General features: G+C 34.8%; 6 protein-coding genes, 2 long non-coding RNA genes and 1 pseudogene across 12 annotated transcripts; 4 read left to right on the plus strand and 5 right to left on the minus strand.

The window, feature by feature from the left end:
* Positions 1 to 5377: 5377 nt before the first annotated feature.
* Positions 5378 to 6103, plus strand: LOC141721257 (uncharacterized). Its single transcript, XR_012574680.1, has 3 exons — positions 5378 to 5519; positions 5801 to 5903; positions 6044 to 6103. It is a non-coding gene; the product is annotated as an uncharacterized LOC141721257 (long non-coding RNA).
* A 3565-nt stretch (positions 6104 to 9668) lies between these two features.
* LOC141716612 (uncharacterized) lies at positions 9669 to 11644 on the plus strand. Of its 2 annotated transcripts, XR_012573276.1 has the most exons (4): positions 9669 to 9945; positions 10324 to 10382; positions 10747 to 11063; positions 11428 to 11644. It is a non-coding gene; the product is annotated as an uncharacterized LOC141716612 (long non-coding RNA). The 2 variants fall into 2 exon arrangements; XR_012573275.1 differs by lacking the exon at positions 11428 to 11644 and having other exon boundaries at positions 10747 to 11212.
* A 3237-nt stretch (positions 11645 to 14881) lies between these two features.
* On the minus strand, positions 14882 to 16180 carry LOC141718218 (uncharacterized). Its single transcript, XM_074520599.1, has one exon. The coding sequence runs from the start codon at positions 16178 to 16180 to the stop codon at positions 14882 to 14884; it is 1299 nt and encodes a 432-aa protein (XP_074376700.1).
* A 235-nt stretch (positions 16181 to 16415) lies between these two features.
* Positions 16416 to 22013, minus strand: LOC141717558 (uncharacterized). Its single transcript, XM_074519684.1, has 7 exons — positions 21760 to 22013; positions 21543 to 21667; positions 20818 to 20907; positions 19308 to 19360; positions 18195 to 18300; positions 17606 to 17729; positions 16416 to 16750 (listed from the first exon to the last, which is right to left on the minus strand). The coding sequence occupies exons 1-6, from the start codon at positions 21971 to 21973 to the stop codon at positions 17616 to 17618; spliced, it is 702 nt and encodes a 233-aa protein (XP_074375785.1). The 5' UTR covers positions 21974 to 22013; the 3' UTR covers positions 16416 to 16750; positions 17606 to 17615.
* Positions 22014 to 22852: 839 nt separating this feature from the next.
* On the minus strand, positions 22853 to 28328 carry LOC141717559 (inactive protein kinase SELMODRAFT_444075-like; annotated as a pseudogene).
* Positions 28329 to 37245: 8917 nt separating this feature from the next.
* LOC141717560 (ABC transporter C family member 8-like) lies at positions 37246 to 45053 on the plus strand. Its single transcript, XM_074519685.1, is given in 14 exon segments — positions 37246 to 37357; positions 38115 to 38734; positions 38843 to 39804; positions 39806 to 40052; positions 40124 to 40444; positions 40543 to 40629; positions 40748 to 41353; positions 41485 to 41646; positions 41735 to 42029; positions 42110 to 42324; positions 42430 to 42735; positions 42910 to 42973; positions 43070 to 43309; positions 43404 to 45053. Coding segments are annotated over 14 exon segments (4260 nt in total). The 5' UTR covers positions 37246 to 37338; the 3' UTR covers positions 43520 to 45053.
* Positions 44710 to 45284, minus strand: LOC141718219 (agamous-like MADS-box protein AGL80). Its single transcript, XM_074520600.1, has 2 exons — positions 44819 to 45284; positions 44710 to 44735 (listed from the first exon to the last, which is right to left on the minus strand). The coding sequence occupies exons 1-2, from the start codon at positions 45282 to 45284 to the stop codon at positions 44710 to 44712; spliced, it is 492 nt and encodes a 163-aa protein (XP_074376701.1).
* Positions 45285 to 50257: 4973 nt separating this feature from the next.
* Positions 50258 to 56679, plus strand: LOC141717561 (ABC transporter C family member 8-like). 2 transcript variants are annotated; one of them, XM_074519686.1, is made up of 12 exons: positions 50259 to 50498; positions 50877 to 52807; positions 53068 to 53388; positions 53555 to 53641; positions 53743 to 54366; positions 54449 to 54613; positions 54699 to 54993; positions 55081 to 55295; positions 55374 to 55679; positions 55891 to 55954; positions 56043 to 56282; positions 56377 to 56679. In XM_074519686.1, exons 1-12 carry the CDS (start codon positions 50468 to 50470, stop codon positions 56490 to 56492), a joined length of 4395 nt encoding a protein of 1464 aa, XP_074375787.1. In that variant the 5' UTR covers positions 50259 to 50467; the 3' UTR covers positions 56493 to 56679. The 2 variants fall into 2 exon arrangements, with proteins under 2 accessions (XP_074375788.1, XP_074375787.1); XM_074519687.1 differs by lacking the exon at positions 56377 to 56679 and having other exon boundaries at positions 50258 to 50498; positions 55374 to 55620; positions 56043 to 56180.
* Positions 56680 to 56738: 59 nt separating this feature from the next.
* On the minus strand, positions 56739 to 60524 carry LOC141717562 (putative nucleoredoxin 1). Of its 3 annotated transcripts, XR_012573692.1 has the most exons (6): positions 60387 to 60524; positions 59783 to 59925; positions 58973 to 59533; positions 57916 to 58431; positions 57000 to 57719; positions 56739 to 56871 (listed from the first exon to the last, which is right to left on the minus strand). XR_012573692.1 is itself a non-coding variant. In XM_074519688.1 (5 exons), exons 1-5 carry the CDS (start codon positions 60493 to 60495, stop codon positions 57210 to 57212), a joined length of 1839 nt encoding a protein of 612 aa, XP_074375789.1. In that variant the 5' UTR covers positions 60496 to 60524; the 3' UTR covers positions 56819 to 57209. The 3 variants fall into 3 exon arrangements, 2 of the variants coding, with proteins under 2 accessions (XP_074375789.1, XP_074375790.1); XM_074519688.1 differs by having other exon boundaries at positions 56819 to 57719; XM_074519689.1 differs by lacking the exon at positions 60387 to 60524 and adding an exon at positions 60161 to 60296 and having other exon boundaries at positions 56819 to 57719.
* Positions 60525 to 71873: the final 11349 nt, after the last annotated feature.

The raw sequence follows: 71873 nt of genomic DNA on the forward strand, positions 1-71873 counted from the left end.
AATATAAAACAGTTAACTATTCTGAACTTAGAATAGGAGCGAATAAATATTTGCAGTATTTAAGGAGAAAGGTTAGGAATACTTGCAGTATTTAAAAGAAACTCACGAATACTTGCATAAACAGAATTATTTAATTCAGCGATATGTTTATCAATTCTAAACTGAGAATAGGGAAAGCAATACTTGCATGATAAAATTTAAAATAAATATGACTTGAACAATAAGTGATGATAGAGATACTTGCCTCAATAAGCTTTAACCGTTATTACTGGTTGACTTTGGTTCGACTTAGATCGTTCGGCTTTATCATCCACCTACTATCCTATTCTCGATACGGTCCCAACATTCAGACCCTTTGGTTGGAACTTCGTTGATCTCGACGTCTAATCACTAGATCGTTCCTAGTCCGATGTCACGTCTCGGGTCTTCCGTCTAAACCTACAGGGTTGAAATACCCTAATTCAGATAATCGCTTATGCTTACATCAAATCACTATTCTATTCTACCCATACCATTTCATAACCGAATTCATATTTATATATATTATCGAAATACACATAGCAATTATGGTTCACATCTTTGAAAATCGGTTCGGTATTTATTTTTTTAGAAAATACGTATACTCGTCGTTTTGAAAAACAGGGTAATCGATTATTTATAAATTATCTTGTCTCAATCGCAGTCCAGTTCATATAATATAATTGTATATGATTATTCGACGTCTCCGATAATTATAGGTTACGTTCCCGAAATTTCGGAATTAATTTCCCGAAAATCGGGCAGCGTCTCCTTTGTTTATCGGCCTACCCGTCGAAATCAAATCGACGTCAATCACAATCAACAATCACACCACAATCCAATAAACAATCCCAACCACCGATATGAATTCAATCATTATGTACTGTTATTTGTATTTTATTTTTTTCATTTCGTTTCGAATTTATTTCACAAACAAATTTTAACTTTTATTTATTTATAATTTAGGACTCAGAATTAATTCATCACAGTCCACTGTTGACTCGTTAAAAGTCATCGTCAACAGCGACAAAATTTATTGGTACCCGATGAAATTCGGGTTTCCAAATAAATTCTACCGATTAATTTAATTTATTTCGCACGAAATCTTTTATTTCACGTATATTATTCAATTGCTTTCCTGCAGAAAATAAATTTAAAATATTAAAATTTCCAAAATACTCAGGCCACAAGCGTGTCACACGCACGCGCGCTATATATCACAATCAGGAACCACAGAGCACCGGCGAAACAGGCCGGAAAAGAAACACAGACGGCAAACAAAACGGAACAGGGGAACCAGCAACACCCACCTGAATCCACCATCACGCACACACGCACACAGTTCACACGCGCACACACACACACAAAATACGAATCACACACACAGGCACGATTACACACACAGAGCACGTATATATACATACACGCAAAACACAATCGAAGGCAGCCCCGCACGCGCCACCACCTCGCCGGAGAAGCGAAGGGCGGCGGCCGAAATTAATGAAATCAAGAAAGGACAGTAGTTTACCGGGGAGAGAACAGAGAGATAAAGATGGGAAGGAGAGAAATCGAGAGAGTAGAGGGCGAGAGAGAGAAAAGAGGCTTGAGGAGATTAATCGAAGGAGGAGGAGAGGCGGTGCTATGAAATAACCGGAGAGAAATTAATTGATAAGAATAAAACCCTAGCCCCATTACTAACCCGAAAAACTGAATTTTATATCGTAATTTATCGATTCAACGAGTATTAAACGGGTAAAATAACCCGAGAATCTATCTGAACATATTTTCAAAATTCTTGAAATAATTAAAAGTTAATAGAATCGAAATTTCCATAATTTTTGAAGAATTTCCGGATTAATTGCTGATTTTACAATTTAATGAAATCAGGAAATTATTTAAAATTAAATAATCAATAAAATATTGATTTCTAAATTTTATAAATTCCTAAAAATAATAAATAAAATTATAGAGCAACAAAATAATTTTGTGAGCAATTTTAGCATTTATGAGAATAAACATTCAATAAAATCATTTTAAGGCGAATTAAATTCATACAGCTCGATAATTAATTATAAAATTAATCTTCACGTCCAATAAAGCACAAACAATTAATAATACAGCAACACATAGCCGTCAGACCCATCACATATTTTATTTAGTTAATAATTTGATAATTACATTTACAGATATGATCCGAAAATAGGTTACTTAGCCGTTAAGTAACTAAAAAGACGATACGATTTTAATACCAGAATTGGACAATTATCAAACAGAGCTTCCTATAAAATACCTTATACGAAATTAAGGTGATAATGTCTCGCCTTTTGAGATTATGAATTCTTATCGATATATGAAATGATTTGCGTATCGAAAATTTCATACCGGTACTCCTACAGGTCAAATCGTAACCCGGATCAAAAAAGTCAAAACACGGAAAATGTCCGGAATTACCAGATTAGGTTAGAAAGGAGTTTCCGGAAGAGTTTCGGGTTATAAAAACGTAAAAACGGTTGAAGTCGGCTGATTCCCGGCTTTATAAAATAATTTTGTAATTATTCAAAAAATAATTAATAATTTCATAAATTATTATAAAATCATCTAACATTCCAAAAATTACCAGAAAAATACCTTAATTATCTATATTTTATTCTGGACATATTAAAATTAACATACCCACATTTTATTACATACAAACATCCAAATATTATTATCAAACACCAGATAATTCACCAAAAATTCATATAATATTCACATAATAATCATATATTGATATAAATAATTATACGATATTTCCCAGATGTTACATTACCCATTTCAAAATGGATTTTCAAACTTATTACCCGATTGTAGGGATGTAATTCGAACCGAGCTAGCTCGAACTCGACTCCATAAGTGGAGCTCGACTCGACTCGAACTCGTTATCGAGCTCGAACACATTTTCTGACTCGATAAAAAACTCAAGCCGAGTCGAGTTTTTTTGAGCTCGACTCGATAAACTCGAACTCGAGCTCGATTACCTTTTTTATAAATATTTACGTGTTTGCTAATACATGTGTCATTCAATTGTCTAATAAAATTAGTTTTACAGACTAAATTACTAGTTTTTCATAATATATCGACATTATTACGTTTTATTATATTTGGTAAAAATTTGAATTGAATTATTTTGTTAAAATATATTTAAGTATTTTTTTATAGTTAAATGTTAAAAAATATGAGCTTAATTTATTTATTTTTGAAAAATTTAACTCTAATTAGTTTAAATATACGATAAGTGTTATCTAAATTTTAAAATGAAAAAATAACTTAATAACTTCATTTTCATTAACAAAATTAATTTTTCGAAAATACCTAAGTTATAATTTTTTTTTGCAAAAATACGGTGCAAATTGAATAAGCTCGAAAACTCGTTTAAAACTCGATTAAAAAACTCGAAAATCTCGAAAACCTCGAAAACTCGCGAGTAGCTCGAACTCGACTCGTTTATTATTCGAGTTGAGCTCAGACATAATTTTCAGACTCGTGTTTTTTTTTGGCTCGACTCGACTCGATTAAAAAAAACTCGAACTCGAATTTAATAAGCACAAACTCGACTCGAATTACATCCCTACCCGATTGATTGCAACTTGCGGGCGACCAAACAACAAACAACAAATAATTAGGTAAGTCCCGTGTGAATTATACCATGGGCTAAGTTTTGTTTCGACTCTTTTCAATTTAAGTGATCAATTTTTTTGTTTGTTTGAAGTGAGTATTGATTCGTGCGTATATATATTATTTTTTTCACTTTTTACGTATTTTTGACACGCATATACAAGTCGGGTTTTTTTTGGAAAACAGACTCTTCATTCTTCGGAATGAGAGGAAGACTGCGTACATCTTACCCTCTTCATTAAGCGGGATACAGGGTGTATGTTTAGTTTGATTTCCTTTTTTCTGTCGTTAAGGTGGAGAACTGAACCAAGAATTCTCTTTCTTCATCATCAATCGAATCACTAGTTAGCCTGCGTAATTACATTCAACTTCGTTTTCAAACATATACATTCATAATTCTAATAGCATACTTGCTGAAAATATAAATGAACAATAAATCGTGTATTTTAGTACGATATAATGATACATACATCAATGAAATTGAAAAAGAAGAAGATAAAAGAGAAAAAAATAAAGAAAATTAATCAACTCACCGATTAATATTCAGAAAATCATCTTTATTGAATCCTATTGTTCGATTTCAGATATGAAAATTGGAGATATATGATTTCATAATTTTTGTCAATCACCTTGACGGATAAAAGATATTATGGAAAGATCGTATTGTTGAAAGATAGAAATATGTAGGTATAAATAATGAGAGAGTTAAAATCATTGTACGGTTTTTTTTTTTGAAAAAAAAACAAAAATAACGTATATAGGGAAATTTTCCTAAAAAAATGCCTTCATAAAAATTACGATAAATATTTATTTAGATAGATAAAAGAATAAATATATATTAACCGTCGTAAATAGCCAAATTTGCTGTAGTGTATAAAGCCCCGGGCGCAGGCAAGTGTGGAAGCTTGAACCCTAAAAAAGACAGAACAGATCATTGTTCACGGTGGCTCTTTAAAAAAACGGTGGCCATGACAATTACAACAATACTCTCAGACCTCAACTTAGTCGCACCAGGATTAACTGGCCTGTCATCTTGTTCTGATTCTCCGATCGGAAAAAGCCGTGTTTCTTGTAGTGCGAGACGAGTAATATCTCTTGTTAATATTCGTTCCTCTTGTTCTAAGCAGTTTCACAATAATAATAAAAAACTTATTCAATTTTCTTCGAGACTAAACACTGTCGTTCGATCTGGTCGAATTACCATTTTGTGCAGAAGTAAGCAGTTTTCTTGTTGTTCACGTAATTACAATAATAATGCTACTAGTTTAGAAGAAGGTGCTGTTAGTACTTGTACTAGTTCTACTAGTTTAGATGTAGGCGATGACAATAATAACAACGACAATGCTAATACTAGGACATCATACGATACGATGGGCGTATCATCATCGTATGATACGATAGGCTTATCATCATCTAGCTGTAGATCATGTTCTTGCAATTATGATAATACTAATTCTACTAGTTTAGATGTAGGCAATGAGAATAATAACAACGACAACGCTAATACTAGGACATCATACGATACGATGGGCATATGCTCTAGATCATGTTCTTGCAATTATGATAATAATAACGACAAAAACAACTACGTTGCTGATACTAGTCCATCATCATATGATAGAATGGGCGGATCATCATCCTCATTATATATATCATCGAGCTCTACATCATGTTCTTGCAATTGCCAGAATAATAGCCCATTCATTCAGATAAATTTTGTCTTTCCACATTGGTTTCCATTATCTGCTTCTCCTATTGCGATTCTAGCTCATGTTTATAGCAACCTACACCCGCTTATGGACCAACTAATGATGTCTGTACGAGGTGGAAGTCTGATCCTCTTTCAGGTTTGATTCGAATTAATTTACTTGTCTGCAACTTAACTTTTTTATACTAGAATGTATAATGGGATTGCTGGCCCTGAGGATGACCTCAGGAGACATCCCGAGGACAACCTCAAGCCCAGTTTTCTCGCGAATAATATGCCTAGAGTTATATTACTAGGCTATAAGTTAGAGCCTAGTGATACCCCTCACCCTTTGGTTTACATATATAAAGTCTGCAGATTTCAGAAATATATGTATTGTTCATTGTTTCTTGTCTATTTATTTCTTCCAACTTCATCAAGATTGCAGTTTTAGACAAGAAACAAGTATTACGAAGGAAGCTTAACAGAATAGCTGAAAAAGCAGATACATCCACCTTAAATGGTCTAAACTACACATTGAAAGGTGCACACATTGAATATCCTTAACGATTGTTATGAAATCATGAATGTTTACTTCTCATGTTATCCTTTATGTTCCGATCCTTCTCATACACACAGCTAGTTTATCATATTTAAATTTGCAACCCTTTTATTATTTTGCAGGAGCGGTAAAAGCTATTCTTCAATGCAACAATTCCTATTTCCATTTTACCAAGATATATGTAAGTTAATTGTGTGCACGTGTATGAGAATTATGCTTCAGCTGTGCTTAAGTAGTCAAGTTGAGTATATGCTTGATCATCCGCAAGAATTATGTTATCATCTGAAATACGGGATAACCTTGTTCTATCTGTAAATCCCCACTCTGAAGCTTTACTTGAAACATTAATACTACTTATTCTGAAAAGTAGAATTGAAATTCCTTATGTCTTTAAAATATATTTCTTAAACTTAAATGGATTAGGCCTTAACTTGGGATGGTTGCAAATGAACCATGAATTTTGCTTTATAGTCAATAATACATGTTTCTGAAGTTGCAAGTTGTTGCAGGAAAGGTACGACTCCATGAAGAGCTTAAGCAAGAGGTTCGAAGAATGTTCAAGTCAAGAGCTTGAGAGACATGGAGAAGACGAAGATACATTGGTAAATGCAGACAATAATGTTAAATATGCAAAGAAATCTAGAAGGATTCAAAATGAGTATACTGTGGTTACCTTGTTGGTGCTTGCTACTGGTAAACACTCGATTCCATATATTACGGAAAAGGGAAGAAGGTATTATGTTTCCTCTGAAGTGTTGCAGACACTTCAATGTATCCCAAAGAAAGAAATACAGGTAACTGCCTAAACAGTTGACAGTTCCATAAATATTTCATTCTCAATTTCGTAATCATTGTCTTATTACTGAAAGTTTTCGTGTTCTTATGTACGTATTACAGTCTGTCAAAGTATTATGGTCGCCAAGAAAAGAAGGCGAGGTTCTGTTAGAAGATGAGTTGCTCATAGATTTTCCCAAGCTGATACCAACAGTGCTGAAATACAAATAGTAATGCTGATAGCATAATGCTAATACTGTCATTTGTTACTCTTTGTTAGATTTCTTTTCATACTATTCTTCGAATGTTGATAAAGCCAATTGTAATTAGAAACTGCAACTAGTTATTTATTGATATTTTTTATACTATGTAATCAATGGCTATACTGGTTTACAAGAACTGCAATTTAGTTGCATGATAAACAAAAAAGACCTTTACTTTCATATATAAGTTTTTGATCAAATTCTTATAAATTCAAATTAGTGGAATATAACATGTGCTCCATGGCTAAATTCTAATATAGAACTATTTAGAATGAAGTAAAAAGTTACTCCAAATGAACTAAGAGATTATCATAATAATATATCTCAAAGTTTTTCTATGTTCAAATTACACCAATCAATGAGTGTTTTCTACACCCCAAATTTTTTCCCCAAACGCTGATGTGTCACGTTATAGATAGCAACTTTCCTAATAACAATATGGAACCTCGCGTGCATAAATATGCGTCCACAAATCAAAACCCGCGTGTTCGCCACATAATTTGGTAAAATTTTTGGGGAACCTAGTACTACTCTATAAGGAATCCTCCTTTGGTGACCAACACACAGTCAATAGGTGTCTTCTTTTTTTAAAGAATCAACAGCTACTTGTATACCCCATCTGTTGCTATTTCTGAGGATGCCAGCAGGCCAGTAGGGGAGAAGCAGGAAAATAGAAGAAATTGATATTTTAACCTATAAAGCAGAAACAATGAGAAGACGAGTGAGTTTATATAGAATGCAACATCTAACATGGAAACAGTTGAATCGAAATTAACAATCTCTGTTCACAAAGTGAAGTTGCTATCTTGGAAACAACACTTGCATTTGGCTACATTATTTTACAGGCTATTGCAACCTCTAAATTTTTCAATAAAAACATAAAGGGTGTGAAAAGAAGTACAGGTGAGGTGACCAACCTGCAAAAAAAATAAGTTGATAGTGAGTATTTAGTCCCAAGGAACATACAAAAAGCGGTACTTAATAATACTAGATGATTAAAGAAACTATGTTTAGATTTGTATCAAGAAAATTTCTAAAACAACATATTAACCTAAATTTTAGGCCCGTATAATTGAATCATCGAAAAAATTCTTTATACACAATAATAAATCACACTAATAAAAAAAGAGAATTTACAAAAAATACTAACATTTATAAGTTTTTTTGCGATTTTACCATCTTCTGATTTTTTTGCAAAAATACAAAATAAACCAAAATCAACCAAATATGCAACTAGTTAAATAAATTTTTCTTGATTTATTTGAGTTATTGCAGAAACTCGTCAAAGTTTGTATTCAGTTGATTCCAATAGCCAAAAAACCGTATTTTTGTAAAAAAAATATTGAAAAATAGTATCTTTGCAAATTAAAAGATATTTTTTAATCTTGAGTATTTTTCGAAAAAACCCTAAAAAATTATAGTGTTCTTTAGAAACTCCAAACCTTATTAATAAAGGTTATTAAACCTCGCCAAACGGCCCCATTAAAAGTGTCGATCAAACCATATGGTAGAAAACCCTAAAAAGATTAAAAAGAAGAAAAGGCAGACATAAATCACTGATCATCCGGCCATGACAATTGTAATCAACTCCGCCGCAAGGGGAGGGTGATGTTTAAAAATACCCATTTTTTAGGTGCAATTGTTGAAAATACCAATTTTTAAAACACATGGTTGAAAATACCGTTTTGGTTATGCATTTTGTAATTGGGTAAGTATAATACGCATTTGAGAATTAAGTATCCAGGAAAATTACTAAAGATACGCATTTGTAGTTTGGGTATTACCAGTGAGATACGTATTTGCCAAATGCGTATATTAAAAAAAAATTGGATACCCATTTGACAAATGCGTATCTAGTACAAAACAGAATACCCAAATGGCAAATGCGTATCCAAAATGGTATTTTCAGCCATCCACTTCCACAATGGGTATTTTCGATCATTTGCACCAAAAAATTGTTATTTTTAACATTTTTTCCAACGAGGATGATTGGCGGTCCCAAGGTTTTAGCATTGCCCAGACAAGCAGTATCTATTCCCAATCAGTTTCAGTATCATAATCATCACAATAATTATAATATTAGGTTTGATTCAAACTACTTGTCTACAACCTCCTTTTACTGGTGTAGAACAAGAATCGGAAACAATGTGAATGTGAATGTTAGTGCAAGTATCTACCGTGTAGCTAATTATTTTTGGAGTTCTTGTTCGTTACTCCCTCCGTCTCATATTATGCATCTTGTTTTGACTATTATGTAGTCAAACTGAGTATACTTTGAACGACAGTTAAGACAAATTTATTTGTTATCTTAAAATATTTAAAAATACATTTTGAAGAGGATTAGATATATTTTCTAATTATATAAGTTTTGAATCATATTTAATCATAAATAAAGTGTAATTTACGGTCAAAATATAAAAAAAAGTTGATCATGGACTAGTCAAAACAAGACATATAATATAGAGAAAACTGGATCTGACCTCAGGTATCCCGAGATTATAACACTTTTCTATACAAATGTTGGATGACATTTTTGTAATAATTGAATTTCCCTCCATGTATTTACAAAAATAACCCCCACTTATATTGTATTTGTTTTAACCTCAGGATTGTTACCTGAGGGTGACTTCAGGGTCAGCAATCACCGTAATATATATGAGATGGGAGGGAGTACCATTATCTATAATTACCTTAGTTTCTAGAGTAGAACAATGGCTAGCTAGGTGGTGATTAACGGAAATCAGAATGCTTTTAAATACATTTGATTAACATATACAGAAATCAGACTACTTGATTTTTCTTTAGATATGTTATTTATCTAAATAGTCTGACTGTAAATAACTTCTTTTATGTTTGTTTCCTACCTTGCTTCATCAAGGTTGCAGTTTCAGTTTCAGACAAGGAACGAGCATTACGAAGGAAGCTTAACAAAATATCTGAAAATGCAAATACATCCACTTCAGATGGTCGTCACTACTTATTCAAAGGTGAAGAATAATTTAACATATATATTGACTGAAACTTGAAACTTGGATATAATGTATTGAAGAATATATGTTCATATCTAACCCGTCTTTGGTTGCTGCAACTTTGTGGAGTATATGCTTATCATGCACGAAGCTTGTGACTGTTCTGCTTGTTTAGCGATTCTTATGACTTATGAAATCCATGTTTAAATACTTTACATATTGCCATATAGTTCTGGTTATTCTCTTACACATATCTTGTTATCATTCTTATTGTTATAGATTGATATATGATACCTATGTCCAATCACTTCTCGTGTTCTTCTCTAAGTTTCGACAAATCTTGTACACAGCTTTTTTCTTATATTTAAATTTTCAACCATTTTTATTATTTTGCAGAGGTGATAAAAGCTCTTCTACAGTGTAACCAGTCCTCTATCCATTTTACCAAGCTAAGTGTAAGTTTATTGTGTGTGTGCTTCACTATTATTCCATTTAAATAGCCTATCCTGTAGAAATTCGAGAATCCCTGATTAATTCAGAGAGACATTAGAGAGCGTTTGGAAACTTGCATTTCATTTCAAATGAGGGATTTCAAATGACAGGATTTGAGTTGTCATTTCAAATTCTCGTGTTTATACTAATATTTGAATGTCCTGGATTTCAAATGAAATCCAAATCCAAATTCTCAAACAGCTTATTTGATAAAATCCAGAATTTCAAATGAAATCCAGTTTCCCAAACGAGCCATTATATAATTTGCACAGTATTTGATTAGTGATAGACAATAAGACATGTTTCTGAAGTCGCAAGTTGTTGCAGACAAATTATGGCTCCTGGAAGAGCTTAAGCAAGGAATACGAAGAGTTTCTAAATGGAGAGCTCGAGAGCCATGGTAAAGACGAGAATGTATTTGTTAATATAGACAACAATGTCGAATATAAAAACGAGGGCAGCAATGAAAGTGAGTATACTGTAGTTACATTGTTGGTTCTTGCTACCGGTAAATACTCGATTCCGAATTTCAAGGGAACGGGAGCAAGGTACGATGAAGCCTTAAAACAGTTGCAAGAAAGGGGAGATCAAGGAAGATGTTATAATTCCTTTGAAGTGTTGCCAACACTTGAACGTATCCCCAAGTATGAACTACAAGTGACTCCCTCCGTCGTCCAATATTACGTTTCCTATATTGATTTTTTATACTATTCATGCTAAGCGATTGATTACTAATTTACGTCTAATTTATAATATCAAACATAATCATGAGCGATTTTGATGAATTCGTATTTATGAGTACTTTAATACAATAAAGTTTTTATATTTAGTACTAATACGAATTTAAAGATATGAACAATCAAAAGTGTGCATCGACAAACATGGTTAATATAAATAGAAAACGTTTTTAGGGACGAAGAGAGTACTAAATTGAAGTACATTCCAGTACTAAATTTCTTTCTATTGCTGTCTTATTTTGATTAAGAGTTAATGTTTACATCTAAACAGTATGTCGGAGTTTTGTGGTCACCTCGAAAAGAAGATAAGGTTTTGTTAGAGGATGAGCTACTGAGAGATTTTCCGAGGCTGATACAAATTAAAGATGGCCTTATCTTTGGTAATGGGAAGGCATAACCTTGCTTTGACAAACTTACAAGTACAATTCTTCTGTTGTAAATAAGCAGGTTTCTTCTGTTTATAAGTACAATTCTTGTGTTGTACTCCCTCAGTCTCTTCCAATTATTTACATTTCTAAGCAAGTATCCGGCACATATTTTAAGGTGCATAAAAAATATAGTTATGTAACTTATTTTTACAATTTTATTTTCCTGAATAAAAATTGAATGTTTTAGTTTTTATTCAGAAAAAGAAAATTGTAAAAAAAAAATACAGAACTATATTTTATATGCACCTTAAAATGGGTGTCAGAAACTCTCTAAAAAATGTAAACAATTAAAAGGGACGGAGGGAGTATGATTTTTTTTAAAAATCTACCGGCTTCTAGTCCATGCAATTATATACTCCCTCTTGCAATTGTTTACATTTCAAAACTTTCCAAAAATAGTAAGGTTTTTATAATTTTTAAAATAACTACATCCACTACTTCTCTCCACTATACCCACTTTGTACATATAATATTAATCGGTCTCACTACTTTACTCACTTTTTTAACTTTCCTCCACTATTTTATCATTTTTCTTAAATTTCGCGCCCCACGCAAATGTAAACATTTGGGAGGGACGGAGGGAGTACTGTTTGACAACATCTCCGATGCAGGTGACTTGTTAGCTGTATTTTATATTAACTCCGCCTCTCTCATTTCTTTACAATTTTTTTCACATGCTTGACACGCATTTTAATGTAACTATAAAGTATATGTCCGTAATATATTTTTTAAATTTTTTTTTATAAAAATTTGAACATTATTTTTTTATTTAAAAGAAAAAATATTTTTAAAAAAATTATACAACTATATTTAATAAGAGCATTAAAGTGCGTGTCGAGCCCCCATTTCTCAATGTAAAGAATTGAGGGGTACATGCCAGGAACATACAACTATTCACTAAAAAATTATCACTCCAATCATTTAGCTATAATTATAACTATTATCACTCCAATGAAAATATTCTCTCTCTTCCTCTTTTCTTCTCTCTCCAAGAACAAATATATGCTTTCATCTCCCATTTTATTTTCATAAAAATAATAAAATATTGTTTTTAAGTATAACTAACTATTATAACTAACACGGTTGAAGTACAACACCTTATAGATTCGACAAATTTTAGCTAACCATTAATTAATATTATTTTAGCTAACCATTCTCATGCTTAATTTTTAGTACATTGCAGACTTATTGAACTATAATTATAAGTTCGAGTGTTGAGTGTACAGCCATTCGAGTGTTGAGTGTACTGCCGTGTACCAAATGAAGAGTTCGGGTAACATACCTCAAGAATAGTTTGAAGATGTGTACCCCATTGGATTCTACTGGTTTTCCCATATTATGTAAAATAGGTTGCAGATGTAAATTCCTGATGCAGGTAAATCCTTTATCAGTTGTCATTAAAGTACAGTCCTTTGAAGTGTTGCGAACAATTGAAGAACTACATGTAAAAATTACTAAATTAAAGTACAGTCCACTAAATTTCTTTCCATTGCTGTCTTATTATTATTAAGAGTTCTTTTTTACATCCAAACAGTGTGTCGGAGTTTTGTGGTCACCTCGAAAAAAAGATAGGGTTTTGTTAAACTCGATAAACTCGATAAAAGAAGATAAGTTTTTCTATATACAAATTATTACCAATAAATCAGTGTTTTCTACATTTTCCTCCTATTTAGAGCATATGCACCGTATGACTAAAATAGTTAATTCAGTGGCTGAATTGAAGGACCGAGGCCAAATGTCTTTGCAGCGCTTAAAGATTGAGGCCATCAATTATTGATACTCCATCACTTCAGTAATAGGTCCATTGATATTTAATGGACTTGGCAACCGACAGCAATCTGATGGGCCCCATCTTTTTTCTTCTTTACTACATTACAACGGCAGTATTTAGATAATGTACATGTAAGTAACGGAAATAATTATCAACGGTCATATTTTTCTTTATAAATATGGAGTGTTTTGTATTCATTTTTCACAAAAAAAAATTATAACATCCGTTTCTTAACATCTCAAACTCATTTGTACTTTCAGATTTTTATATATATTAAATATATAATGGGTTCTAATTGGCTCCCCTCAGAAGAATTGCAATTATGTGTTTCTTGGGTTCGACAATCTATTGATCCGATCACCGGTCGATATTCAAATAAGAATAATTTATGGGGGCGAATTCATGAGGATTATGCAAAAAATTGGTGTGGCACTCCCGAGAATCCTCACGTCGAACCTCGTTCAAAAGTTGCTCTTGATTCACACTGGACACCATTGAAGAGAGCACTAAAAAAATGGCACTGTGCCAAGAATCAAACTAGTAGACATAATGCAAGCGGAACCAATTTGGTGGATGAGATAAGATTTTTTTATTTTTTCATTTTGATATGTTATATATTATTCGTATGATAACTTTATATGCATAATTTGTCATTTTATTTAGATAACTCAAGCTCAAGGATTATATTTCAAGGACATGAATAAAACATTTGACAAATGGGATTGTTACGAAACAGTTGCAGCACATCCTCAATTTGTAGACGTTCCCACCACTTCTCCTCCGTTTCAACGAAACTTTCCAACACAACTGGAATCACCAATTAATTTGAATAGTGATGATTTCGTTGATGAAGAAGGTTTCACGACTCCAAAGTCTAATTGAGAAACTGAAGGTCCTTCTAGTCCGGTTAGACCCATGGGCGTGAAGGCGTCAAAGCAAGCCAAAAAGAAAGAAAAATAAGGTATGACAAAAAAAGATGAGATGTCTATAGCTATTTTCAATAATATGCAATGTAACCAAAAACAGCTTGTGGAGGCCAACATCAAAAGAGACGAGGAAACCCTTCAAATGTCGAGGGAGATATTAGAACTTGAAAAACGAAAGAAAGCGTGACAGGCAAGACTTGATGCTCTAGAAGAACGAAAAGAAGCAAGATTGGAAAAAGGAATTGCTATTGAAGAATTAAGGGAGCAAACAAAGATCATGACAATGGATACTAGCCAAATGACTCCGAATACGAAGAAGTGGTTTAAAAGAAAGAAAGCTGAGATCATGGAACAAGTGAATGAGACTACTAGTGATGGTGCTTACGTTCCTCACTTTGACGATGAGTATTATGATTAGATTTATCTATGTTTTTCATTCAACTATGTACTTTGTTTTTTCATCCAACTATGTATTATGCTTTTTAATTTAATTATGATCAATGCTTTTTAATTCAATAAAAGAAATTTATTCAAATTGTGGTTCTTGCTTTCAAATTATCAAGTGGTACATTGGAAAAGATTATAATTTGACATCCATAACTATTCATTGGCTTCCAGTGCCCAATTGTGCTCTACCAAATCATTTTGGAGCATTGTATGGACATAAGCCGATTCCAAGTTTTCAATACGATCCCAAAATGCTTGTTGATTTCTTCCATCTCTTTGTACTGGTGCAAAAGGAATTCTAACTCCATTACAATCTACCGGCCCGTCATAAACCCGTGATGCTAATGGATTCATTAGATCTTTTTCTACTGACTCCACAAATTCATCTTCAACAAATTCATCCTCAACTATCATGTTATGCAATATGATGCAAGTCATCATGATACTTCTAAGTGTGGAACGCTTATGCATCCGAGCACCGTGACGAAGAATTGCCCATCGAGATTGCAAGATACCAAAACACCTCTCTACATCTTTGCGATATGATTCCTGTTTCTTAGCAAATAATTTATGTGTTTGAGTGGCAGGATTTGATATGGTTTTTACAAATGTTGAATACCTAGGATAAATCCCATCAGCAAGATAATAAGCATCATTGTATCTTTTGCCAAATACGGGAGATTGACCTAGAACGTTAATATCATTTTGAGCTCCAGGTTCACCGAAAAAAGTGTGCCACACCCAAGTGTCATAGGAAGCAACGGCCTCTAGAATGATAGTCGGACGTCCTTTTCGACCACTATAAGCTCCACCCCACCCACTTGGACAGTTCTTCCATTCCCAGTGCATACAATCGATATTCTCAATCATCCCTGGAAATCCTCTTTGTTCGCCTCTTGCTAGAAGCCTTCTTAAATCTGCAAGTGTTGGAGCACGAAGGTACTCTTTACCAAAGAGTCCTTCCACTTGCTCACAAAATTTTTTCATGCACTCAAGTGTAGTTGATTCTCGCATTCTACATATTTCGGCACATTGATCAGCTGCTGCACCGTAAGCTAGCATTCGTAATGCAGCAGTCATTTTTTGTTGGGGCAGCAACCCCAATAATCCAACCGCATCTGCTTTTTGATGCCAATAGGAATCTTGAGTGCAAAGAGCTGTCTTGATGCGATTGAAAATATGAGGGCGCATTCTATACCTTCGATGGAAGTCGTCTTCACTGAATATTGGACGATCAACGAAGTAATCTTCCATGAGATTTTTTCCCCTCGATAGCCTTTGTCTTTGATGATTGGGAGATTTGCCACGCCGTGAGCCGCGTCCTTGTGGTTCATCTGAAGTGTCGATGAAGTCCATCACTATTGCCGCTTCGGTGACCATGGTATTCATGATTTCAGACTCTTCTTGACTGTGTTGTTGCCTCTGCTTCAACAATCTTTTCAATGCATTCATTTTGACAACAAATTATAATAATATAGAGATACTATACTCAGAAGATCATGGTATTATTTATGGACAATTTTTCTATCTACAAATTTAGATCAAGACACGTGTCATTACGTGATTCAACGAAAATCTTATCAAAAATTTAAATTTATCCACAACCTTATCAAAAATCTAAAATTAGATAACAAACTATTATTGGATATTATTTGTGGGGCCATTAAATAATGGAGATGGACTTAAATTTATGATAAAAATTTAAATTATTTATTTGATGAATAGTAATCGATGAATTGATGGAGTTTCATGGGTGCATAAATATCAACAAAAATAGTTGATTCACCGTGAATAGTAATCAACTCCATCAATTGAATCCATGAATTGATGAATCAATGGACTTTGTGGGTGCATATGCTCAAGTGAATCCTCCTTGCGTGGCCAACACAATCAATAGATGCCTTATCTTTTTAAAGAAGCAACAGCTACTTCATACTTTTGTATACCCCATCTGTTTTTCGGTTGGATGCCAGCAGGCTGGGAGGGGAGAAGCAAGAAAATAGAAGAAATTGGTATGTTAACCTACATAGCAGAAACAATGAGTGAGTTTATATAGAATGCAATATCTAACATCGAAATACTTGAATCGAAATTAACAATCTTTGTTCACAGAGTGAAGTTACTACCTTAGAAACAACAATTGCAATTTGCAAGTGCCTACATTATTTTACATGCTATTGTAACCTCAAAATTATCAATAAAAACATATTTAAACCCTCTCTTTAGTCTTTAGGGAAAGGGTGTGAAAAGAAATACAATCCAGTATAAAAGACTCGCGAAACTTCTAAGATTCAGTTTTGCAGATAATGTGTTTTGAGCTTTGTGTCGTGGCAAAGTGATCATTGTTAGATTTTAATAACAGGAAGGTAACTTTGCACTGTGAGAGAATGGAAAGATGTGGGGTAAAGAACCCAAGATGGAATACGGAAGACGGAAGAACAGAGAATAAACCAGAGGTTACTACAGCTTTGGAAGATTAAGGAGAGAAATTGTCTGAACCGGAGGTTTTTTACAGCTTTGGAAGATAAAGAAGAGCAATCTTCCGAAACAAGTGTTAATATAGGGGTTCAACTAGAAAGTTATGGAAGGCTGTGTTCCAAGACAAATGTATGTAATTGAAGACTTCCCCTCCAAGTAATAAAGTGTGTTTTATCATGTAGACTCTCGAATCCCAGTGGAAGCTCATAGATTGGATATAGGAGTACATATCTCTTATAAATACAAGTTCTAAAAGAGAAATGATAAGTTTTAAAACCACGAGTATTATTTAAAATTAGTTTTGAAGTATTCAAAGCACTGCCACTCCCTTTCCGTTAGCTTTATACACCCTCACAAGGGACCTAATAGGGTCAAATATAAAAAAGAAAATATGAGCACCTGACACAATTCACTTGCCATTTGCGTCTGTCAAGATCAATTTGGTAGGACCATCGGCTGAGAAGCCTAACTTTAGCATGATCTCATCCAGACGCTTTGTGTTTGTCAAGTACAGGTGACCAACCTGCAAAAAAAATTAATTGATAATGAGTATTGAGTCCCAAGAAACATACAAAAAGCGGTAGTTAATAATACTTGATGATTAAAGAAACGATGTTTAGATTCCAGTTATTTGTGAATATCGAATTACCTATAAGCAACTTCAATAATTAATGTACTTCATTACAATCTGAACAAATATTACACAACAGAATCTAACTTTAGAATCTAGCTCAACTATTGCAGTTTTTATCTCTTTATGGTTAGATTATAATGCGGGCTCAGTTGAAATTTGCATTTATAGACCATGCATTTATACATATACTAAACAAGTTTTGAGCTAGCTAAATGTACGTACTATTCATTACCGTGGTTTTTCACTGCTGTAAAGTAATATCTCGAGTTTTGTGAAAAATTACAAAGACGCTCATGTTAGCTCCTTTTCAACTTCAAATTTTGTAGGGAAAAAAGTAGATTAAAAGTAACTAACAAGTGCTTCAAGTGAAGACGCTCTGTTGTAGACAGCCACACCAGCACGTTTCTTTGTCCTTGTTTTGGAGGCTGAGCTGATATTTTTTCCCCATCGAATAATATCCCTGCAGTAGATGCTTATCAGATGCTATTTATAAATATGCAACTCTATATTTTATGAAAGTGCAGAATACTTGTACTAAAGCATCCTTTCTGAAATCTCTCTGTAGGGCGCATCTACTGTCTTAACTCCTAACTATCATCCAAAAAAATGCCTTTGGCCCACATTAGTGCAATTACCACATTTAACAGCATTGACAAGATTTTAGCATCTTCCTTTTTTGATTTCCCTAGTTCTATAATTGACGCATCAATAAGCTATTCATCTAATCACCGTATTACTCATCTACCATGAACCCAAAACAACTTGCTTTGTTGACTCTAATGTTCTTGAAATAAGTGTGAGCTTAAACTGCTCTTGGGAACAGCTTGCTTGTAGGAAAAACTTATACTTTTTTTAAACTTGTTCCCATTTTTATTAACATCGTATAATGACCACAAGACGTAGCTAAAAAACATAAAACAAGCCAGAAACTTCACAGGTTCTATTTTTAGCATCTTCCTTTTTTGATTTCCCTAGTTCTATAATTGACGCATCAATAAGCTATTCATCTAATCACCGTATTACTCATCTACCATGAAACCAAAACAACTTGCTTTGTTGACTCTAATGTTCTTGAAATAAGTGTGAGCTTAAACTGCTCTTGGGAACAGCTTGCTTGTAGGAAAAACTTATACTTTTTTTAAACTTGTTCCCATTTTTATTAACATCGTATAATGACCACAAGACGTAGCTAAAAAACATAAAACAAGCCAGAAACTTCACAGGTTCTATTTTTATGATCACATACGATTTTGTCTCATCGTAAATTATTATGTTAAGGGAAAATCAAGAATATCATAAACAAGTCCGAAACTTTACAGGTTCTGTTTCTATGTCTATGATCACATAAAATTTTGTCTCAACGTATATTACTATCTTAAGAGAAAAATCAAGAACATTTGTTCTACAAAATATCAACTGTTATTTACCGACTGATTAGACTTTTAAGAGAAAGAATTACAAAATAACCTTTCTTCTTTGGATAGAACTTTTTCGTTTATAAGCCTTTGTAGCATTGCATCCTGCAAATACATTAGCACAAAGTCTACTTATTATTTTTCTAGATTAGTTTGACATGATACATAATAAAGAAACAAAATGTATTCTTCAGGCAGCTAACAAGTACCAAGTCTTGAACTCCCAGTAACAGTATAATATAGTTGCCGGGTAAAACTGCTTTATTTTGAAAAAGAATTCTATATATGATATGCCCCATGCAGTAACCGAGCTCAATAGTACACAAGTCACAACATATGACTATAGCATGTCAGTGTAACATTTTCTTCTTTTTACGACAGGTAAAGTTGACGCTGATTACGGAAGTTTGGAAAAGATAACCTCATCCTTTTTAAAGGACACAATTAATCACTCTCAAAAATAGACTTGACATATAATAAGTAGTAACTTCTATACATACCTATTCCTAATATTTTTTTGATTAACTACAGAAGTAGGGTCTTTGAACAATACTTGGTATCTTTAGTACATTAGCTAAAACTTATTTAGTTTTATTTAATCCTAGTTTAGTAGAAGATTGTCAGGAATTAGTAAGTTCCTGACCTAATTTATTACTATTTTTGGTGTTTTCTATGTTTATAAGCACTGTAACAGCAAGAGATCGAGATATTAAACAGAAATGAGGGAGAATTAAAGATAGAACAGAGATCAGAAGAGAGAGAGAGAGAGATTGGTGGCAAATGCCTTTTCCATATATTCAACATAACAGAAACAATACAGAAATCTGGTTTATACAGTCACCAGTAAACCCAACATAGTAAAGACCAATCTACCCTTACTGGAATTATACCAATACACTTCTGCACAGAATTACTACTACTACAATCAATATACTAAGCCAATCCTGACAAGATGTACTTTACCAAGGCTAAGTAGACCAACCATTTATTCTTCGATGAGAATTTCTTTTACGTATTTCTCATGGAAATCTATCATTATCAATTCTTCTCTTTTTTTGCTAAATTTATTAACATCTTGCCTACTGGAATTGTTATATTGTGGACTTGTTTACAATGTAAAAGAGGATTGACTTTTTTTAATTAACTCAATTATCAAATTACTTGATATGACATTAATTAGTGGTCCACAATACTATGGAAGTCACAGTCTCATCCCATTAGCTAGTTAAAGAATAGGTTTATAACTCACTTACCTACCCAATTACGGAGTATTCAGTAATAGAGAGGTTATGGAGCTGAGTTCTAAACACTAATAATCATAAGGTTTAAGGTGTTGGATTTTAAAAACTTATAGTTTTATATCGAAAAATATACCTATCTAGCTATCTGGAGATAAATATCAAATAGATTCATAAATTTAAAGCTCCAAACTTTTAACAATCAGCGTATCATAAACATTGAGATAAGCTTAATCTTTAAATTCAGTGCAACGATGTTGAATATCAAGGGTTAACTAAACATCAGCAGTTCAGCATTACTTGAGATGAAATAGTAAACCACACCTGAGCCTCACAACGTACAACTGCCATCACATGATCGTTGTATTCCTCAATATTTAGTGGAGGAAACAAAAAGTGTCTCCGAGCATATAGCTGCACATAATTTTCATAAAAAATTAAGAAATCTCGTAGTTAAAACGGATGTTTTATAGCCGAATAATAGTAAATTACACATGCGCATAAATGGTAAAATTTACGATGCTTCCCCTATAATTACTACTTGTTTTATAATTTTGTGACAGGATAAGTGATAGAGAGATAATTGACCGATATAATGTCTCTTACCAAAAGACCGTTTTTTCTTTACTGTTGTACACATGATAGAGTGCATACGAAAACAGGGTATCATGAAACAGAGGCTAATCATGCAGAATTGTCAATCTAAATTAAACAACTGATGTGTCCAAATCACTTTCATTTTTTCCTTCCAACTATTCTAATGAAGCCTGTGTTCCAGTACCCCAAACCACGAATGTTGATAAAATAAAGTCTCTGTTTCAGTATGCACTCTACTAACAGCCCAAGGTTCGCACTTCGCATTTTAACTCCCTAACCAACGGCCCAATTTGTGCTAATTATTCAGAAACAACACAATTATTGCTCAAAACGTCCCAAGAAAACTTTAAAATTACCTCGAACCCACTTTCATTTACGCAAAGCCTAACCACTTCTTCTTACATTCATACAAAGAACCAATTCAAAACAATGTGCATTAAACAAAATCAAACCTCATAAATGCAGTCACCAATAAACGCTAACGAAGCAGCATTGTAGACAGACCGCGGCTTGTCCACTTTAGGTGGACTCGGTAACCAAGCATCATACCCCATAAAAGTAGTGTCACTCACTTCCACTGTCACAAAAAACAACACCATTATTGCTCAAAACAAACAAATTAAATCATGCACACAAAGTGTTCGGCGATATGTCTGAAAGAAAAATAACCTTGTTTGGAGTCCTGTTTGGTACGTCTGAGGAGGTCTTGTACGGATAAGGTGGGTGAGTGTGTTATAGTGGCGGTGGGTGGTGAAGGAGTGACTGTGAGTTTGGGATTTTTGGGGGTGGTTCGATGTGGTGTGTAAGGGATTCTTTGGTGTGTGTCTAGTGAAGCTCGGACAGTGAGTGAGAGTATCGGCAACTGGATACTTGCAAATGTCATTGTTCTTTTTCAAACTATGTTAAACGGCTCCGCACGGCCTTCTATTTATAATTATAAGCGCCGCTTTAACGATAAAAAACGAGTTTTCTAGTGTGTGCGCAGGGCGCGTGCGTGCTAAGAATTCAAAATTCTATTGATGGAAAACTTATTTTTTATCACGGAAATATTTGACGATTTATCGATCAGACATTCTTAACGTGCGTTCTTAACTTCTTGGGCACATATTAAAAATATCTTACAAAAAAATATATAAGTTGTCATTAGTTTTAATAAAAAATATATTATAATAGCATTATTTAGAATATCACGTAATTTTTTACTTCATTAGTTTTATGAAGAATGGGAACAAGTTCATATTAAAACATTTTTTGTCAGCAAACTTTTCGAAGAGCCTAACCTGATTACCATGATTTCATTATTGAAAAGAGCAAGTAGTTATTCATAATATGCATTTTAATCCGTATTCTAAGACTCGAATCAGAATTAGTTGGTAAAGATATCTTGATTAATTATAATTAATCGAATAATTGATAATTAATTGTAATGATCAATCAAATTACTAATCGGGTGTATTTTAAAAAGTATTATATTATAATATTAAATTATTAATTTTATAAGAGAGATTTTTCTCGAGGGTTGTATAGTTGAAGAAAAATACAGAGTGATTAATTTTTAAAATTTATTAAAAATAATGTATATTTATATTTTATAACGAAAGAATTGAATTTTCATCATATTTTTTTGTAAGACAGGGGCTTTATCAAGGACGAACCAACTTTTATCTGTTTTTATCCCCGACTATTTAAAATCCGGGAATTTTTTTTCTAAATTTTTCGGATTTCAGGCCAGACTAGCTTTTTAAGAAAACAAGAGACTCAATTAGTTAAACATATTTGTATTTCATTCAAACAAGAAATAAATCAAACTTCTTGACCTGGTTGTTTGGTTGGCAAGCTACAATACATGATCAAGTCACAAAACATCTTCAAACTAGCTCCCTTCTATACAAAGACAACATATATGGTACATGAAACAAAAATATACTAGCCAAAAAACAGAACCTCTTCACTTAAAGATATAATCTGGTTCCAATTCATTCCCACTTTATGACTTTCTACCTCTATTTATTTGCCAGAAAGCAGGCCTCATTGTAGTGTCAATAGGGAGCTTTCCTCTAAATCCTCCGAGTGCCGCTTTTGACCATGTAGGACTGAAGGTTAGTAATGTTGCTGCTGCTGATTTAGGTCGATCCTTCCACTTCGATTGTGCACATCATGTCTAGGTGTTGACATGTGAGTAGAGTCCATGACTGCATCTCCCTCGAGTATCCGGATCACCTTTAGCAAACAACATTTAAGAAACAAGTTTTCGCCATTTCATTTGTATATAACCAAAAGTTTCAGGACGAAAAAGGCTTTAAAACCATTCTAACTAGTGAAGGGTCAGAACAAGTTAAAGTTTAGTGATTTTATTCAAATCCGTTTAGTCATATGGAAACCACCTAATCAAAAGCATTACAGTTCTATAGCTAAAGATTCTTACCTGAGACATGCGTGGCCGTGAATGCGGATCTCGACTGATGCACAAGGACGCAGCCTGCAACATACAAAAGACCTCTTGCTCTGAATATTTGTCGATTAACCGTGGGTCCACCAACTCATCAATTGCATATTCCTCCAGAAGTGGTCGTGCCTTTTACAAATTTATAGCGTCAGTGATAAATACAGATTACAGTTGTGCAATTTTGCAGTTGATGAAATGAACTTGGTCCTAAATAGAATCGGGATTCAGAAGACAACTAAAATTGTCTTAGCTGCCGCTTTGAACCAGATAACAAAATAGAGAACTTAACAGAAATATAGTTGCATACTCACCCATTCCGTGAGGCACTGCTGACCCTTTGGTCGGTTAAGATCCACTGCTTTTCTTCCAGTAACCAACTCAACTAATACCACCCCTAAAGAATAAACATCAGCCTTTTCCGTAATCTGGCCACTTTGAGCGTATTCCGGTGCCAAATATCTGATTGAAACCAAATAATTAATTTATGATAACATCTAGATGATTCGTAGAATATACTAAATATTAAAACATACCCAAATGTACCAATAACTCTGGTATCTACTCCAGTGTCCCCGTCAGGCTGCCACCTTGCTAGGCCAAAATCTCCAACCTTTCATACCGAGAATCAAGGTAAAATATTAAAATCTAGACACTAATATGGATAAACTTTTCTTAGATGTACATTAACAGTTCAAATCATATTGTTTTCTATGTTCCAAACCAAAACAACAATGTTCCCAATCTAAAACAACACAGGGACTCAAACTTTACTTAAAATAAAGGCATTTACATTATGAAAGTGACATTCACCGCAGCACATTGCAATTTTTTTGGGAGGGAAGGGCAGTTATATAAATTTCACTAAACTAAAAGTCAGCCACCAATAAGATTTTCCGTACCAATGGTTCAAAATCATGGGTGATCAAAATGTTGTTAGGCCGCATGTCACGGTGCACAATGCAACCCACTCTGCATTCTTCATGCAGATACCGCAATCCTCGAGCAGCTCCCAAGGCAATCTTATGTCGTGCTGACCACTCCAATGTATCTCGATTGCGTCCTGAAAATAGCATCATTCTTAGAAACCTTACAAATCACAATTAATCGCAAAATCATTTAGCTTACATTCATTACGAACACTATTGACTATTGCAATACTTTGTTTCTGCTCGGAAAATCATGCAACACAATATGTACTTTCTAGCAAACAGCATGTTTATTGTTTAGCTGTGTGAACAAGTTCTCAGTGACTGAATAGGGCAAGGCAATGCTAAAAATTAAAATGATATAAGAACTCATTCTTAGGAATCATTATTTCTCGCCTACATAGGAATCATTTTCAGGGACTGTTGTGTAAGCATTATATTTTAAACGATAATATAGACTGGTTATGTCTACTACACAAAGAAGATAACAAGAAGAATAAAGTATGACAAGGACTAATGTGTTTACCATTATAGAGTTGCATTTAACAAAAAGGGAAGGAATTTACCATAGAGATGTGAATCCAATGACCCATTACATATATACTCATATACAAGTAGCCTTCGACCACCCTCAATACAAAATCCAATTAACATTACAACATTTCGGTGTTGGGCGCAGCTAAGAACTTCCACTTCGGAGCAAAATTCTCGATCCCCTTGAGAACTTGCCAGTTTGTGTTGCTTGACAGCAACTGCCTGACCATCAGGAAGAACTCCTCGGTGAACCGACCCATAGCCCCCTTCAGCCAAGAAATTTGCTTGAGAAAAACCTCCAGTAGCAAGCTCCAATTCAGCAAAGGTGAACCATCTTGGTGGCTTCCCAAATGCAGGTGTCTTGTGCTGACATATCGAACATAATGGAGGCGGGCCAAGAGGTGCATTCCTGGATAAAGAAATTGCTTCCCTAACATTTCCGCTGAATTCCATATCAGGTCTATGGTTTCCAACTCCATATCCAGTATCGTGATCAAGTTTAGAGAACTTCTCGTTCAAAGCCTTCATAGTGCTAGTTTGAATGCGGTAATTAGACCTCTGTGAACTTTCTTCATTGTGTGGGGATGAATGACATTGAGAACTACCGATGTCTACCATCCATGGTTGGAACCTTGTACTTGAAGATATGGACATATTTTCGCTGTCTGAGTCTGAGCTTGATTCATCGAGACCACAATTATGCTTTTCAGCTAATTTCTCCTTCTTTAGGTCTTTACTCAGACCAGGAATGAAAAATGGCGAAGTACTTGGATCAGAACTTGAAACAGATGAACTTCCAGCTTCAGTAGCAGTAAAAACCTCAGGACTACTGGTTGGAGTAACTTGGGGTCCTTGGATTGAATCTAGAGACTCATTATTTTCCAGTTGCTTCTCAGACGTCCGATCCAGCTCCAGAGGTAACTGACAACCATATTCTGGTTCTTTTTTAGGTGATCCAACTAAATTTAAACGGAGGACTTTTGGTTGAGACTTCTTCATAATCACAATGTTGCATTGTAGCTCTTCCATGCACCGTTTCTTTTCATGTTTGAGATGTCTGCAGGGAATGAGCCTATAAGAGTGACTCATACTTATAGAAGCTACTAAAATTAATCGTTTATTATGAAGTATAAAAAACGTTACTTGTCCAGTACAACCCAGCTAGCCTGAATTTTTTTTGCTTCTGCAGCTACTGATCCACATGGAGATCCAGAAACAAGTTTAATTTTCACATTTATCTGTAACAAAATGATTAAAAATTGAAACAGGTTAACACTGTAAGGAAAAGGATCATGATCGAATCGGGTAAATATAGTGGCACACTCTGACACTCACCTTATCAGGATCATAAACATCATGTAGTTGTAAGATCATTTGAGAGCAGGAATCAGTTATATCAATTTTTTGTTCTGAACTTGTTCCGAAGTGAGATCTTCGCTGGCCACTGGCACAATCTCCCGCAAATCTTGGGAAGCCCCATTTTCTCCCTGTATAAAAGGATGACTATCAATACTCGCCTGCTAGATTAGTCTTCTAGATCAATATTCAATACAATTCATTTTGATATATGGATTCTATAGGAAGCATGGCCAAATATAAATCGGATTACAAGCACTACATATCCATTACATTCTTACCTAGAAACTATTTATATAAACAATAAAAAAACCAAAAGTTGGCCTGCATGTCAGTCAAAAAGTAATTCTAAACAAAATAGCTACACTGCCTATATTCCTACTCTACGATGCTGCATTTCTAAGAGAATAAACGGCTTAAACTTGAAGCAACTATGTTAATATGTTTAACTACAGGCAAGTAGAATTGACCAATTGACCAATATCAGTAATATATGAACAGCAGAATAAATCTCCTGTCAAAGAAAAAAGAGCGGAACAAATCTATAGAATTAACACACATAAAACATGTGAAGATGTAAAGAACTGCTACAAGCTTTAAGTCAATAGACAGAGCTACCGAATAACTAACACAAGAAAAACATCTCTAAACCCCGACAACAAGTAGGGAATACCCTTCTTAAGGGATATGAAGTAGTAGAGGGGCGAGTCTAAGTGGATGCATGACACATTTACATTTTTGTAATAGGCAAGTTCGTCAAAAACACGAGGGGGCAAGGGTAAAGAACCGAAAGAATTATAACATAAGTGCAACTAATTTAATTAGTTGTACAGAACTCGGTAAAGGAGCTCACAAACAACATATAAACACTAATTCTTGTGACTGGAAGGCAATCCTTTGGCTAATTCTCCAGGATTTTATTTATCACCGGGTTAAATTGAATTAAGATTGCTATAAAAATGAATACATTATTGATCGAACCACGGTTAAAAGGAATGTAACTCAAACAAAGCTACAAGCATACCAGAACTTTGTGAAGGGACAACCACAAGCAGTGTGATGCAGTCCCCAGGCTGAACAACATGAGTCAAAGCCCAAACAAGCGCTGTTTTGGGTACTTCCTTCAACGCCTTGACAGCAACAATAACCTTTGGAACCACATTTGAGCCTTTTTCTTGCCTTCCCAGAATCGATTCCGGAGCCATTATCCAGAAAACAGTTGCAGAAGTGCTTACAGATTTTCTTTAAACAAAAGTATCAACCCTCCAAATGCATTCCAGATTTTTATCAACCTTCACAGGGACAGAACTGAAACAAGTATATATGTCCACAGTCCAGTTAAATGCAAGAAAATCTCAGCATTATTTGGTTGCTATGTCCACTGCCCCCACCATGAAATGAATACTACTCCTGCATGTACAGCCAACATGGTTACTGCTTGCACACAACAATTGGGCCACCATGTGACCATGATTCCACAGACTAGACCTTTTCAATCACAAATAGTATCATGTACATGAGTACATCTAAAGCAAATCATGAAATTCAGGTATCAAACTTTCCACAGATATTTCCCAATTAATCACAAAAGAAAAATAAACAAACTATTAGTCTGTATTACCTCAACAACAGACTCCAAAGTTTGCATGAAACTAATATACCAAATCTCCAAAACTGAAATCTTGAAACAAAAAAAGGAAATCCCAGAAAAATCCAAAATAATTATTTAAAAAACATGGGCCTCTCACTCTGACATTCATAACAAAGAGTCAACTAAAACCATTGATAAATAAATGGAGGTAGATGAGTTAGTTCCCAGATCCAAAAATAAAATCTTCTTCTTTGGGCCTTATTTACAATAAAAAAATTAAGATTTTCAAGAAAATGACAAAATCAGATTCTCCACCAATAATATCATCAAACACCCTATCTCTAACTCTTTCTTTAGAACTTGAGTTGATATGACAAAACATAAAAAAATTAACACAAAAAGATAAACAAGCAAGCAATCTTGATGGCCTTTTTTAAACCTTAAAAGTCATCTCTGCAAAAGACCATTTACAATCACAAGTACAACAATCAATATAGCAAGAGCCAAAAGATGAACAGAGAATCAACATGAAAATAGAGAGATAGATACAAAGATGAAAAATGCAACAAAATATAAAGTTGGATATGAAAGGAAAGCTCACTGCAAAATCAAGTTCTGGGTATTTTAGTTTTTGTAGTTTTTGTTTAAATGGCCTCTGTTTCATATCCCAATGAAATAAATAAGACACACATGCACACTATAAATGCTACTGTGGTAGTGTAGGTTAGTCAGTGAGTAGTTATGTTATGTTATGTTACTGTCGAAAATTTAAGACTTTTCTAACACTCGAGTAAGAGAGTTGTGAGTTGTAACAGTGTTACGGAAGATGAGAGTCTCGATCCGATAATCGGTGATTAATTAAAATAAAATATTAATCGAATATAGCTAAATATAATTATATTTAATTAATTAAGCCTTATGTACTAGTTTAAAAATATATGTAATAATTAATTCGAAACAAAAAATGAAAAGGGAAGGTATAACCTAATTGTTCATATGATTAATCACTAAAATCAGTAATTTTTATAAGAAGTTCATAAATATTATAATATAGATCCGGTCAAATTTTTTTTTGTAACACTTTAAAGTTTTAGATATGATAATTATTTGTTAAATATATGATCCTATTGGGGTCTGGTTACTCAACATGGTATCAGAGCTTAGACTGGCGGGAGAACTAAGGTTCGATTCCCAGCCACCCCAACGTTCTCAAAATTTAATGTGGACACTAAAGGCAATTAATGTCCCAAAGATGGGCGCCGGTATTCCACTCTTCGACCCATAAATGAGCTTTCGAGTGAGGGGGAGTGTTAAATATATGATCCTATTGGGGCCTTCCTCTAACACCTTAAAATTTTCGATGAACTGGTTACTCAACATTATTGAATATAATAGTGGGAGGACTCAAGTTTAACTCGAGTAAGAATATTAGTATTAGAATATAGATCCGGTTTCTCATCGCTACTCAAGAGCAAGCATGAGCACAGTTTTTAAGGCTTCTTTTTCTCTAACATAGAAGTGTGTGTATGTATATTATTGGTACATTGAATAAAACAACCATGAAATTCTGGAAAATTTACTTTTACTCTCGTGCGCTTCAAGATATGCCTGTAGAAGGATCTGGCCTTTCAAATTCAAATTGCAACCCCTTTATCAAAATTTGGAATATGTATTGTTATTAGGGTTTTTCTAAGAAGTGCACACATAACAAGTGATAAAAGGTCGAAGTTTTTATTAATTTATATAAAGAAAAATTCTCACAAATAAAAAAGACATACAACTCATGAAAAAAAATATTGTTAGAACTAGTAGACCAACCAACCCGACCCTTTTTTTATCCTCTTCTCTTTTTGAAGACTATGAAATTGTGGTATTTTCTTCTTTTTTTATACCGAATAATAAAAAATTCCAATTTTTTTAAAAAAATTGATATATTGTAATTTTTAAAGGATGTATGAAAAATTAATGACAGAAAATAATAAAATTATGAGATACGAATTTATCTCTTGTCATCTTGAATATTATGTGTGAATATTAGGTGCAATCCTCGCATACCTCGAAACTTATTACAACTTATTCTAGTTGTTTTCGTGAAAAACTCGGGATTAGTGGGATTAGTATACGTTATATTTTAGTAATTACGTACTAAGTCGGAGGTTTTCACGAAAACAGACTCCTTTCGTTAAGAATAGGGTGTCATCAGATTCAGCTTGAATATACCAGATATGTTTAAAGTAGTAATAGACTAATGTATATATATTATCTAATCGGTTGAGTTGGATCGGTTAAAAAATATCGAAATCCATATCTAACCCATTTAAATCGAGTTTATCGTTTTTCGATCCAATTATGTCCGATTTAAAAAAAAAATCGGTTTGGATCAGATAAAATAATATTAGTTTGGATCGAGTTGGTCGGTTTAACCCGAACTGTGTACACCCCTAACAGACTCCTTTTTTTAAGAATAGGGTGTCACCAGACGCTTGAATATACCAGATATGTTTATTTTGGTTTGGTATCCTTCATGCTTAAGCATGTAAACCTAATTGTTTTAAAATAAATTGATCTTAAATATTTGATTTTTTTATAAAAAAATGAGAAAAATTCTAAAATCCTTCCTATATTTGAATAATTTTGAATTTGAATAGATTGCAATGTGGGCCCTCACAGCCGAAGAAAAGACAAAAGCTTGAAATTGTGGCTCTGTCTCTAGTACAGCAGATATAATTATTTAATTACAGCAGTACACCATAAATAAAATAAGCAAAATCACGTTCCAAAGTGTATCGTTAGCAAACAAAGCGCTTCTCTAGCCTTTTTCTACACCTCAATGCACGGGTGTACACAGATCGAGTTGGACGGGTTTAACGAATTTAACAACCCAACCTAATTAATTCGTGTTTTTAAAATTTTAACCCAATTCAAACCGTTTAAATTTATAACCCAAAGCAATTTGTATACTTCGGATTGGTTCGGTTTGGATTTGTTTGATCGATTTATTAAATATACAAAACTAATATAAAAATTATAATAAAACTTAAGGTTTCAAAATCTAGAGCACTTGAAAATAGTTCAAAACAATATTACAATCTTCCATATTGAATAGTCTTAAACATCTAATTTTCGACACCAAAAGGATTAATAATTTTTCTTACGCTTTAAATATTGGAATGAATCATAAAAACAAAAAATATAACACTAATCAAACATCATTGTTGTTACGAATGAACTATAAACACTGAGGTTATAAGTTACATTTAGAGTTATAAATAGGTCTATGTAATAAGCCTAAACATAATTTTTGGATTAACTTATTAGCATGTACATATATATTTTAATCGGGTTGGGTTGGATTGGTTTAAAATTATCGAAAACCATATCCAACCCAATTACATCTGATAATGGCAAAATTGCGGTAAGTGTAAATTAGAATTTACGGGACATTATATTTATATGTGACACGATTTTTTATTAGGATGTAAAATATTTATAAAATTTTGTATACTTAACATTTTTATTATCATTGTCATTGATTTAATAAAATTAAATAATATTACTTCTTGTCCGTTATATTGATCAATATTCAAAATTCACTTATTTAAAAATCAAACGAAAGTTATCTAACTTAATTTTAAATTATTAATATATTTGAAAAATATTAACATATACTCCATATGTCCCATTGATTTCTATACGTTACTTTTCGGCACGCTTTTCAATGCTCATTTAAAACATAATTCCATAATATTTTTTAAATTTTTTTTTCTGAATAAAAATTTCATGTTTAAACTTTTATTCAAAAAAAAATTTTGAAAAAAATATTACGAAACTATATTTTATAGAGGCTTCGAAATGCGTGCAAATAGTAAACGTATAGAAATCAACGGCATGAAAGGAGTATAATATTTAGTTACTACAAAATTGTGGTCAATATTTTTTATATAGAGTAAATATGCGATGATTGGTCATGAGAGCTTGATTCGAAAAAACTTTGCGATTTCCTTTTTTTCTCCTGAAATCATCTCGTGACTCATGACATGAATAATCATTAATCCGTATTCAAAAATTTATATATACTGCATGCACACGTCTACATATTTGAAAGTTAAATTACGACGTACGGGGTCTACTACTGCAGGTCCACCGGCACCATCAATCACATGTTCAGTTTGTGTTACCCTTCCCAAACCTCTCTCTCTCTCCCCCCCCTCTCGCTCCCCTCTCTCTCTCTCTCTCTCTCCCTCTCCGCCCTCTCTCTCTCTCTCCCCCCTATCTTTCTCGCTCCCTCTCTCTCGCTCTCTCTCTGTGCCTTTAATGGAGTAAAAGTTTTGTGGACCCTAAAACCGTTATCCATCTCCGTTGAGTTTAAATCATGAAAATGATCTTCTCTGATTGTAATATCATTTCAATTCCCGATGCATCCATACCTAAGACCACCACTCTACTTGACCCTTTCTATCTATGTCATCCTTTGTCAATTTTATCTTCGTTGCTTTTATTTCTATTATATTTTGTATATTTAAAATTTTATTTAGAAAAATTTATGTCACTTTCACGTCATACGAAAACAAATTTTGAATTTGATTTTTCTAATATTATTTGTGTCGCATGGTTACAAATTTTGACAATTATAATTAATCGACCGAAATATTGATTTGTGAACTGATTTGTAATTTATCAAAAATTTAGCAAAATAAAATAATTTATGGACAATATTTGAAAAATCAAATAGACTTTTATCAATAATTTATGATAATTTATCGAATTAGTCAAATATATTCGGAGAATTTATCAGTAACTTTTGAAAAATCGATCTATTTTTGTAACCATGCTCGTGTGACAATTGATTACTCACTCATTTGGGTCGATGAAAGAGTAAGAATTAAATTCGAATAATATAAAATTAAGACGCTTCGATTGATAAACCTAGAATTATTTCACGCTCATTAAAACCTGTATCTGGACTGTACTGGGCCCAACAGTGTCTTAATCCACAGTGTTTTAGTTTTCGTATATTATAAGCCCATTAAGGTTAGAAAAGTAAATGCTGGGCTAGGCTTGTCATTGTCGTGGGCTTTAGCCTTGCCAAACTCTAGCCTGTATTATTTAGAGCAATACTGAGTAAACCGTTTCGGGTATTCTATCATTTTTCTATTATTAATCGGCCAGTAGCCAGGCCCGGGGAAATATTTAAACTTAGGCTCCGAATAAGTGACTAGTTAGCAGTGTATTTGAAATGTCGATAATAACCAAAATGTGAGAGCCAAGGTAGCATGACGGTGGGAAGGGCTCATCCCTTGTCGTTCCAGATACGTTATGCAAAACGATAAACTCGTATAATAATCTTATCACATAGCTACATATAATGTGGGATAAATTTCATATCCTTAATAAAAGTATCTGATAATTTCATTTCGATGATGATGCTGGCCCTGCTGAGCATGACCTCTGATAATTTGAACATCAGATGCTAGTTGCACATTCGGATCTAACATGGAGAAAGTATAGTAATGCAAATTTAGCATCTATTCATTCATATTGTAAGCTTAAATTTAAGCATTTCAGCTAGTCCTGACTTCAGAAACTTATCACTTCAATGGCTATCTTTGAGACTGGCCTTGGTACTGTCTCAACTTTACTTCACCCTTCGTCGTAAATACTTGTTTTCCAAGTTGTTTCTGTTCATCCATAAGGTGCAACATCATTTTGCAACTGCAATTTTGTTATGAAATCAAAATTTTCATCTTTGATCTTATCCACAGAACTAAACAGTTATGACTTATGATGCATTGCATGTTCATGTTTTCGGAGTGGAATGAATTTGTACTTTGCCTATATCGATAATTTGTTTTCATGATAGTTTGATATGCCATGTTATAATTGTTACACAGCAGGACAGTTCTAATCACTGTGTTGCTGTAACCATGCAAGTGTCTTCTTGTTCTTTAGTCATATTTCTAAATTGATGTTTGATTTAAATGCAGGTGGACTTTCTTTCTTTTGCTAAGAAAATTTTGATTTGGGATCACCATGCATGATGCATCCAAAGACCTGGATTGCACATCCTAAACCTGCTGGTTGTCTTTATTTTCTTGATTTTAGGATTAATCAGTGGTCAGAACAAAATCAACAAGAACTGGATTGCTTCGGTAGTTTCCTTCTGTTGTGCTCTTATCAGCATTGCACATCTTACTAATGGTGTCTGGGGACAAGTAGCTAAAGTGGTGAAAAGTTTAGCTGGTATAAGTTTAGTGCACTATGTACCATGTCAGAACCCGTGAAAATAAAAGCTGAGGCTCTTTCTATGTTAATCCAGGTCAAGGTTTCGTTTGATAGGATCAACTCTTTTCTGCTTGAGGATGAGCTAATAAAAAATGGAAGTGAAAGGAACCCAGGGACTCAGAAATTTGTATAAAAATTCTAAATGGCGATTTTAGTTGGCATCCTGATTCAAGTACTTCCACGCTTAATTATATAAATCTTGAACTTAAACGAGGCTACAAAATTGCAGTATGTGGTCCTGTTGGAGCTGGAAAATCATCATTTCTATATGCCTTACTCGGAGAAATTAGCAAGACACCAGGAAATGCAAGTAAACAAGTTATTATGTAAATACCAAGTGCTAATATCTGTTGATCAGTATCTGATTGATTGTTTGCACTGATTTAGGTGGATATTATTGGTTCAGTTGCTTATGTTTCTCAAGGTGCTTAGATCCAAAGTGGAACAATTCGTGATAACATCCTCAGTGGACGAGCAATGGAAAAAATCAAATATGAGGAGGCCCTGAGAGTATGCGCTTTGGATAAGGATATTGATAGCTTTGACCATGGCAATCTCACGGAAATAGGCCAGAGAGGGCTTAACATGAGTGGAGGACAGAAGCAGATGATTCAACTTTGTCGAGCAGTTTACAGCGATGCTGACATCTATCTTCTTGATGATCCTTTTAGTGCAGTAGATGCTCTTTTTAAAATATTGGCTGGTGTAGTTGATTTATTCACAACTATTGGCATCATGGCTTTGGTATCATGGTAAGTTCTCATTGTTGGCATCATAGCAACTGTATCATCAAAATATCTCCAGGTTCTTATTCAATGTTTTTATTTATCACACTATTTTTCTTTAATAAGAAAAATCTACCACCCTTGATATTTTCTTCAGTAATTGAAGGGATATTATCAACCCTCAGCAAGAGAGCTAATGAGAATCAATGGAACAACAAAAGCTCCAGTCATGAGTTATGCCGGTGAGACAGCACTTGGAGTGGTAACAACAAAAGCATTTAACATGGAGGAAAGATTTCTGCGTGAATTTTAAAGCTAGTGGACACGGATGCAAGTACTTTCTTGTATTCCAATGCAACACTGGAATGGATAATATTGAGAACAGAAGCACTTCAAAATGTATTGCGTTATTCACTGCTGCTTTTCTAATTGTGTATCTTCCCTCTGGTTATGTAGCACCAGGTACTCGAAGCTATCATTCATCAGAATTAAACATATGCAGTTCGGTGACTCAAGTACTCCACTAGCATTGGCAGGCACACAAGTTTTCTAGATCCGATGGTATTGTACTTTATCAAATTACATCATTTCAGTGGAACGAATCAAACAGTTTATGGATATACCAGCAGAGCCTGCTGCAATAATAGAGAACAATAGACCGCCACCTTCTTGGCCTTTCAAGGGTGAGGTTAAACTGCAAGACCTAAAGGTGAGGATACTAACAATTATTTTATGTAACTAGTAAAATGAGGTTTGTACAAACCTGTGAACTAATCGCATATGGCATTTGATATTTGATTTGACTGTCTGTTATAAATATGATCACCGGCTTCTGTTCCATTCCAGATTTTGAATATTATGCCAAAATAGAATCCAAGTTCGCGCTATCTTTATGTTAATTTCAACAGACTCATCTTTATTACAAATAGAAAAAATTAAACAGCCATATCTGCTTCTTAAAGGGTCTCTACTGATTTTACCATGTATAATAATTAAACTTTTGCTAAACTTGTTGCAGAATATTGGTCTAGTACCAGTAGCAGATCAGAAGAGTATCTCTAAAGGCGCAATGTGATCAATAAACTTCAATGTCATCGTGGAGATATGACCAGAAAGAAGCCATATGCTTGGCTTTATACTGCATAGGCTTTAATCTCGACGTCTGTGTGGTGGCATTGCCTGGAAATTTACTCTGTCGCGATAAATTTATATCTTCGAAACTGAAGAAATCATATTAGCATAACTATTGATGACCATTCTAGAGGTATTCATTCTTCACTAAAATATTTAAGTTGTGGGCTTATGTTCTGACAGACTGGTGCTGCCATTCTAGGGACTTTAATGGATCCACTTTCAAGTGCAACACTTTACCACTTTGATGTATGACTTCTAAATATAAATTTTTCACCAAATTGGTAAACAAATGCAAATGCGGATTATAAAAGACATAGTTTGTACACGAGAGTGCACGGAACATTTTATCCGCAATACGGAACGTTGTCTATATACAAGTTTCCCTACTAAAGACACAGTGGTACCGGTTTATAAATATTTAGTTGGGTTATAGCAATCACTAGGTCCACAATTGATAGAGCAATTTATAATTATAAATACTTGGACATGATATTAGGTGAGTAATGATTTGTGAGGGCTAACACTTGTATGGTTCAGGTTCATTTTTTTTCTTATTGATTAGACATGCACACGCCCGGAGTCGAACGTTTGACCTCCGGAAAAGGGGACAAGAGCTCAACGACTGCACCAACACTTTCTTGGATTCACGTTCAATTTAGAGTCCACAAATGTCCACATAGAAAATATTTAATGAAACAATTTTGAAGTACAGTAAATGGGGTCTCCTGTGAGCAAAACTTGTGCCTAAACCAAGTTCTCATGCCACAATAAACAATTTAGAAGTACAGTTAATGGGGTCTCTGGTGAGCATAACTCAGGGGAACCTCCCTAAACCATGCTGACATACGATAATTTTAGATGAGCTGATTACTTATTACGAGATGGATTCTGTATTGGTGCAAAAGCATTCACTGATGGTGACTTGGTGAGGTCTCTAATCATTTGAACGTAGAGAGCGTGATACATGCATGCAAATACAGTGATGGGCTGCTTCAAATCATGAGCAGTTATTGTTTTTAGTTAGCAGTTTACTTCACTGAATGCCTCACCCAGCAGAAATTATTGTTTTTAGTTAGCTGTTTTTTCCTCCATCTGTGTTGTGCATTAACAAAACGTGTAAAGAGTTTAGTAACATCTTGTACCTGCTACTTTTGACAATTATTTATACTGTAAGTCTGTAACCTTTAACTTAGCAATCAGTGAACTCCTCACATTCAGAAAGCTTGCAAAAACACAGGGAAACTTCTTCTCGCAATGGCTTTTTCGGAGCCAGGTAATGGACTTGGTAGTTGGTAGACAGGGGCGGTTAATCTCGGGGGAACACCGATTACATTTTGGGAAGACACTTAGACACCCTTATATTTTTCAGTTGTTAGGGGGCAGTTTCATAATATATTTTTAGAGATTTTAATGGTGCAAAAACGTAAAATTTTATTTTAGGGGGACACGTGTCCCCCGACCTTCCTAGATCTCCCTGTACCTTCTGCTTTATCTATTTCCTATGTGCATGTCTGTGTGTATGTTGAGTTGTTCCACTATATTTGTGTGTTATATAATAAAATTTTACATTCAGTTATTAACTTCCTATATAAACGAGAGTGATGATAGTGCATGTTCATGTTTTTAATGTAGGAGGAGTTTGGAATCTGTTGAATAGTATAAGATCGTGTTGAGGCTTTCCTCTAAAACTTTATATTTTTAGATGAGCTGGTTAGTTAGCATGGTATCATCGCTCAGTTTTGGGTTTAAGACTTTAGATGTGTTGGTTACAATTAACAGACCCTCCAAACTATGTTCATATCTAATATCTTATGTTTGTTCTCATGGATTGTTTAAGGTGCTTTGTCAGCTGTTACTCTTATCAGTGTGCTGCTGATATAATCATATCGTAATATTTGTCGGTTGTTTAGGATCCTTTTCTTTGAGTTCTATTTAAATATAAGCAAATCTCACTTCATATATTACACTAAAAGCAATTATTGAACATGTTTTTGTGATTCTGATATCGAATTTGGTGCATATGAATGCAGGAGGACTTTCTTTTCTTTGCCAAGAAAAATTTGATTTGGCCTCGCCATGCATTCAAAGATCTGGATTGGATTTGATAAACCTGCTGGCTGTCTTTATTTTCTTGATTTTCTTGCTTTTAGGATTCATCAGAGGTCAGAACAGAATCAACAAGAAGTGGATCCTCTTAGTTCTTTCAATGTGTTGTGCTCTTATTAGCATTGCATATCTTATTTCTGGTGTATGGGAACTATTTGGTAATAATGGTGAAAATTTTAGATGGTTGCTAGTGCACCACTTCCTTAGAGCTTTAATATGGTTTACCTTGATGATAACTATCCTCGTAGAAGGAACGAGAAGGCTACAAGTTTTGGTTTCTGTTTGGTGGATTCTATTCTTTCTTGCAGTTACAGCTATAAACACAAATGTATTGCTGAATCAGCACCATCTTGAAATCCTGGATGCAGTAGCATGGCCTGGAAACTTCATTCTTCTCATATCTGCTATGAGAAATATCAGTCATTTTGTATCTGGTGACATGCCACTCAACAGATTATCAGAGCCTTTATTGGCCGAGAAATCTCAAGAAAGGCTTAGCCAATTAGTCCAGGCCAACTTTTTTAGCAAATTGGTGTTCTCTTGGGTTAGTCCCTTACTTTCCTTGGGTTCTTCAAAGCCACTGAATCTTGAAGACATTCCGTCTCTAGCTACTGATGACCAAGCGATTACAGCGAATAAGAAATTTGTGCAGGCATGGAATTCACTTCAGAGAGATAAAGACTCAAACAATGCCAGGAATTTGGTTTTTTGGGCCATAGCAAGAAGTTACTGGAGAGAAATGGTATTTGTAGGAATTTTAGCTTTCCTGAGAACAGCTTTCATTTCACTTGCACCGGTATTGCTTTATGGATTTGTTAATTACTCAAATCGTGATGCAGAGAGCACTACATTGCCTGGTGTTTTGTTAGTGGGGAGCTTAGTTATTTGCAAGATTATTGAATCTTTTTCTTATAGGCATTTCTATTTTAGTTCGCGAAGGTATGGCATGAGAATGAGATCAGCTTTGATGGTATCTGTTTATCAAAAAATCCTGAAGCTTTCTAGTTTAGGAAGGACAAGGCATTCAACAGGAGAGGTTGTAAATTATATTGCAGTTGATGCTTATCGGATGGGGGAATTTCCCATGTGGTTTCACACTGCATTGTTTTCGGTTTTGCAGATATTTTTTGCAGTTGGGGTTCTTTTTGGAGTTGTTGGAGCTGGTGTTCTTTTAGGTTTAGTCCCTTTATTCGTTTGTGGAGTTCTAAATCTGCCATTTGCAAAAATTCTTCAAAAGTGTCAAATGCAGTTCATGATCGCGCAAGACCAGCGACTTAGATCTACATCTGAGATCCTAAATAATATTAAGATCATCAAGTTACAGTCATGGGAGGAGAAATTTAAGAACTTGATTGAGTCTTATCGAGAAAATGAATTCAAATGGTTGGCTGAATATCAGTTGAAAAAGGTTTATGCCACTATTTTATATTGGATGTCTCCATCTACTGTATCTTCATTCATTTTTATTGGATGTGCACTTCTCCACAGTGCTCCCTTTAATGCAGGAACAGTTTTTACAGTTTTGGCAGCTCTGCGCAATATGGGAGAACCTGTGAAAATGATACCTGAAGCTCTTTCTGTGCTAATTCAGGTTAAGGTCTCATTTGAGAGGATTTTCTTTTCTGCTTGACGATGAACTAATTAAAAATGAAGATACAAGGAAATCGCAGGACTCAGAACTCTGTGCAAAGATAAAGAATGGCAATTTCAGTTGGGACCCTGATTCAGGTATTTCCACACTTAAAAATATAAATCTTGAAGTGAAACGAGGGAAGAAAATTGCAGTTTGTGGTTCGGTTGGGGCTGGAAAATCATCACTTCTATATGCTCTACTCGGAGAAATAAGCAAGACTTCAGGAACTGTAAGTTAATAAGTACTAAGTACTGGTTTTTTGCAAGTTAAAAACTGGTTTAATGTTTCTCCTGTATTTAGGTGGATGTTTTGGGTTCTGTTGCTTATGTTTCTCAAGGTGCTTGGATCCAAAGTGGAACAATCCGCGATAACATTCTCAGTGGACAACCAATGGAAAAAAGAAAATATGAGGAAGCCATCAGAGTCTGTGCTTTGGATAAGGATATTGATAGCTTTGACTACGGTGATCTCACAGAAATAGGTCAGAGAGGGCTTAACATGAGCGGGGGACAGAAGCAGAGGATTCAACTTTGCCGAGCTGTGTACAATGATGCTGACATCTATCTTCTTGATGATCCATTCAGTGCAGTAGATGCACATACTGCTGCTACTCTTTTTAATGTAAGTTCAACTTTCGTTTAAAGTTGAATTCGTATCAATGTTGTAGGCACTACATGGTGGCTTCTATATTGCAACTAACATTTATAATGCAATGCTAGGACTGTGTCATGTCTGCTCTAGAGAAGAAGACCGTCATTCTTGTGACTCATCAAGTAGAATTTCTTCCAGTAGTTGACAACATTTTGGTATGAGGAATACTACAGCACCTGATATGTTTGGATTTCAAGTATAGTGTATGTTTATCTTAAATTAACTTTTGTAAATATATTCTTAAATTTTGTTAGCTTGGTTTTTCCTTACAAGGTTATGGAATGCGGACAAATTATTCAAGGAGGAACCTATAAGGAACTACTACTGGCACACACAGCATTTGAAAAACTCGTAAATTCTCATAAAAATGCAGTAACAGGACTGGAACCTTTAGCTCATAAAACAATGAGGCATACAGATGATATTCAAGAGTCTAGCTCAGGATACCTCGGTAAGGGAAACAGTGAGACTGAGATTTTAAGGGAAGGTCTGCCAGGAGTACAATTGACAGAAGACGAAGAGAAGGAGATTGGTAATGTTGGTTGGAAGCCATTTCTGGATTACATACTCATTTCAAAGGGAACATTGTTTTTGTGTTGTGCAATACTAAGTCAGATCGGACTCATTGGTCTCCAGGCTGCTGCTAGTGTTTGGCTAGCATTTGGTGTTCAAGTACCTAATATCAGCATTGTCATGTTAATAGGTGTTTATACTGCAATTTCTACATTAAGTTCCTTCTTTGTCTACCTCAGAACTCTTTCCGCAGCTTTATTGGGATTGAAAGCCTCAAAAGCATTTTTTAGCGGTTTCACTGATTCTATATTCAGTGCTCCCATGGTCTTCTTTGATTCTACCCCGGTGGGGAGGATTCTAACACGAGTAAGCTTTATTTTAGCATGTGCAAAGCATTCATTTTGCAGAAAAACTAATGTTTGGCTAAGCTTATATGTGTGGATCTACCTATAGGCTGCAAGCAGAAAAAATAACAATTGGGAACTATCTCTTTGCAGGTTTCATCAGATTTGAGTACAATAGATTTCGACATCCCTTTCTCCTTTTGCTTTGTGCTGTCTGTGGTTGAACTATTTACAATCATCTGTGTTATGGCTTCTGTTACATGGCAAGTTCTAATAGTAGGCATCATTGCGACCATATCTTCAAAATATCTCCAGGTTGTTGTTAATCTTTGCTACTGTTACAAACTATTTTCCATCAGTAAAATAAAGGTAATGAACTTTGATATTTTTTTCTAAATTGAAGGGATACTATCAACCCTCAGCAAGAGAGCTAATGAGAATCAATGGAACGACGAAAGCTCCAATCATGAATTATGCTGCTGAGACAGCACTTGGGGTGACCACTGTAAGAGCATTCAGAATGGAGGAGAGATTTTTCCATAACTTTTTGAAGCTTGTGGACACAGATGCAAGTATTTTCCTATATTCTAATGCAACATTGGAGTGGCTAATATTAAGAACTGAAGCACTTCAAAACATGACCTTATTCACTGCTGCATTTCTTATTGTGTTTCTTCCCACCGGTTATATAGCTCCAGGTACTCTGCAGTTCATCAGAATTAAGCATGTGCAGTTTGATCACCTAAAAAAGTGATCTAATTTTATTTTTGTAACACAGGGCTTGTGGGGCTTTCAATTTCTTATGCTCTGGGATTGACAAGCACCCAGGTTTTCTTGAGTCGATGGTACTGTAATTTATTAAATTGCATCACTTCAATAGAACGGATCAAGCAGTTTATGAAGATCCCGCCAGAGCCTCCATCAGTAATAGAGAACAACAGACCACCAACTTCTTGGCCTTCGAAGGGAGAGATTAAACTGCAAAACCTAAAGGTAAAGATACTAATAAAGTTTTTGTGTTTAACTATTAAATTGACTTCTGGACAACCGCGTTAATTGATTGTATATGGTATTTACCGTTTATTTGATTCTTGTTAGTTAAGGTACCGTCCCAACTCTCCCTTGGTTCTTAAAGGGCTTACCTGCACTTTCAAAGAAGGGAGTAAAGTAGGCATCGTTGGACGTACTGGAAGTGGGAAAACTACATTGATAAGTGCTTTGTTTCGTCTAGTAGAGCCTTACAGTGGAAAGATTTTTGTAGATGGGATTGACATCTGTTCTATAGGCCTTAAAGATTTAAGGATGAAACTCAGTGTCATTCCTCAGGAACCTACTCTTTTCAAAGGTAGCATTCGTACAAACTTGGACCCTTTAGGCCTTTATACAGATGATGACATATGGAAGGTAATCTTCTCACACATCTTATGTTTAAGTTAAAACTGTGTTTATCTTTTTGTATTTCATATATAGTCTGTGTTTCATGCAATAAAACAAAATGTAAATCAATCAGAAGGCTTTTTAATTGGTCTCCACCATTGTTCCTAAATGTAAACCTGACCAGTAAACTTGATGTTTTAGGCACTAGAGAAGTGTCAACTTAAGAATTTGATCAGTAGTCTCCCAAGCTTATTGGATTCTTCTGGTCAGTTCTATCTTCTTTATGTATTTATCTGACAAGATGGAGATTTTCTGTAGAAAATGTGAAAATTCTGTTATTGTTTTTGTTATTTCTTTACAGTAACTGATGAAGGCGAGAATTGGAGTGCTGGACAGCGCCAACTCTTTTGTCTAGGAAGAGTACTTCTCAGAAAAAACAAAATACTAATCATGGATGAAGCAACTGCTTCTATAGACTCTACAACAGACGCAATTTTGCAGAAGATCATCCGGGAAGAATTCTCAAACTGCACGGTTATAACAGTGGCTCACCGCGTACCAACTGTTATAGACAGTGACATGGTCATGGTCCTCTCATTTGGTAATTTTGAGCATTACATGTCTGTGTTCATTTAAGTGCAAATATTAAAATATGTTTTCAAGGCAATGAAGAGTTCTAAAAACTATATTTGCAGGGAAAGTGTTGGAGTATGAGGATCCAAGAAAGCTCATGGAGGATACTAATTCATCTTTCGCTAAGCTTGTAGCTGAATACTGGTCTACTACTGGTGCCAGAAAACAGTATCCTTAGAGGGGCAATGTAGTCAATAAACTACTGGTTGATCACAGAATTATGATAGAAAATGAACCATATGCTTGGTTATATATGCATAGTATTAACAGGAATATAAACCATATGCTTGGTTATCTATGCATTGTATTAATAGGAAAATTTATCATGAATGCAGTATGGAATCACTTCAGATAAACATAAGAGTACTGGTAGTAGTGTATGCTGTAAAATATCCGTAAAACGGAAAACAGATGAAGTCATAAAAACCTAGTTTAGCAATACTAGTTAAATATCCCAAGCTAGGCACCTTTCATTAGCCGATGACTAATTCAAAAGCTAGAACCATCAGACTAACTATCCAAACTATCTACCTTCACCAATTGTGATCTTCATAAAATTGAGCATCAGGTTGATGAGAAGTACTTGCACCTCCCATTTGATGAGGTGCAGACCCTGCAGGTCTCATAGAATAATATTCCATGAGGTGTTGTGCAGTTGCTTGCCTTCCATCACCATCGTAATTCGGGGATTCCTGTACCAAACTGTTTGCATAGAGTATACTGTCCACTGTCCCTGCCATCGTCGGAGAATCATAAAGAGCTTGGGACGGGTGAGCATTATACATGATGTTTGACACGCCACCAAAATTATTATATCCAAAATTGACCATCCTTTGGTCGTCCTGGTAATGGTCCACAAAGGGAAACCTCTCTTGTTGATTTGGCATTGGCCTCTCTTGTTGATTTGGAATTGGCCTCACTTGTTGATTTGGCATTGGCATCTCCTGGTAATGATCCACAAACGGAAACCTCTCTTGTTGATTTGGCATTGGCCTCTCTTGTTGATTTGGCATTGGCCTCTCTTGTTGATTAGGCATTGGCATCTCCCGGTGATGATCCACAAACGGAAACCTCTCTTGTTGATTTGGCATTGGCCTCTCTTGTTGATTTGGCATTGGCATCTCCCGATCCACAAACGGAAACCTCTCTTGTTGATATGGCATTGGCCTCTCTTGTTGATTTGGCATTGGCATCTCCCGGTAATGATCCACAAACGGAAACCTCTCTTGTTGACTTGACATTGGCCTCTCTTGTTGATTTGGCATTGGCATCGGGACTGGCACCCGCATAAGCCCTTCCTGGTGTGGATCCATTGTAACTCTATACTTGTTAGTTTGATTTTCCGCTTCAAAATCCATGCTCCTTTTCTTAGTTAACATCCTTTGCTGCTGCAACTGCAAATAAGCACAATCGACATTATTACTATCATCATTAGCTTTCATTTGCTCCAGTTTAGCCTTTGCATTTTTAATAATACTATTCTCCAGATCTGCAACAAATCTGCAAAGATCGTTTTCTGTAAAACTGTTAAACCTCGGATCCCATGTTGGATAACGCAGGTCAGTTAGGTCTTTCTCGGCCTTTTCAATTTTGCCCTTATAAAAGTCGGAAAGAAGAACTGTCTTCTTTCTGCGATCCTCAGGTGACTGGCCTTTATAGTTGTTGATTAAATCCAGAACTTGATCACGATTATCGGGAAGCACCTCAGGTTCAGGAGGAGGGCAAGTTTGCAGTGTGTCTTGTTTAGGCCCGTAAATAATCACCATAGCTTTGATGCCACACAAAGTTGCAAGCTCATAAACTTTCTTCTTCAAAGTGTTTTTCCTAATCTGGAAAGCCAAATTCCTTGCCTTCCAGTTCTTTATGAGTTCCATGCTTAATTTTCCTCTACCCATCTGCACATTGCATGTTTCTTGAATAGTTAAGTGATCAAAATTTAACATTGTTAATCAAATATTACAACTACTGCAATTCACAATCTTTAACATAACCTGTTCTAATATCACTGTAGTGGACTGTAAAATTCTATCTCCAGTAACAATATTGGTTCCAAGAGATATGTAATGCATTCATATGTCTGTCACAATGTTTAAACCGAACCATGCAATGGCATTGCATGGTCTTAAAGCACACATAATTTTACTTATATTTAAGTTTTAACTAAAAAAAACAAGGGGGTGAAGAAAAAATCACTATTAAAAAGTCCATTACGATAAAGCTTCAGTCTAGATTAGTCCTCTTGGTTCGAGAGCTGAAAACAATAAAGCTACTATAAAGTTTAACGTACATATACATGTCCAATGCACCGTACCTAATAGCAATACTAATATCTCTTGTCATCTCACGTGCAAGTTTTCGAGATTTGTTCAAACATATACAAAAAAAACTAACTAATTATGCATATTGCATACCCGTATCTAATAACAATACTATTATCAATCTCTTATCATCTCATACTATAATTCGCAAGATTTCCTACAACATATACAAAGAAACTAATTGTTTATGCATAACCGTACCAAATAACAATACTAATATCTCTTGTCAATCTCACGTGTTCCCGAGATTTGTTACAACACAAACAAAGAAACTAAGTAATCATGCATAAAAAAGATCTTAAGCACTAAGATGTAGCAAAAAGTGTGATTAATGACAAGTAGCCATGCAGAAGTGAAAATACCTTAACAATGGCTTTCTCTGTGAGATCTGTCTCTCCAATTCAATACTAATGGCCTTGTCTCTCTCTTTTCTTACAAGACAAAATTTACCTTGTATGATGTATTTATAATGGTAAAGTAGATCTGTGACCTTGTACTTGGCAGTACAATTTTTTTTTATAGTTTTGGTAAGCTAAAAGATTGCTAATTATAATATCAACTTTTATGGAAGTGAATCTTTATTACAAACAATTAAGGCGATTTTATATAAGAAAGTAATTTAAAGAGAATGAGACAGTTAATAAAATCATGTTTGTTTCCAAAAATATATCATGAGGAAAAAAGAATCGGACAAATGAAAGAATGTCCAAAATACACCACTTTTCAGTTTCAAGTGCCAAAAATACCCACCAGCGGGAAAACTGCCCAAAATATCCACGGAATATGCATGTTACAGATGCGTATTCTATTTTTTAAAAAAAATACAAACACATGTGTATTTTCTGAGTGAATACGCATGTCTCACATGCGTATTCTTTGTATTTTAAAAAAAAAATAGAATACGCATGATGGTAATGCGTATTCAGTGGGTATTTTGGACGGTTTTCCCGTCGGTGGGTATTTTGGGCAAATCTTCCCAAATGGTGGGTATTTTGATTTTTCATCCCACTTTTATAGCTAGCAGTTTTGTGAATAAAATATAGTATTTTATTATTTTCTTGATGTAGAAGCAAAGTTTTAATGCATGCAAGAGGTGTTGCCAAATTTAAACATGGAAATACACAGTCGGTCCTCTCCAGCGTGGCAGCGAGGGCTTCATAAAAAATCATGATTAATTATAAATTAATTGATACATAAAGTTTTCAAAAAAGCAATTTTGATGTAAATAAAGATACATTAATACATTTTATTAAATATTTACATTATATTACATAAAAAAGGATAAAATACTAATTTTAATTATGATATCCCTTCCTCGTACTAATCTCCTCCTACAAAACTCATTTCTAAAATGTTTGAGGAATGAAATTGAAGAAATAAGTTTTTTTTAACAAAATATTAAGGACAAGGTTGGAATGAACCATAAGTATGTTGGGTTTAAACCCAATGGATAATGTTGATTTGGTGGTAGATAATTATTATTGTAATGTGATGGATAATAATTATAAAAAAAATATCAAAATACCTCTTTTTAGATGTTCTTTTCCCAAAATACTCATTCTGTAAATAGGTGTCCAAAATACCCACCATATACTCCACTGATACTGGAGTATCAGGATGATAAGCCACTTTCAATATAATATCTAGGGGTGAGCAAAACCGGATATCCGGTCTAATTTTAAAATTAAAACCGGATTTTCGGTTTTTCGGATCGCTAAAATTACATTCCGTATCCGGATATCCGATTAAACCAGATCGGAAATCGGATTATTCGGATCCATTTAAAACTTCCATTTTTAAAAAAAAAATATGGTTTACGTGATAAGTAATACATATTCGAGTTGTGAAACTGATGATTCATAAAACTATGCTTTTGTCGTCTTATTATTAGTTGGGAAAAATGGTGACACGTAAATTAATTTAATATAAATATTGATTGTAAATTAGCGAACATGATCAATATAAACATATTTCTTATTGCACACTTATATTAAATTTGTTCATATTTATTTTTTAGAATACTCGTCAAACATAAATTATTATTTCTTACTATCACATCACTTATGTCTAATTTGCAAGTATGGTCAATATAAACTTGTTAATATTGATATTACACACTTATATCAATTATGTTGATCATATTAATGAAGGAACGATGAGTAAATTGGATATTAACCTTAAATTTTGAAAGTCCAAGAGAGAAACTGTCATAATGTCGCTAAATATTTTTTTAAAAAAAATCTAAAATAAATATAATTTATCATGTATTTATATATATAATTTAATTTTTATTAAAAAAAAGTAAAAACCGGATCGGATCCGGATATCCAGTTCCGAATCGGAATCTATACAAAAAAACTGGATCGGATATCCGATCCGAATTATTCGGATCGAATATCCTAATTATCGGATTTTTTTAAATTGGATACCGGATCAGAAATTCGGATAATGCGGTTTTCGGATTTTTATGCTCACCCATAGCAGTATCAGGATGATACTCCATTATCAGGAGAGTATTATGGCAAATATTCCTCTGTGAGTGGAATATCAGTTCTGATACTCCTTTTCCAGTGGAGTATTACTTTTAATTTTTTTAAAAAAAATATTTTAAAAGAAATAAAAATAAAATTTTAAAATTTTAGATGATTGGAGTATCTCACATGTTATATGGGTGGATACTCAAGTGACAAAGGAGTATATGAGTGAATACTCCACTGAGAAAGAAGTATCATCGTGATACCTGGAGCATCAACCGGATACTCCACTGAAAATGGAGTTCTTGGTGGATATTTTGGACAGTTGGGTATTTTGGGCTATTGTTATTTAAAAATGGTTATTTTGATTTTTCACTCAATAATTATATGGGTGGACAATAAATAATCAAATTAAATAATAATTTTATGAGTTGTCAATTATTATTATTATTAGATTCAGTATGTCTTGTCGGCTCATATTATAATTTTATATATAAATTATGTCACAAGTATATTAACCTTTATTGACCTTCACTTATTATTAAAAGTTTTTAACATTTTTTACCTTTACATAATTATATTGAATTATAGATATATAAAAATTTACCTCATCTTAAAGAACAATCTCAAAGAACCATGTTACACATTCCAATTTTTTTTCTAAAATTAGTTGCTAAATTTTAATTTAAAAATGTGTATATGTTTATCATTTTAGCTACCAATATATATCAATTAGCATCTGACATAAACAATTTGAGAAGGTAAAACAAATCAGCACAGTCATATATAATACAGAGTTAATTAAGAGATTGAGTTAAAGAACGGTTCTAAACCCTAATTCTCTCTCAGAGTCGACCGCCCCATCTTCCTTTAACCCTAATCATCATCATCACACCTCCTTCTTCACCCTTTCTACCCATCTTTATCTCTATCTCCATCCTCTCTCTTCAGCCATACAACATTTTTATCATTTGTTTTTAACTTTCTTTCAATAAATATCGGATTTTGTTAAAAAATTCGGTTCTTTTTCGTTTTCTTTAATTGAGTTGTTATTTATGTGTTTGATTGTCTCGCTTTGTGCGATGTGTCTCGCTTTATGCGATGTGTTGAAAATGGATTTTACCGTATATTGGGAGATCTGGATATCTCGTATCAACAACACTTTCGGCAAGTTTATAGCTGGTGTCCGGCAGGTAGATAGCTGGGGTGCTTTTGGAACGGTAGTGAAAATCGCATGTGCTCACCTCTCACAAAATATTTTTGTTCATAACACGAGGGCCACTGAGTCCTGTGAACATTGTACTATCCATGGAATTAATGTGAGTGTCAATTGTGAAACTACTGTGTTCGGTGGAGATTGGATCGCTCGGGAAACCATAATCTTTATTTTTAATTTTCAGAATATTTTTATTCAGTCAGTTAAGCAATCCGGAAACAAAGAGGCTAATTATTTAATTTTTTTATTTGTTTTTCAACCTGGTTGCATGATCAATTGGGTGTTTGTCCTGATTGGGTTTTTTTCATGTTATTAATAAAATCTGCTATAAATTTGATAATATATATATATATATATATTAATTAAAGTTCTATAAACTGATTTCGACCAAAAGCTCGTGAATTTCATGACCGACCATTTTTCTATCAATATAATGGATTCAGAAGTTGTCAAAGATCCTGTTATGTTAACCAGCAAAAAAGACAAAATAATAAATTTATTTGTCAGCTCAATCTAAGGGTGTGGTTGATACAGTGCCAACAAACAACCTGGTGTGACCTTGGACTAAGTCCATGACAAAACTGGCAATTATTGTTCTTCATTTCTACTCCCATCCATCCCATATTACATTTCTTATTTTGACTTTATACACTGTTTATGATAAATGATTAACTACTAATTTACGTCTAATTTATAAAATCAAATATAGTTATGAGTCATTTTGTTAGATTTGTATTTATGAGTACTTTAATATAATGAAATTTTTATATTTAATACTAATACGAAATTAAAGATATTAACAATCAAAAACATGTATCGGCAAATGTGGTTTTTAGGAACGGAGGGAAAACCTTGTTTTTTCCCACATGATGCATTACTTTATAGGGGACTTGAAACCTGAACAAAATATAATAATCTAACAGTCTGACATCTAGTCATATTGTAAACTTTTACTGAGAAGTGAGAAGCTTGCAATATGCAGGACATAATTTCTATTAATGGCTTCCTTTGATTCAGGGGGAGAGTATAGTTATATTTTATAATATTTTAAATAGTCAACTTTTGGCATCCATTCATTAAGTTGCAAAACAGGAGGATTTAACTTCTTCTTATCTTCAATGGTTTTCTTGGAGCCTGGGACTCTACTTGGTATTAGAATCTCGTTCTCATTCTCGTTAACTGAGTTGTAATCTCATGATTCATAGCGCTTGTCTATGTTTGTGTACTAACAGTAAAGATGATTCTGCATGTTCATGTTTTCTATGTAGGGTGGATTTGATCACAGACCATATCTTTAATTTGTTTCAATAATTGTATGAGAATTTAAATATTTACTTTTAATTGTGACAGTCTTATCGGTTTGTTGTTGATAGCCTGATAAACTTTATTGCTTGCTATACCCCCATGTCTCTCATCTTCTTCCTTTTTTGATCTTAATGTTGGAGTTATTTTTACTTTGGAGTTATTATTTTTTTGATATTTTAAATGCTAGGGTGATTTTAATGTCGAAATTCGAATTATGCACAGGAGGACTTTCTTTTCTTTGCCAAGAAAATTTTGATCTGGGCTCACCATGCATTCAAAGATCTGGACTGGATATCTTGAACCTACTAATTGTCTGTATTTTCTTGATCTTCTTGATTTTCGGGTTCGTCAATGGTCAGAACAGGATCAACAAGAACTGGATCCCTTTGGGGGTCTCATTCTGTTGTGCTCTTGCTAGCATTGCATATCTCACTAATGCTGTCTGGGGACTTATTGCTGGTGAACATTTTAGTTGGTTGTTAGTCCACTTTGCTCGAGCTGCAACATGGTTGATCTTGATGATATCTTTGCTCGTAAAAGGATCGAAAAATCTACAACTATTGGCTTCTGTTTGGTGGGTTGTTTTCTTTGTTGCACTTACAGCTATAAACACAAATGCTTTGCTGAAAGAAGACAATCTTGAAATCCTGGATGCAGTAACATGGCCAGTCAACTTCTTTCTTCTTGTATGTGCTATTAGAAGTATCAGTTATCTTGTATCTGCTGATATGCCACTGAAGAGATTATCAGAACCTTTATTGTCTGAGAAATCGGAAGAAAGGCTTAGCCAATTAGGCCAGGCAAGCTTTTTTAGCAAACTGGTGTTCTCTTGGGTTAGCCCTTTACTCTCATTGGGTTCTTCAAAGCCACTGGTTCTCGACGATGTTCCATTTTTAGCAGCCGAGGACCAAGCGATTGTAGCAAACCAGAAATTCGCGCAGGCATGGGATTCACTCCTGAAAGAGAAAGGCTCGAATAGTAAGACCAATCTGGTGTTTTGGGCCATAGCAAGAAATTATTGGTGGGAAATGGTGTTTGTAGGAGCTTGTTTATTCCTAAGAACAGTTTCTTTTGCACTGTCTCCATTGTTGCTATATGGCTTCGTTAATTACTCAAATCGCGATACTGAAAGTACAACACTGGATGGAGTTTTGTTGGTTGGGGTCTTGATTATTGCGAAGATGATTGAATCTGTTACTCAACGACATTTCTTTTTCAGTTCAAGACGGTATGGCATGAGAATGAGATCGGCTTTAATGGTAGCTGTTTATCAGAAGCTCTTACGGCTTTCAAGTGTAGGAAGACGAAGGCATTCAACAGGAGAGGTCGTAAATTACATTGCTGTTGATGCTTATCGGATGGGGGAGTTTCCCTTGTGGTTTCACATCGCGTTGTTTTCTGTAGTGCAATTATTTCTCGCAATTGGGGTTCTTTTTGGAGTTATGGGAACTGGTGTTCTTCCCGGTTTAGTTCCGTTATTCATCTGTGGAATCCTGAATGTGCCGTTTGCAAAAATACTTCAAAAGTGTCAGATGCAGTTCATGATCGCGCAAGACCAGCGACTGAGATCTACGTCTGAGATCCTAAATAATATCAAGATCATCAAGTTACAGTCCTGGGAAGAGAAGTTCAAGAACTTGATTGAGTCTTATAGAGATAATGAATTCAAATGGCTGTCTGAATCGCAGTTTAAAAAAGTTTATGGCACTGTTTTATACTGGATGTCTCCGACGATTGTATCCTCAGTCGTTTTTATGAGTTGTGCATTTTTCAAGAGTGCTCCGTTCAATGCAGGAACAGTTTTCACAGTTCTGGCAGTCCTGCGAACTATGGCAGAGCCCGTGAGAATGATACCTGAGGCTCTTTCTATGTTAATCCAGATCAAGGTCTCGTTTGACAGGATCAATTCCTTTTTACTCGACGATGAACTAATAAGGAATGAAAATGCAAGGAACTCGCAGGACTCAGAAATTTCAACTAGAATACTGAATGGTGATTTTAGTTGGGATCCTGAATCAGGTGTTCATACACTTCAAGATATAAATTTTGAAGTGAAACAGGGTAAGAAATGTGCCGTATGTGGTCCGGTTGGGGCTGGAAAATCATCACTTTTATGTGCCCTACTCGGAGAAATAAGCAAGAATTCAGGAACCGTAAGATATTATCAAGTCATTATATGTAATTATTGTTAGCTATGTTACTCGGACTCGGATAAGTGTCCGACATAGACACGTGTCAAGTATCAGACTCGGTAACATTTTGAAAAAAACCATGTTTTTGGCCTAAACCAAGTGTCCAAGTGTCGAGTGTCTGACACGGGTACTCAAAGGTAAAATGAAGAGTCCGAGTAACATAGATTGTTAGTTTTCTGTTGAGCTGAACAATATCTGATCTATTGTTGCTGCTGTTTCAGGTGGATGTCATTGGTTCTGTTGCTTATGTTTCTCAAGGTGCTTGGATCCAAAGCGGAACGATTCGTGATAATATTCTCAGCGGACAACCTATGGTGAAAACTAAGTACGAGGAAGCCATAAGAGTATGTGCTTTGGATAAGGATATCGATAGCTTTGACTATGGCGATCTTACAGAAATAGGTCAGAGAGGACTTAACATGAGCGGAGGACAGAAGCAGAGGATTCAACTTTGTCGAGCAGTTTACAGCGATGCTGACATCTATCTTCTTGATGATCCATTTAGTGCTGTAGATGCACATACAGCAGCTACTCTTTTTAAAGTAAGGTCAAGTTTAAATTAACATTGAGCATTTTAAGGCGCCAGCCTAAACTCTAATACCATGTTGAGTAACCAGCTCATCTAAAACCTTAAGGTGTTAGATGAAAGTCCCAGTATGATCATATAGTTAACAAGGCTTGTAGCTAATATTGGTAATGCAATCGCAGGACTGTGTCATGGCTGCTCTAGAGAAGAAGACTGTCATTCTTGTGACGCATCAAGTAGAATTTCTAACGCTGGTTGACGACATTCTGGTAACAGGGAATATTTCAGTAACTAACATGCTTAAAGTTTAACCTGCAAGTCTATCATGTACATTTGTAAATTATTTTAGCATCTCTATACTCTTTCGAAGGTTATGGAATGCGGGCGAATAACTCAATCAGGAAACTACAAGGAATTACTGAAGGCAGGCACAGCATTTGAACTTCTTGTAAATGCTCATAAAAATGCAATTACAGGACTGGGACCTTCAGATCGTAAAACTAATAATTTTGAACATGGAATGGGACTTATGGATGGTCTAAAAGAGTCTAATTCGGGTTATCTCAGCAAGGGGAACAGTGAGGCTGAGATCTCGATGAAGTGTTTACCAGGAGTTCAACTGACAGAGGATGAAGAGAAGGAAACCGGGAACGTTGGCTGGAAACCGTTTATGGATTATATACTTATCTCAAAGGGAACATCGTTTATGTGTTATACGATACTCAGTCAGATTGGATTTGTTGCTCTCCAGGCTTCTGCTAGTATTTGGCTAGCATTTGGTGTTCAAGTACCTAAAATCAGCATATTCATGTTAATTGGTGTTTATACTGCGCTGTCTACTTTAAGTTCCTTCTTTGTCTACTTAAGATCTCTATTTTCAGCTCTGTTGGGATTAAAAGCATCAAAAGCATTTTTCTCTAGTTTCACTGATTCCATTTTCAGTGCTCCCATGCTCTTCTTTGATTCTACCCCAGTTGGGCGGGTTCTAACACGTGTAATGAAACTCTCTTCTTTCTTAGCGCGCTCAACAATCATTCATACTTCAGAAACATTAAGCGATGACTATCTCTTTGCAGGCTTCATCAGATCTGAGTACACTAGATTTCGATATCCCTTTCTCCTTTTGCTTTGTACTCGCTGGTGGAATCGAACTATTCACTACTATTGGTATTATGGCTTCAGTAACATGGCAAGTTCTTATTGTTGGAATTGTAGCTACCGTGTCTACAAAATACCTCCAGGTTTTAACTCCTCGCGACTCTCTACTGCAATATTTTCATCAATAAGAATGTGTTACCTACTTAAATACTTCTCTGGTTGTCGAAGGGATATTATCAACCCTCTGCAAGAGAGCTAATGAGAATCAATGGAACAACAAAAGCTCCGGTCATGAGTTATGCGGGTGAGACAGCACTTGGGGTGGCTACTATAAGAGCATTCAACATGGAGGAAAGATTTTTCAATAACTACCTAAAGCTTGTGGACACAGATGCAAGTACTTTCTTATATTCTAATGCCACACTGGAGTGGCTTATATTAAGAACAGAAGCACTTCAAAATATGACCTTATTTACTGCTGCTTTTCTTATTGTGTATCTTCCTTCTGGTTATGTAGCTCCAGGTACACATTGAAATCGTTCATCATCACAAAACAGATGCAGTTTGATCACCCAAGTACTCTACTGATATGTGTTCTTTTAATATACAGGACTTGTAGGGCTATCTCTTTCTTATGCTCTAGCTTTAACGAGCTCCCAAGTTTTCTTGATACGATGGTATTGTAATTTATCAAACTATATCATATCAGTAGAACGAATAAAACAGTTCATGAATATACCGCCAGAACCTCCTGCAATAATAGAGAATAATAGGCCACCAGCTTCTTGGCCTTCAAAGGGTGAGATTAAACTGCAAGAGCTGAAGGTGAGATTAGTAGAATGAGTTTGAGCATATTTGTAATTAATCATATACGGAAACTAATGTTGATTCAATTCTTTTTAGGTAAAGTACCGTCCCAACTCTCCCTTAGTTCTTAAAGGAATCACATGCACTTTCAAAGAAGGAACTAGAGTTGGCATAGTTGGAAGGACTGGAAGTGGAAAAACTACATTAATTACTGCTTTGTTTCGTCTGGTTGAGCCTTACAGTGGAAAGATCATTATAGATGGGACTGACATTTGTTCTATAGGCCTCAAGGATCTAAGGATGAAACTCAGTGTCATCCCTCAGGAACCGACTCTTTTCAAAGGTAGCATTCGTACAAATTTGGACCCTTTAGGCCTTTATTCAGATGATGATATCTGGAAGGTAAGATACCTAATGATCTTATGCAAATTGAGATACCTCATTCATGCTATAAAGTAACTCATTGTTTGTTTCCATTAAAAACATAAGGTAGAGATCTCCTATTTTGTTATCTCTATTATGTAGAGATGGAATAACTTACTTCTAAGGCTTTTTCATAGCCTTCCATCAATGTTCCTTAATATTGAAACTGACTACTAGTCTTTATATTCAGGCATTAGAGAAGTGCCAACTAAAGGATGTTATCTGTAGTCTCCCAAGCCTATTGGATTCTTCTGGTCAGATATAATTTCTCTATGCATATATTGCTTAACGCGCTCTAGTATGCTGTAAATTAATTGAGAATTTCTTTTTCTTTTTATATAGTCAGCGATGAAGGTGATAATTGGAGCGCTGGACAGAGGCAACTCTTTTGTCTAGGAAGAGTACTTCTCAGAAGAAATAAAATACTAGTTCTGGATGAAGCAACTGCGTCTATAGACTCTGCAACCGATGCAATTTTGCAAAAGATCATTCGCGAGGAATTCTCAAACTGCACAGTGATTACAGTGGCTCACAGGGTTCCAACTGTTATAGATAGTGACATGGTCATGGTCCTCTCATTTGGTAAATTTCGAGCATTATTTGTCGGAGTTCATTTCGGTGCAAATATTATTTCCTTGGTAAAAAAAAGAAGAGTTCTTAAAAAATATATCTGCAGGGAAAATGTTGGAGTATGGGGATCCAAGAAAGCTCATGGAGGATACTAATTCATCTTTCGCTAAGCTTGTAGCTGAATACTGGTCTACTGCTGGTGCCAGAAAAGAGTATCCTTAGAGGGGCAATGTGGTCGATAAGCTACTGGTTGATCACAAAATTATAATAGAAAATGAACCGTATGCTTGGTTATATCTGCATAGTATTATGGAAAATGAACCCAGGAAATAAACCATATGCTTGGTTATCTATGCATTGTATTTATAGGAAAATTTATCATAAATGCAATATGTATGTTGATACTGAACTGATCATTCAGCATAATAATAAGTTAAAAAACAATTCTATATAAAAAGGATTATTCCATCCTGATGATAAGACTAAGTTTAATTAACAATAACAACTTCAGAAATCAGGAGTTCCAGCAGTAACCCCTTAATGGTCGCATATGTTATAACTTCTGAAAAGGAAATCAGCTAAACGGTATTCCATGAATAAACTGCGCACAAACATGATCTGTTATCTAAGCATTTCCGCGGCATTAAAGTTTAGGGAGACTGATGCATGGACATTGCACAAAGAAGTAATTAAACATAATATGCATGCTTAAAGGTCCAAAAGAAGTACCTGGTACAGAATGTTCAAGCAGTTAGCATCCCTTGGACCTGTAACAGGCTTCAGAATACTCCCACACTTCTCGGACTCTCTCAATACTAAATTTGTGTTCATGACCCACTGGTCTTACAACTTATTGGAGTTCCACTGCTTTAAATAAGAAAATTGATGAGTAACAGGTTCAAAAACCTTTAAAGTTGACATGCTTAATTACAGGTCTGCCTATGTGTAAATTCGCCCATTATACCGGAAGAACCGGCTGTAGTCCCACATAGACAAAGTAATCAACTGGGACAACATCTCATCTTCTAAACCACCAGCATAAAAAGGAAACTCCACATCCTCAAATTTAGGATATAATGTTTTTCTAACAACTCTTCCATCCGGATTGAAGGCAAGTATTGGAAAAAAAAACTCGATCAGCTCATTAGTAGAGATGCCATACCAATAATAGGAGGAACTTAAATCAAGAATCAACTCGTTTGCAGATGATACCAACCAAGGCATATCTCCAACTAGGTCTTTATAGAAGGAAGATTTTGTCATACTTGTTGAAATGAGGATCACTTCAAACTCATAATCAGTACCTTTATTCTGGATATACCTTTCTGTTAACCTTGTAAGGAACTCGGTGTATAATACCAGATCTTCAGAGTCCTTAGACATCCAATCTGCAGCACTACTTTCAAGCACAAACATGATTCTCTTCCCAAATAGTTGAGAAAAAGGAACCTTTGAGATCAAATTTACAAGTTAGTTGAGGGAGAAGTTGAAAAAAGAAGAACTTATTTACAATATGTTTAAAAGAAGTTAGAAAATCTGTGACTTGTAACTTCTAAAATATGTGAAGAACTTATTTACAATGAGAGAATGATGACTTACTTTATGACTTACTTTAAAACAGCATAAAAAGATCAAACGAACTCACCTGGGACCCATCATTCCTTGTAAAGACATTGTCTGAATTCCAGAGCATCTCCAGGTTCAGTTCCTTTACTTTTTTAGTCTCCAACTCCACAGCTTTTTTACGGGTAAATGGGAATGCTCTAACCCCATACCGGATCAACATGTGAGAGCCGAATGGTTCTATGTAATCCCCATGAGGCCCAAAAATTACAAGTCTAGGTACAAGTATATCATAAAACTGGAACTCGAAAACCCGCTTTAACTTCTTATAACTCGTGTCTTTAAATGGCAGCGCCAACCAAGGCATAGTCTTGAACTTTTCCCAAAATAATTCTTCACTTTTCCAAAATAATTTTTCACCTCTCCAATGCTGCCTCTGATACGGCTCATAAATGTAAACAAGCACAACCTCAAATATTTTCCTAATCTTGGCAAACTCTTCATAAGCCAACTTAAGTTCTTCAGTTAGCTTATCTGGAAAATCAGGGTGGTAAAAATATAAGGCTACAACCTTCTCTTCAAAAGTGTGAATAGGTACCTGTTGGTACCAGTATGTTACAAAAACTGAGTTAGCAGATTATTATGGAGATAAGTTAACTCCTTCCATATGTCCAGAAAGCAACAAAAAAAATATATGGAAAGGAAGGATATGCGACTCCCACAAATAGTGTATGCGACTGAAGACTAAGTATCTCACCTCACTAAAATTTTCAAAAAGAAAATACTCATACATGCAAACTTACTACATATGTAATGCATAAGAAAGAAATGCAATGTAGTCAAAATTTTAAATTATATGTTTTAATATTACAGATAGAGAAAAAGTTCACAGGTAAAATAGACACCGATAAGAAAGAAATACATAAGTAATGCATAAGAAAGAAATACAATGTAGTCAAAATTTTAAATTATATGGTTTAATTTTACAAATTTGATAAAGAGTTCACAGGTAAAATAGACAAATATAAGATAAATTATATTTTCTACAAGGGTTTAGTACAGCCCAAGTACGCCAATAAGTAAATGATCTCAAAATCGGTCAATCATTAAATGAGGTTATCGAACATAAAAAACCAAACCTTCTCTCCATTGTTTGAAATGACATAATCACGTTTGGGAGATCCCAGTAGTGTTTTCAAGGAGGGTTGCTTGGTGGCTAAATAATCTTCCGTCCGCAGAAATTTTAGTCTTTTGTCACTAAACGGATAGCCCAAGGATCCATAATACTCAAGAATATCCCAAGAATTACATTGTAAAACCATGCCTGTTTGGTCAACAATATACAGTTTAGGTTGGAAAATATATTTTTCAGAGACATCAAAGCTTCTTTGCAAATGTTTCCTGCATGTTACATCTGAAAATGGGATAGCGGTCCATGGCATGTAAGAAAACAAATCTTGAAAGAGCTTTTGAGGGTCCCTAGGAAGAGAACAATGGATGGGTATTTCATCTGTTTTTGCTCTGGAGTCGGTATCAAGAATATTACAGGCAACCAGGACGGTCTCGAAATTATTGAATGGATGTAGATCATCGTATACGTCCTTTAGCAATGCTGTAAACCATGAGTGTCGCGGATCTTTACCAGTAATTGGGACAAAATATATACCAATAACCTTGCCTTCCAACTGCTTAGCCTTAAGCTGAAAAAAACGATAAGCAACACTAAGGGTTTGTCTAGTGTGTGCCCATGTGCACATGCTAAACACTAAAAATTATAGTTTTTGTGTATTTTGATTGTTGTGGTCGGTGTGAATGCAGGGGGGTCAGTCATTATAAAGAAGTACTATAAGTCAATCAAAACAAGTTAAATTTATAAAAATTTGTGCTTAGCATGTGCCCACAGCATACCACAGAAAAATCGTTTACGCGATTAAGCACCGAACACATACATATTGGTTGTTGTTTGTAATGAGATAATCCCTGTCGTTAGTGAAGAGAAGGTCATTCAAACATATGGTATCTCCTTTTGTTATGCTCCGTCTGAATGTGTATTCAGCTTCAACATTATAGTGTTTACATTGAATATATCCTCCTGTTACACAAAGATTAATCTTTTAATCACAGTTATAGTCTAAATTTGTTAATTTCAGATACAACTAAACAAAACACAAAATTAACAAAGTAAAACAATCACACTACAGGCAACAAGTTCTTACTGAAAAAGATGCAATCTTTGAAACAAGTTTCAACAAAATTAAAGAAATCCCAATATAAACGGGTTAATTATCAAGTTGACTATCATATTATTAGTAAAATTTCAAATTTACCTTCCATGAATTCGGGTCTCAAATTGGCCACTTTCACTTTCAAGTCGGTGGATCTCAAATTGGCCATTTTTCAAGTCGGTCATCTCAAATTTATCACCGAAAATTAGTATTTTTACGTAAAAATGGTCAATTTGAGACACCTAATTAATCGGCGGTAAAATTAATATTTCTTTTAATTATAGAGTGGTAAATTTGATATATTTATGAGATATGATGATAAATTTACCAGAACCGATTATTTTAAAGATTGTGAGGAAAGCTCTTCTTGAATTTATAGAATTGCTGAAAAGCTCTCCTAGCACCCTCAATCTTCCCAAATTTCTCCTCAGCGACATCACCAAACAGAAAATTTTGAGGTCTGTGTGTAGACTCTAGTATAACAAATGGTCACACCTTGGCTACTATAGTTTGTTTAACAAATGGATCCAACACCCGGACCGGGCCCTGGTCCTTTAAATTGGAAAAGTCCGGTTTTAGATCCGGTCCTACACTATAAAAAACCGGTAAATAGATTTGAATTCATGTATTTATAGTTTATAGCCCATGTTTTGCATACGGGTATTTTAAAAATTATTTAATAAAATAAATAAATAAATTTATAATTAAAATTGAAAAATATAATTCTGAAAGATTAAGTTATTTATATAATAAGTGTATTGCATTTACATTTATATATTTTATGAGATTATTTCTATAAATAGATCTGTCAAAATTTAAAATTTACTTCAAATTTGTATTAAAAACTTACCATAATAACACAATTCATATTTATAATTGTATTGCAAAGTTTCTATAATTAAAATGGGTTATAATAAATATATGGATCTTTTATAAAACTAATATGAATACCAAATCTAAAAATGGATAGTCCACTGGGTCAAATTAAAGTTAAAAATTATATGCGAGCCAAAATATGGATACCAAACCTCAAGAAAGTGTTATCCAGTAATTTATAATATATATATATTACACATTCGTTCGTATCGTATATTTTAACATTTAAATTAATAGATGATAAATTAATGTAATAAAATAGATTAATACTACACTTTAAATTACTAAACTTCGTAATTTATATGATGAAACATTAACATTTATACATTTAAAAATTAATATTTACTTTTAAAATAATAAGATAAGTACTTAGTTTTAATATATTCTTTTTCGTATAAGGTAACAAACTTTTCTATGTATATAAATTTGGAATTCGTTCAAAATTAATTTATAGAAACTAAAATTATATTTTTCATGAGATTGTATCATTTAAAATTTTATATGAACAAATTTAATAATTCAATTCAAATTAAACTTTTTTAAAAGTTATATATTATTAAAAATAATTCGTGTATCGGATTTTAAGCTATCAATGTCAGTGACATATTATCTTATAAAATCAAACTACCGCACGAGTTTTAAGCTATTATATTATAATAACCTTATAAAATTTGGCCAATTTTAACTTTTGGTACCCCAATGACATATTATCCGATATAACATGAGATCAACTATGAATGGAGTATTATATAGGATACGCAATTGTAATTAACTATCAATGGAGTATCTTATATAGATTGAGATACATAACTGCAATTGTTAGTAACTATCCAAACAGTTAAAATTAGCTACTTTTTCATAATTATACTTTTAATTTTATTAAAAAATGGTTATTTTGTCATTTTTTTCATTTGGCACACAGACGGCGCCAAATGTTATGCCCAGATTCCTTCGGACTGAAAGAAAAGCTTTCCCTGCAAATGACGCTCTTCGGCTGCTAACTGAAAAGGAGGAGAATGCGATGAATTGTCCCCCTGATTCACCTCCGGCGTGAGAATAAGTGATCCGGATGCATAATGAGTTTCGGGAATACAAGAAAATAGAGAGAATATGAGAGCATGTGAATAGATTCTCTTTGTCTTACTTTCCCAGAGGTTTTTATACCCAAACTCTCCACAAATGTTCGCCCGTTACGTTTGGAGTAAAGACGAGGAGTGAAATGGGGGCGTTATGATTGGGGGGATCCCAGCGGTAGAAGGAGAATGAGTCTCGACCTGTAGAGCGATGTGGGCCTTCGGCCCCGAGGCATGTTGGGCCTTCAACCCGATAGTATGGTCGTCCAATGGGACCTCGTTTATTAGGCCTCACTGGGTGCAATAACCCCAATTTTTGAGAAATTTTGAAACTCTTATGAATAGTGTTTTTGCTGAACGAGAAAACTTTTCATGCCACGCTATGTAGGGGTTCTGTTATTGATCTTATGGGATATTATTAGTACTCTATGAAGTATATAAGTGTATGTAAAGATCGTCAGAATCCAATTCCGAACACTTTGGTTTTTCCCGGAAATCCACAAGATACGGAGAGAATTGAGTATAAGGTAACAGGATAAAAAGGATTTAAATTAAAGGATTATAATAGAGGATCATAAAAAGGAATATAATGTATTGAGAAAGGTTAAGGGAACCTAAGTAATAAGATCCCGGGTATGATCCTTCAAACGATAAACGAGAACGAAAGTTAAGCGAACCGTATAACAGATCAGCGGTCATTAGGCAAACGATTAGGAAGTTAATCAAAGGGATTAGTGGGAATGATGTCATCCAACCAATAGAAAGAGGACAAGGAAGTGAGGATGACATCATGAGGATGACATAAGCATGACATGGGAAGGAAGGAGGTGTGGTGGCTTTGTAACCACACAAATCCAAGGGCAAGAAGGTAATTGACTAAAGCAAGCACAAAAACCAATCAACCAAGCCAAGTAAAATCATTTTCATCAAAAATCAAAAGCAACCAAGGCTTTGTTCTTCATTGCTCACGGCTTTTCACTATTCAAAAGGCAAGAGAAATTCAAAATCCAAGATCCAAGCTTCCTAAATTGGTAAGATAATTCCCTAATCATCTTCATGCTTAGTTAGGACTATATCATGAGTTTAAGCCATTAATTCCTTCTCAATCTTCTTCATTTAATCAAAGAAGAAGACAATGAATAGTGTTTTCAAGTTTTTAACTTGAACTTTTTCTTGTTTTCTTGAAGATCCAAGCATTCTTAAGACTTCTCAAAGCTTCTTAAGGCTTCCTAGCTCCACCCACCACTTCAAGGAAGGTATACCATCTCCAAACCCTAGATTCCTATATATTATAAGATGATTTTGATTAGTGGGTTGATATTGTAGCTTGTTGTTATGATTTAGAGTTTGGGATTTGGAGTGGTAGTGAAATGGAATGGTAATTGTTGTGGTTTTGATTTAAAGGAACTTAAGTATGATTAAAGTTAAGTTTAGGCATAAGTATGAATGATTAAATTGAATTGGTTGGGGTTGTTATGATGTGATGAGGATGGATGTTGGTTGTATGTTGGATTTGAGGTTGGTTTGTGGTTGGTGTTGAATGGTTAAAATTAGGAAATCGCGTAAACATAGCCGTCGTAACGTCCGATTTTCTTTAGACTGTTTCTGTGCATAACATTAGGACCCGAGAACCCCCCTGCTAGATTATGACCACTGCCATGATTAGATAGCTCATGTTACGAGCTTCGTTTTGATATGTAGTTCGTTCGATTCCGATGCACGGTTTAGGAGAAACGACCGTTTCAAGTAACGACGTTTCGCGAACGAAACTTTTTCCCTCGCCTTACTTTGAAACATAGATTAAAGACCAAAAAGGGTTAATTAATGTATGAAACATTTATGGTAAGTGTGTTAGGCAGTTGGTAAGACACTCGCGAAGGAATCGCTTTAAAACTCGTAAAGGTTAAATTATTAAAAATGGTGGAGCCGAGGGTACCCGAGTGGCTTAAGCGAATCAGTGAGCGCAAAACAAGCGTTAGAGTCTAAGTTAGTTAAAGTATAGATTTACAAGTGATTTTGGTTTAATTCCAACTTACTTGTTGTTTATAGGTTACCAGACTCGTCCCGAGCCATTCGTAACCCCAGTCGCTCAGGCAAGTATTCTATCCGTTATACTGTTGTTGTGATGTATACACTTGTATATGCATTATCTTGCGATAGATGCATGATGTTTATATTAGCAAATGTTGCAATATATTGAAGCATGCTGCTATGGTATATATATGCATGCCTGTTTCATATTCTTTCCATATATAATTGTTGATTCAGTTGATAATACCTATGCTAGAGGATAGCGGTAACTTGCATATACCCTTAGTATAGGGACCCAAAGGTGAAAATATTTTCTAAAACCGGGAGTCGAGGATCCCGAGTAGATTTTGTATATATATGGATATGGATATATATATATATATATATATATATATATATATTTATATATACATATATATGGTCATAGTTTTCAAAACTATTAATCGAATAAGGTTTATTCGATAACTTTAACTTTATTTTATTATTGAATATTATTTCGAATATTATTCGAAGGCGTATGACTCCTTTATATTATTTATTGAATATTACTTGGATATTCATTTGAGGATGTATGACTCCTTTATTTTATTTAATGAATATTATTTATAATATTCATTAGAGGGCTTATGACTCAGCTTATTTATTTAATGAATATTATTTATAATATTCATTCGAGGGCTTATGACTCAGCTTATTTATTTAATGAATATTATTTATAATATTCATTCGAGGTATTATGACTCAGCTTATTATTTAATGAATATTATTTCGAATATTCATTCGAGGGCTTATGACTCAGCTTTTTCATTCAATAATATTTCAAAGATTGAATCTATTCAAGTCTTAACTTGTGGTCTCATCTATGGGATGTTTTTCTTAAAACTAATTATAACTTGAATGGTGGTAGTTCAAGTAGTATTTGGAAAAGATATAAGTATATTGGAGTATTTTGTAACTTCATCTTTTAAACTTATATCTAGTAAATGATTATCTTATGCATGACAAAGATTTTCAGAAAAACGTGAGACAAGGTTAGATATATGAGATCACCTTGCAACGATATTTTTATACAGTTATACACTGGAATTCTGTGTGTATTATGCTTGGAAGAGGACTTCCAATATTTTGAAAAGTATATATGTATATATACTGAATATTTTGCGACTTTATCGCATTAAGATATCAAACTTGGTTCATTTCTTTTGACCAAGACTTTCATGAGTATTATGAGTAGGCTCATATATTGTAAATCATTATACATATTATTTTGGTGGGCTTGCTGCTCACCCTTGCTTTATTTCTTCATCACACAACAACAGTTAGGAAAGATGGCCAGACTCCAGCAGACCCAGCGCAAGCGCGTGGGAAGCGTCCTGTGTCTTCCCGTTGATGTTGTAGCTGCTATAGCTGCAGAGGTAGATCTATTGTAGATCAGACCATCTACTTTTGAGAATCAATTATGTATAATTATAACTTGTGGCAGATAATGGCAATTAACTGTAAATTTATCAAGTAATCATTTTGGGTTGTAATAACTTTTAAATTGTGGATTCAAAGACTTGTACTTATTTAAATTTCATCTCTGAGACTATAACGGGTTGTGGTGTGTGTTAGTGTGGGGTCACAGCATAAGGTTATTTATTAATTAAGTGAAGTGATATTGTGAAAAGAAAGACCGTGACGACTCGGATCCCCGACCCCGGATCTGGGGGTGTTACAGAAATGGTATCAGAGCTAAGCGTTATAAACCTCAGAGATGATGGGACGTTAAGATAATAAGTTAACTAAGATAATAAGAACTCTTGCCAAGTTCATAGTCGGACTACCTAATGTAGTACTGACAGTTAAAACCCTTATGGGAACCCTTATAAATATCGTGATAGGAGCATAGTTCGTTATCGTATATGGTAGCGGGACACCGAACCCTGAGGTTGAGGAGCAACAACGCGATGATGTATTATTACTTATTGGAGATCAGATTATGGATCCGATAGAGTGTCCTAACGCAAGACCGGATGATGTTGATATTGAGGATGTAACGGTTGAGGATGTTATCCTAAAAGGGATTGTTGCTGAGGAGGATTCCGTGAAGGATCCTGACAAGAATGAATAAAGGACCACTGAGGAATTGATGACCATGGTTAGGGCAACTCCCAGAGGTAGGATTGGCCGGCTACTATCGTAGATTGGTACAAGACTTTGCGAAGATCGCAGCCCCTTTGACGCGGCTTACTCATAAGAATGAGAAGTTTGAATAGACAGAGAAATGCGAGAACAGCTATTAAGAACTGAAGCAAAGGTTGGTGACGGCCCCTATGTTGGCGTTGCCGGATGGAAAAGGAGATTTTGTGATTTGGAAGAGACGCTTCGCATAAGGAATTAGGGTGCTTCTTATACAGCACAGCAAGATAATCGCGTACATGTCAAGACAATTAAGGTAATATGAAGTTCGATATCCCCGCCCATGAGCTTAGGCTCGTGGCAATAGTTTTACCCTAAAGATTGGAGGCACTACTTGTATGGAGAGAAGTGCGAGAATTACCTAAGCCATAAGTGCTCTAGTACATTTTCACGTAGAAAGAGCTCAACATATGCCAGAGGAGGCAGTTAGAGCTAATCAAGAATAATGATTGGGAGATTCTTTATCATTCGGGGAAAGCCAATGTGGTGGCTGATGCCCTTAGTAAAAAGGAGAGACTCAAGATGATAATGTCTTTGGGAGATTTTATAAGAGATTTTGGAAATAGTAGTGAAGGTAACCGGAGCCGGTACCGAAAAGCTGTTTGAGATTGCAATAGAGACCGAATTATTGGAAAAGAGCATACGGTGCCAGAGAAAGGTGATGAATGAAGGCAGAGAGCCAACAAATAAATATGAGATTAATACCGAGAAAGATGATAAGGGAATAATGAGGTATTCCTATAGAATTTGGATTCCAAATGTTCAAGAGCTTAAAGATGAGATCTTAGATGAAAGTCATAGTTCAAGGAATAAGATTAAGGGCAAACCCTGAATGTGATAGTCAGGGAGGACGCCATCAAGATAGAAGGAACCCATGGCATAATGGAGTGGAAAATGAGGATTTTAAATTAAAAGATGACCCCAATTATGGGGAGTAGGATGAAACATTTCATACTAAGGAAACAAAAAGTCGAGTAAGGAAAGGAGACCCGAGACGGTACTCCTATACGGCAATTCATGGACCTATCTAGAAAGAACTTAGACTATTATCCCCAACCACCACCCTGAGGAGACAGTGCGGTGAGAAATTCTTTCAGGACCTTTAAATCGCTAAGCTCTCAGAGTTCCAAGGAACAAGCTGACCCAGTCGAGGCAAGAGCCTGGCTAAAGGAAATATAGGAATCATTTGAGATTTTAAATGATTGACGAATCACAAAAAGACTGTTTTTATCACTTACCCTCCTAAGAGAGAGACCACCCGCCGGTAAAAGGCCAAGGAAGGCACGGAGCAAGAGATTATAATAAACTGATTTAAGTTCAGTCAATTGTTTTCGGGAAAGTAATTCCCAAAGATAAGGAGATAGTGTAAAAGCTTTAGAGCCAGAACAAAGGCAGACGAGTATGATAAATTATGAATCTAAGTTGTAAAAGTTATCAAGATTCGTTCTGAGGACACGAATCCAGAATGACGGGATGTTTGAAATCAATGCTTATGTTGTGTTGGTTCATGAAATAATGATAAGAGAAAGGAAAATAAAAAGAAATTGAAGTGGAAAGGAATATAACGGCAATAGAGTTTGAGGTATGATAAGGGAGTTGGGTATGAGGAAACCCTAACGACTCGTAGCAATAGAAATAGAAAAGTATGCATTTGTCAGGATGAGGGTGATTCAACATAAGTTAAAATTGATGGTTGAGGGCATAAGAGATACATATAGTTTATCCCCTGTAAGTTGGGAGGATTCGAGGAAACCTTGAGATAATTCGAAGGATAAATAATGAGACGCGGATAGACTAAGGGGATAAGGAAGTAAGAAATTAGGAAAAATTGGATGAAGGAAGTGACCTTCAAGAAGGAAATGTAAGACCGGTGGCTTGATACCCAGAAAGGGAGACACCAGGTATGAAAGATATCCCAACATTGAGATGACTGTTGAGATAAACAACAAAAGTAAATAAGGAATTATTAAGAAGAAGTTCACGTTGAACACGACCAATATCTTCCAGAACATCCTTGTTATCGTTACCAAATTAGGCAAGACAAGCGGATAACCGTTGTTATCTTTTGGAGGCCATATGGATTGACCTCAATTTGAATAAGGATGCTATTATGAAGTTAGGTATAGACTATCGAGGTGGGAATGATGAATATGATAATCTATCAAGGATATATGACTTGATTTATTCGTGGAAGGATGCAGGTACCTTTTAAAGGTGGAATTAAGGATAGAACATTGGTAACTTAAAATGAATCCTAGGGGACTGCATAAAGGTTGGCATGTCACCCTTAATAGGGACAGTATGAGTTTTGACAGTATGATTGGGAAAGGGTTAAGGTAACAACAACCTTTAAGAATCAGTGGAGAAATTTTGCAGAAGTATATAGACAATGATTCTGGTATTAATAAATGGTATCTTGATATGCCCTGTATCTAGGGAATACAGGAGGAACAATTGAAGGATAACCTTAGAGGTTTTACAAAGAGAAAGGTAATATTCAAAATTCTCAAGAATAGAAATGTGGATAAAGGAAATATGACGTAATTATAATGATGCCAAGTGAGGCACGTGTTAAACCACGAGAAGGTATGGATCGAACCAATAATGGTCGAAATTGTTCAGGGCAATTAGGACTTAAAAAAAAAATGTTCTAAGTATGATTGAGAGTCAGTCTTGACAGTGATTAGCCTCTAAAGACTGAGACAATAACTTATGGAAAAATGGTGATATTTTTTTTCCCATCTGATTTTAAGGAAAACATCTTCACTCAAGCAGTGATCGAAAATAAGGTAGAAAATTTATTTGGAGGTGGTTAAAATGACATTGACTGTAAGGAAATTTTACTATCAGGAAAGGCCAAAGAGGTGGCCGACACTTTAAGGGTAAGAGGATAATTATAGGCGCGTGTGCCAAAAGAATACAGTGATGATGGTTAAAAATGTGAAGGTTAAATTATGGTTTGGAAGATTGACATTCCTTCTGATGACTGTGCAATACCCAACCGTAATAGTAGTTGGTAAAGGTTTAATTCGTGTAATCGCCATGAACGGGCTATCTATCTTAGAAGGTCCTATCTTGAGATAAGCCAGAACCATGTTTCAAAAAGGACTAGATGAACCCTTGAGTTAATTCTTCTATTTAGGGCGTATGATTAAGAATGGTATTAACCTGCTATCGTTGCTTCGATTGAAACTCTTCTGCAAATTTTATCTGCTTCATGTCATGAAAGTACGTCAGAGTTTGGAGTGTTCTTCATGAATTGTGATTGGTGGTTATGTTAACTCCTTAGGAGAATTAGATACGAGATGTATGGACTCCGTATGGTTAGCTATTAAGACTTCATGGAAAATGAATGAGTACAGTAGGTCAGTGGTGGACCATAGTGAGGTAGCAATGATTCTGCGAGTAATGAGCTGTTTACAACCGTGAGAGCTGTATTGGAATGGGTGTTGAGATTGAATACCACTAATCGGGTAGTGGTAGTGTATAAGTTATCATTGATAGACTAATTAAGTAGAGTATCTACCTATTGAATATTTATTCTTTCTTATCAATAGAGAGCCGTATTATTATACGAGGAAGGTTGCGGTGCAAGCATAGAATTCAAGTAACGAAGATGTCTAGAATGAGATCCCAGATTCGATTTTCGATGTCGAGGGAGTTTCAAAGGTAATTGTGTATAAGCTCGAGGAAGAGCATGGGCCCATAGAATGATGGACGGGATAGCGAAAATATTTAGGCACGTGAAATGCGATGCTATAATACTTGATGTTGATATAAATACATATATGTTTTGTTCTTCTATGACAAACCTCTATAGTTCAGAGGTAGATTCCAAGCCAGATATTTTATGGCAATAAACATTTTTTTTATGAATATACAATTCTCTTCAATTCGTTCTTTTCTCTTCTTTTCATTTCATGTAAGCTGAGAAGAACAACCCTTCTAGAAGGGGAGGTATTGCCGAATGACTATCTATCTGTGTGATAGAAGCCAAGTAGGATACCAGCTATTGTTTAATTGCTTGTCAAGTACTAAAGGCTGGCCACCTTCTGTACTAACTATGCGATATAACAAGTGTTCATGATCATAGTGATCTCTCAACAAATTCCTTTACTTCTATTTGATTGATCAAATTTTGGAAAATAGAAGCAACTGAAAAAGGAGTAATAAAGTGGTGGTAGTATGCGGAATGGGAACACATTCGTGATACTAAGGTTGACGTGGTTATTAAAAGGTTATAGAACGCTAACGAGCAAAAGTATAACCAGTATAATATTAGGAACGGAAGGTAGTAGCGATTACGAACTGGAAAAGAATGGGTATTGAGAAGCAGAAGCTCTAATGTTAAAAGCTATAATGAGAGTCTGTGCAATAGACTTGAAAGAATTTGGAATGATCACATAACGCGGATTGAGTTTTCTTATGACAATAGATCATATGTCAGTATTGAGATATCGCCTTATGAGATCCTTGAGGGAAGACAATGTCGATCTCCCTTATGTTAGGATGAAGTTGTAGAGCGCAAGATGCTCGGACCCGTAGTAGTCCAAAGGACCAAGGATATGATAGATCTAATCAGAGGACGGCTGGTAGTAGCCCAAGATGGACATGATAAGTATGTTGATTTGACACGAAAGGATAAAGAGTATGAAATAGGGGACCTAGTAATGTTATAGGTATCCCTTGGAACGGATTGATGAGGTTCGGAAAGAAAGGAAAGCTAAGTCTACAATTTGTTGGACCCTTGGATATATTAAGACATTTGGGAAGTTAGCATATGAGCTAGCCCTAACCCAGAACATGTAGCTAGTCATAACGCGTTTCACGTATCAATGTTAAGGAAGTGTAATTCAGATGCCAGATAAATAGGGGCATATGAGCGCATAGATATGCAACCCGACGTAACCTATATGGAGCAACCAGGAAGGGTTATAGAGTGAAAAGGAACGAGTGCTTAGGAGAAGGGTTATCAAACTAGTAAGAGTTTGATGGTAGAACCACAATGTGGGAAAATTGACTTGAGAGTTAGAAAGTGCAATACTAAGAAAGTATCCCCATTTGTTTTCTATCTGATTCCGGGACGGAATCCTTTTAAGGAGGGGAGACTGTAATAACCCCAATTTTTGAGAAATTTTGAAACTCTTATGAATAGTGTTTTTGCTGAACGAGAAAACTTTTCATGCCACGCTATGTAGGGGTTCTGTTATTGATCTTATGGGATATTATTAGTACTCTATGAAGTATATAAGTGTATGTAAAGATCGTCAGAATCCAATTCCGAACACTTTGGTTTTTCCCGGAAATCCACAAGATACGGAGAGAATTGAGTATAAGGTAACAGGATAAAAAGGATTTAAATTAAAGGATTATAATAGAGGATCATAAAAAGGAATATAATGTATTGAGAAAGGTTAAGGGAACCTAAGTAATAAGATCCCGGGTATGATCCTTCAAACGATAAACGAGAACGAAAGTTAAGCGAACCGTATAACAGATCAGCGGTCATTAGGCAAACGATTAGGAAGTTAATCAAAGGGATTAGTGGGAATGATGTCATCCAACCAATAGAAAGAGGACAAGGAAGTGAGGATGACATCATGAGGATGACATAAGCATGACATGGGAAGGAAGGAGGTGTGGTGGCTTTGTAA

The sequence above is a fragment of the Apium graveolens genome, chromosome 4, assembly GCF_009905375.1.
Source record: "Apium graveolens cultivar Ventura chromosome 4, ASM990537v1, whole genome shotgun sequence".
Taxonomy (NCBI): Eukaryota; Viridiplantae; Streptophyta; class Magnoliopsida; order Apiales; family Apiaceae; genus Apium; species Apium graveolens.

Excerpts from the sequence above, each read along its gene's own strand:
- LOC141718218 (XM_074520599.1), bottom strand. The coding sequence starts at position 16,180 with ATGAATGCATTGAAAAGATTGTTGAAGCAGAGGCAACAACACAGTCAA.
- LOC141718219 (XM_074520600.1), bottom strand. The coding sequence starts at position 45,284 with ATGTTAAATTTTGATCACTTAACTATTCAAGAAACATGCAATGTGCAG. Across the intron at positions 44,736-44,818 it reads TGTTGCAGATCTGGAGAATA|TTGCAGCAGCAAAGGATGTT; the intron begins GTATTATTAAAA and ends GCTTATTTGCAG.
- LOC141717561 (XM_074519686.1), top strand. The coding sequence starts at position 50,468 with ATGGTTTTCTTGGAGCCTGGGACTCTACTTG. Across the intron at positions 53,389-53,554 it reads CAGCAGCTACTCTTTTTAAA|GACTGTGTCATGGCTGCTCT; the intron begins GTAAGGTCAAGT and ends ATGCAATCGCAG. Across the intron at positions 54,367-54,448 it reads TTGGGCGGGTTCTAACACGT|GCTTCATCAGATCTGAGTAC; the intron begins GTAATGAAACTC and ends ATCTCTTTGCAG.
- LOC141717562 (XM_074519688.1), bottom strand. The coding sequence starts at position 60,495 with ATGTCGCTGAGGAGAAATTTGGGAAGATTGAGGGTGCTAGGAGAGCTT. Across the intron at positions 59,926-60,386 it reads CTTTAAAATAATCGGTTCTG|GAGGATATATTCAATGTAAA; the intron begins GTAAATTTATCA and ends TTTGTGTAACAG. Across the intron at positions 59,534-59,782 it reads TTACAAACAACAACCAATAT|CTTAAGGCTAAGCAGTTGGA; the intron begins GTATGTGTTCGG and ends CGTTTTTTTCAG.
- LOC141717558 (XM_074519684.1), bottom strand. The coding sequence starts at position 21,973 with ATGACATTTGCAAGTATCCAGTTGCCGATACTCTCACTCACTGTCCGA. Across the intron at positions 19,361-20,817 it reads TTGTACGTTGTGAGGCTCAG|GATGCAATGCTACAAAGGCT; the intron begins GTGTGGTTTACT and ends ATGTATTTGCAG. Across the intron at positions 18,301-19,307 it reads GTTCTATCCAAAGAAGAAAG|GGATATTATTCGATGGGGAA; the intron begins GTTATTTTGTAA and ends CATCTACTGCAG.